A 72,089-nucleotide genomic window follows, 5' to 3' on the forward strand; every position below is an offset into this window, starting at 1 on the left:
AACCTTTTTCCTGTTTTTTTTTTGGCTTTATTTTATAGAATATTTTTTTTTATTATGAGTCATGAATTTTTAAAAGAATACTTCAATTTATTTTAAAATTTCTTAATTCAGAAAATTTATTTTTTAGCCATTCAAACAAAATGGGGAGGAATTAGTTGTTCAAAAAATATAATTGTTTTTCTGTCTATAAAGAAAATTACTATGTGTGGTATGAATGAGAAAGCGAACCAGGTTCAATGGGTTGAGTTGGTATGATTCATCGTCTGATCCGATAATTTTTTTAATTAAATATTAAAATCAAATAATAATTTAAAAGATTAATTTTTTTTTATTTTTTTATAATTTAAAATATGAAGTTGTTAACATTTAATAATTATTAATTATAATGTATTAATTTAACATATAAAAGTAATAGTAATTTTGAATATTTTATTGGATATAATAATTAATCAAGAAGTAAAAAATATTTATTTTCTTTTTCAATGTATATATCTTAAGATAAAAAAAATAAAATTATAAAAAAATGGGTGTTGTTCGATTTCTCTCGTGAGATACACCATAACATTATTACAAGAAATATATCAAATAAAAAATAATTTTAAAAATAAAAAATAATTAATTATTATATTAACTAAAATAGATATTATTTTATAAATTAAAAATTTATTAAAATGAAATAATTTTTATTATTAATAAAAATATTATAAATTAATTTTTAAATTGATATCTAATTAAATATCAATAATTTTGACTATTAATTATTTTATATTCTAAATTTGGTGGCTAAAACTTGGTAGAAAATTAGAACTAATTTATAAATTTTTATTAATAATAGAAATTATTTTAGATACTAATAATTTTTTAATCTAAAAAATATTATCTAATTTAATTAATATAGTAATTAATTTTATTTAAAGTTATTTTTTATTTAATGATATTTTAGTATGCAATTTATATTATTTGGTTAATAAATTCACTGATATATACTTATATGTAATATTGAAAGTCAAATTTTTGTTTTTATAATTTATTTTTATAAAATTTTGTTAAATTAATTTGATTAGAACAGAGTTACAGGTTTGTTTCCTCTAAGCAATAAAAATGGTTGTGGTTGGGTGAGTGATGAAATGAAAAAATCATATTTCCATTGGTTAGGTTGTGTTTTCTCAATAGTTATGAATTTTATTCCTTCTAAGAAATGAGATTAGTTTGATGACTAAGGACATTGGAGGATTAATTTCCGCTGAATTTTTTCAGGACTTAAAAGATAATTGTGTTATTTTGAGAATTAATTTCTGCAATTTTTTTGAGGATTAAACAATAATTGTGTCAATTTAAAAGAATAAAAACATATTTAAGATAAAAAAATAGATAGATTATAAATAAATTACTGGATATTGATTAATTATGTTCTAAAACATTTTTTCTTCTCATAAGTCCTGTTAAAAAACGCGTCTTCTAGTAAAAAAATATTTTTAAAATATAACTTTGTTTTTTATTATTTTAAATAATATAAGTCATAATATTAAAACATGAATTTTTTATTATATATATTATTTTGAAGTTTTAAAACACAATTTGAAAAAAAATGAACTGTAATGATATTTTAAATATGAATTTATTTTGTTTTTCATAGAGTTAATGTGAACATGAAACTCTTTGTTGTTCAGGAATCTGCAAGCACAGTTCCCCAGGTTAACCCATCAGCAAATGAGATGAATGGTGTTTCCCTCAGCAGCTTCATGCCAAGGAATGAGTATGAGGAAATGATGGCATTTCTAAGTGATGAAAATGATAATTGTGAACAAGATGAAGCAAGGAAAAAATCAAAGACATCTGTAACAACATTAGAAGAGGAGGAGGACTCTTTGGCATACCTTTTTCAACTAGATCAGCCTTTTTCTGTGGAAGAGATTCTTGAACAAGAGGAACCACTTGCTTCTAAGGCACAGGTGGGAGGATCATCATCATCATCACATGTGCCGAGGGATGTTGCAGCTCAGAGAATGAACATTTCAATTTCACCAGAGATGATAGTGTCCAATGCATGCACTTCCACATTCGGCCAAAGCTCTTCCAGTGGACTACTTCAGCAACTAGGAGGCAATATGGGTGCCATGAACTCCATTTTCAGCTCAGAGAATTGTTCAAATTCCAGTTTGTCATTGCCTGAAAACAATCCAAAATTTTGGCCTGCGGGATCCACTGCATTGTATCCTCCAGAAGCTGCTACTTCATTTGCTGATTCCATCTTACCTAAAACAACAGGGAACTCATTCACTCAGTTTGAATCACCAAGCTTCCCAGTTCATCCTTATGGTTGTGCTACTGGTGCAAGTGCAAGTGGTGTTGTTGGAAATCAATTTCAATCACCAAGCTTAGTGCATCCTTATGCTGGTCCTATTGCTGGTCCTACTGCTGGTAGTGGTACTGGTGCCAATAATCTTGATGGAACCTCACTCATTCCATTTCAATCACCAAGCTTAGTCCATCCTTATGCTTGTCCTAGTGTTGGTAGTGGTGCTGGTGCAAATAATCTTGATGGAAACTCACTCACTCCATTTCCATCACCAAGCTTAGTCCATTCTTATGCTGGTCCTAGTGCTGGTCCAAGTGTTGGTAGTGGTGCTGGTGCCAATAATCCTGATAGAAACTTACTCAATCAGTTTCAATCACCAAGCTTGCCACTGCATTCTTATGTTGGTCCCAGTGCTGGTCCTAGTAGGACTCCTGTTGTTGGTACTGTACTCACTCAATATCAGTCATCAAGCTTCCCAGTGCATCCTTATGGCAGTGCTAGTGCAAGTACTGATGCTACCTGTTTTGCTGGTGCTGCTAATGCTGATGCTGATGCTGATGCTAATGCTAGTCATGAACAATTTACAAGGGACCATGGATTGGAGATGAATCAAGTAGCTGCACCTTCTTCAATGGGAGCAAACACTTTGGCTTCTCCTGTGCCAATGAGGCCTCAGTATAATCAGACTCAGTTCGTTTCTTGCCAACCATTTCTGAGGGATTTCAAAGACTTCGAGCTGGCATGGGAGGTAATCCAACATCTCTCCTTCTTCCATAAAAGACCAACATGATAATATCTCATCTGCCTCTATATGCAAATTTATTTGTTTCAAAATGCCTTCTTAGTTTCCTTGATTCAACCCCTCTTTCATACTATATTAACCTAACAATTTAAGACACCAACCATTAACCATCTCTGGCTTCAACAAGATCTCTACATAACTTATTTTTATGCCTTTTCTTTCGAATCATAATTTATTTTCATACCTATTTTCATCCCCTATCTTCTTAATGTAGAAGTAGTTTTCACTCTTAACCTTGTTTCAATGAAGTTATTTATACTTTCAGTGAGTTCAAAAAACTCTAGCATTGCATGCATAGCATTAACCTACATACATATAGTTTACTAAAATACTTATAATATCTGAAAGGATTTAGATTGTGGTTGTGTTGAGATAACAATAAACATAACTATTTCCTATCATATTAAGATAAATAAATACACACTGCATGAATATTTTAGATTTTGTAGAGTTGATCCTATTTGCAATTTATGACTATTAAATTGTTAGATTACGGTGAGGATAGATAACGAGCTTAGAAGTATGTATATACAAAAATGGAATTAAATAAATTGGGATATTTAAAAAAATATTCCAACCACAGGTTTAGTTACAAACAATAATAAAGGTGAGGTTAGAAATATATATTCAATTAATTAAATCTGATAATATCAGTTTATATGTTTCCTTGTTGTTTCTACAGGGAAGTTTGGTTGAAGAGGTTTATCCGTATCGCAATTTGTTTAATCAAGCAAAGGTACTATTATATATATACTGATTTATTACACAATAATTCTTTTGAAATTGTTTCTTTTGACAACACTACATATTAAAATACTACATCATTTTATAATTAATTGTGATTTAATTAATGCGGTTTCAAACTACACATTAAAATAAGACATCATGTAGTTTCAAAATTGTGTAATTTAAAAAAAAATTAATCAGTAAATAATAAATAAATTAAAAGAGATACTTCAGTGTGTTTAACTTTTTTTTTCCTCTAATTCTTTGATGATTAGAATGTCTAATTTGTTAGAAGAGATATACTAGATGGGGCTTACATTCTTATTTTTTATTATTTATTCAGCCAACTGTTAGCAATTATGAGAATTTGAATACGAAGTACCTGAATTTTTTTTTTCTTTTTTCCCTCTGGAACAGGCGTGGAAGAAATCAATATCACCTATCACGTAAGTGAATTCTCTTTTGTATAAACCTAAATATTCTTAATTGTCCTTAGTGTTTGCAAAAATGAGGATTTGAAGAAATAAAAGTACAAAATATTTATTATACAAAAACTTATTTAAAATATGTCAACTAATTTTATATTATTAGGCCCATAAGGTATTTGTTTATTCATATGTTTGCTAACATCAAAAGAAATTTGAAGATATATATATAGAAAAGTTACATAACCTTCTTATTTCAACTTTTATAGAGATGAAAAGTTACATTTTCATAAAATGAGAGATATTATTTTATAACTTTATTATCACTTACTTTTCACTTTTAATTTTATTTTAATTATTTTTAAATTTAAAAAACATTCCAAGAAATATAAACAAAGCTAAGCATGCTTTTATACATGTCTAAGAATAACATTGAGATTATAACCTTTTAAGTATATAATATGGTATTATTAATATTTTTTTTATCATCAAGAAACAACTAAATTAAATGAGTCAACTTAAGGGGTGGTCCAACCCTCAAATAGAGTAAGAATGAACAAAATACCTTTCCACATACACATTTAAAATCATAAATATTTTCCTATTACCTTCCCCTGCACTATCATCTAAAGAAAGAACATTAAATCGAATACATACATATCAAGGGTTCTAGACACCAGTCAGAGAACGAAAAATTCATTGACGGTATCTTTGAAACAATCCAGGACCAACCTTAGTTAGGGAAAAAACTTTAGAATGATCAATCACACCACCTTTAAATAAATAGTTATTCCTGTGTTTCCAAATTTCACTAACCAATGCAATTCAAACATTGTCCATAACTTGAATTGCTCATAACAAGATTAACTAAAGTAAAGTAGATGCATCTAAGATTTTGAAATGTTAGTGTTTCGCAATGAAAATCTAAAAGCAATAACATAATTGTTTAAGCTCATAATTGGATAATTGGTGAATGCAGTGTGACAGAGTGGTCGAGTACCCTGAAGGTGGTCCTCTACGTACCTAGACAAGCTGTCATCAATACGATGAGGTAATTTTATGGCACAATGTTATTGTTGTCTTTTCTTCTCTAATTATTAACGTTATTTCTTGTATGAAAATCTTATACATTTTTTAATAACATTTAAACTTAGGGTTTATGGTGGACCCATTGATTACATTTTCTTTGAAGCAACTCAATTCGCCGATCTTGATCTCTACAGTTATCTCATGAGTGAAAAAATGGTTAGTCATATATATACATATGAGAAAATTTTATAAAACCTGGAAATCTTTTACATTTTAACGTCACTTCTTTGTGCATGCAGTATGCAAAAATTTCTCTCCCTTCGCATACTTTAATATTATTTACAACTGAAAACAAGCACTGCTTCTTAGGATCGGTTTTCAAAGGGGTGAGTGTGATGTCAATACCACTTCTTCTTCATCATCATCATCATAATATTATTCATTAGTTTCAAGTTGTCTTTGATAAAAAGTTTGGGTATTTGTCTGTAACAGGATACGGTAATTGTTGAACATCTTTAAGTATGCATTTGAGTCTGAAGAAGAGATAGATGTAGCAGCTTTGCAGAAGTAATTTCTATTGGGAGGCTTGTGGCTCTAAGAAACTATGTAATTTATCAATATTTGTTTCGACATTTTAGAAAATAGGTACTATGGATTATTACAATTTTTATCTAAACTTGGTTATTTTTCATTTGAGTTCTCTTCATTGGTTGTCACATACGGTCAATTTAAGAGAATGGACTTGGTGTGTTTTTTAAGTGGAGTTTCCGTTTCCGTTGTCATCGTTGAATTCTTGATTAAAGTACTTTTACCTTCTTTTGATTTTTGTATAGTTTTCAATTTAAATGTGTTTTTAATCATTATAATTGGTTTGCATTAGTTCAACAAAATATGAATCATGCTAGTTAATCATAATTCGTTTATATTTCATAGAAGTCATTGCAAAATTTTCTAAGAAACAACTACATCAATTACTTAGAACTTGGAGATCCCTCTAACTTTTAACTCTCATACTTTTAACTCTCATCCAGAACTTTAAATACTTGTAAATGAGGTATTTATATTTCTAATGAAATGAGAAAATTCCTCTTGTTTTCTCTCAATATTAGTGTTTCATGTGTGTTGTAATCATTCTAAATGAGTAAGTAGTGTGTTGTTTTTCAACAAAGTGTTACCTAGAGTTGTGGTTACGAGAATGTGGGTAAGTACTCTCTTGAAGCATTGTTGCGGGTGTGCTTCATGGTTTTTTTTTTATCGGCAAATAAATTAATAAATGTAAGTCACTTCAGGGGTGGTTCAACCCTTATACAAAAAAAAACAAGAGATACCAAACCAACTACTAGCTAAAATCTCCAAACTAACAAACACAAGCACTAACCGGACATAGACTTAAACTACATCAAGCAACCATTCTCATACACTCCAAAGGTACCATACACCAACTAGAAAATGGAAACGAAGCGGATCGAGATCTAACATTAATCCAAGAGCAAACATTTGCTTGCACCCGTGCACACACTTCAAACGCATCAGCCACTCCCCTGTTGAAGATAATAAAATTCCTGTGGATCCAAATTTCACCCACCACCCCAACCCAGATTGTGCGTCACACTTCATTAACCGATTCTGAAGACTGGCACATCCTAAACTGTGCAAAGTTTAACACCGAATCAATATGGGACACAAACGCCACCCCAACCACTCTAGGCAAAGGCACCAAACCCGCCAAGCAAATCTGCAATCGAAAAAAAAATGGTGGTAAGACTCTTCCTCCTTCCCACACAAACAACACAAAGGGCTACCAACCAACACACCTCGCCTTTCCAAATTGGCCCTAGTAGCGATCTTATTCTCCAACATCCTCTAGGCAGTGACTAAAGCATAAGGTACGACTTTACAACTCCATAACTTACTGCAAGTCGGAGAGGAAACCACCTCACCATCCCTCCTAAGAAGAGAATAAGCAGAACTAACTAAAAACGTCTGAAGACCCCCTGCCTTCCAAACCCATCTATCCGCTTCTCCCAGGACCAACCTAACCTCAAGTAAAGCCTGATATAACTGATCCACCAAAGGTTTCTCCCATTCAAACAAAGATCTACGCCATGCTAAATGCCAAACCCACACACCATCAGACCAGGAACCAATCTCAACCACCTTTGCATCTTTTATCGGACATAGGGAGACCAGTCTCGGAAATACTTTCTTCAGCGCATCTTGATCTAGCCAGCAGTCCTCCCAGAAAAGAACATCCTTTCCATCACCAACTTTCCAACTAATCTTGTCTTCAAAACTCCAACTAATCTTGTCTTCAAAACTACTACCCCACCCCTTCGAAACCGACACCTTTTTTAAGTCTTTCCACCAAAGAGAGCACCTACTACTTTTCTCTTCCTCTCTCAAACTTCTTCAACCACCATATTTGGAGACAAGAATCTCCTTCCAAAGACCATCCTTATCTGAACCTAACCTCCATATCCACTTGCCTAACAAAGCCACATTAAAAGTCTTTAGACCAATGATACCAAGGCCCCCAAGTTCGCGAGGTTTACAAACCTTTTCCCAGGAGGCCCAAGCGATCTTCCTTCCTTCAGATCCCCAACCCCAAAGAAAATCCCTTTGAATCTTGACCAACTTGTCTGCCACCCCGGAAGGCAATTTAAACAGTGACATAAAGAATAACAGGATGAAAGAAAGAACAGACTTGATCAAACACACTCTCCCTGTCAACGACAAACACTTACCTTTCCACCTGCTAAGCCTAGTCTTAACCTTCTCAATCACCCCATTCCAAAAGTCACCGTGCTTATGACTCCCACCAACAGGCAAACCCAAGTAAACAAAAGGAGAACCCATTACATCACACTTAAGGATATCTGCAAAACTCCGAAGCAAACCATGACTCAACCCCGTTCCGCCAATCCTACTTTTCACAAAATTAACCCTAAGCCCAGAGGCAAGTTCAAAGCATTGCAAAATTGCCTTAATATTGAAAATGCTTTTGGTGTTAGCTTCACAGAAAAACAAAGTATCATCAGAGTACTGTAACATATTAACCTTCACTCTATCCCTGCCAACCTCCAAACTGTCAATCAAATTCTTTTCTTCAGCCATCTTTGATACCCGGCCAACCTTTCTGCCACAATAAGAAAGAGAAACGGAGCTAGTGGATCACCTTGACGGAGACCCTTCATTGGAAAAAACTCCTTAGTTGGGCACCCATTCACAAGGACTGAAACAGACGCAGATTCTAAACAACCCTTAATCCAACGAACCCACAGATCACAAAAGCCCAACCTCCAAAGCATATAAAGAAACTCCCAACTGACCGAGTCATACGCCTTCTCATAGTCAACCTTAAAGAAAACACAACTCTTTCTCTTTCTTTTATACTCCTCCAAAACCTCATTAGCTACAAGCATAGTGTCCAGCAGACCCCTTCTTTCAAGGAAAGCCGATTGTCTAACATCTATAACCTTACCAATCACCTTTTTCAAGCGTAGGGAAAGCGCTTTAGAAATGATTTTGTACATGCAACCCACTAAAGAAATAGGTCTAAGATGGTTGTTACATGCTTCAAGAATTTTGTACATGCTTCATGGTTGTTACATGTATACCGAGAAATTTGTCCATATTTGATGAGAAGGATTATGAAGATTGATGTGTTAAGATGGATGCAATTCTTGGCTTTCAAGAAGTTCAAGAATTTGATGAAATTGTCAAGATTGGATTTCAAGAACATTCCAAGAATGTTGAAGAAGACACTACAAGAAAATCATTAAATAGAAACTAATTTTATGGACAAAAAGTAATTAGTTGCTATAGGGACTAAATTAGATACCATTTTAGAGACTAAAAAAAAATTTGGTTTCTAAATTAGTTTCTATTATTGTTATATGGTTTCTAAATTGGTATCTAATTAGCTACCAAGGTTTTTGCTATCAAATTTAGAATCTAAATAATTGGTAGTTAAAATCTTGGTAGCTAATTAGATACTAATTTAGAAACTATTTAACAATAATAAAAACTAATTTAGAAACCAAAATTTGTTTAGTCTCTAAAATGGTTTCTAATCTAGTCACTATAACAACTAATTATTTTTTGTTTCTAAAATTAGTTTCTATTTCTTGATTTTCTTGTAGTGAGAGCTATTTTTAAGGAAAATAAGAGGTTGGATAGTAAGGTTGGGATGTTGCTGCTTCAATGTATTTGTACAACCATTTTTCGCAAAATTTCAAAGGCTATAACATCCAAGCATACTTTGAAGAAAATTTATGCAATTTGGAAAAATAAAGAAGGTGAAATTGCAATCACTTAGAAAGCAATATGAACTTCTTTCTTTCAATGATCAAGAAACCATTTCAGATGATTTTAGGCTTCAATTTTGGTTGAATTCAATGCGGGCATGGGAGTATAAATGATTTTAAGGTTGTGGAAAAGTACTTCAAACTCTAACTCCTCAATTTGATCATATTGCAATACAAGAACATTGATTATTGATTAGTTGCCATAAATTATGGTGGACTAAAAATATGACTCTATTTATGTCGACTAAGAAGATGCTAATTAAATAAGAAAATATTAACATGGGCTAAACACACAATAATTGGACACAAATAATTAAAAAAATAATAATAAAACAAAAATGTGGACACTATATTTATATTATCAATTAAAAAATATCATCTTAACATTTATTTAACAAACACCATATTTATTATAAACTTTTTTTATAATTTAAATAAAAGACATTACTTATGCGTCAGCTTAACAGACGCAAAGAAATACTTTTTAATGCGAGTAATATCGATTTGTGGGACGCAGTAGTGAATAAGATTATTGTGTTGACTTGGTCAACACACAATGGTTTAATGAAAAAAATAGCAAATGTGAAATAAGGTTCAAAAACCTTATTTTTCTCTACCCTAATTCTCGCGTACCCTTGTGCTCCCCAAACCCCTCGTCGTCCCCAAATGCCCTTCCCAAATTCGTTCTCCCCAATACCCCAAAACCACTTGTCAAAAACTTTTAGGAGAACTTTTTTGAGTTGTGAGACTATGCTTGTTAGTTAAGTCTGGTATGATAGATTGTTTTAAGGCTTTTCGCTATGTAATGAGGTATAATGATGAATTTCTTAAGAAGGTCTTTTGTATACGGATTGAGATATCTCTGAAATACCTCGTATTTATTCATTCATTTTTTACTGATAAAAAAACAATATTTATGTATTCACAATAGAAAGAATGTCCATAGTTTTTGAGAGTTTATCCATTAAAAGAGAAAAAGTGTTACAACTCTAAATTCTACGTGACTTACAATAAAATCATTAAATAATAACTAATTTAAAAATAAAAAATAATTAATTTCTATTTAACTAAATTAAATAATATTTTATAAACTAAAAAATTATTCATATGTAAAATAATTTCTATTGTTAATAAAAATTTATAAAATAATTTTTAAATTATATCTAAATTAATTATTAAGATTTTAGTTTTTTTTTATCGACAAAGTTTTAGTTATTAACTATTTTAAACTATAAATTAGTAACTAATATAATTAAATATTAATTTATAATATAAAGTTGTTAATAGTTAAAATTTAGGTAAAATATTATATATTAATTTAAAAATTATTTTATTTATTTTTATCAATAGGAATTATTTTAGATATCAATAAATTTTAAATTATAAAATAATTTTAACTTAATTAATATAATGACTAACTATTTTTTATTTTAAAACTAATTTATTATTTAATAATTATTTTTAGTGCTTGAAATATAAGTAATTTATAAATTTCAATATAAAAGTGAACATTGTAATATATAATTCGAGAGAAAACAATCTCTTAAATAGAAGTACATTTCAGTATTTTTCAACTTTAATTAAATCATATACTTAACAAAGTAGGGATTCATTCAAACTTTTGAAATACAAGATACGATTTAAGAAAAATATGAAATAAAAATTAGAGAAAATTAAACTGACTTTAATGGCCGATAAAAAAACAAGTGACTTTAATGCTTTTACGTTTGCAACGTCACACATTTGATTATTCTTTGGGTTTCAACTTTCTACCTCTTATCTTTGGTTATAGATAGAACATCAAGAAATTGCGTGTGAGTGTGTACTCCTGGATTCTTTTTTTAATTACAATGTTAGTTTTTAATTTTTTTTATTAGAAATAAACAAATAAATAAATGAGAATAACGTGTCACAGAAATCAACTTCTAACTAGAACGGTCTACTGAAAGTACTAACCAAACAAACAACTTAAAAACTTCAAAAAAACCATCATCATGCATGTCCAAGGTTCCAAACACCAATCAGAAATTATGTTGTGTTTTTAATAACAAGAAATCATAAATAAATATAAATTAAGTGATTCAATCTTATTATAATTGAAAATAATCAAGACTATTCCACTCAACCAAATTAAAGTTACTAAACATAGAAACATAATAACACTACACAAGCGTCCTATTCAAACTAAAAATTTATAAAATCAAGAATTTTTAATCATAAAGAAACACATCAATGGGTCTAGACACCAATTTGATTAAGAAAAAATAGTTTTAGATGTAATCCAAGACCACACATTTAATTAAATAAAAAAAAATTCATAATGTTCTATCACTTCACCTTTAAAAATAAATTTATTCTTATATCTTCAAATCTCAACAACAACTACAGTCCAAATCCTTTCTAAAAAAACATTAATATAAATTGAAACACTATTCAGTTTAAAATGATCGAAAATGCATAAATATTATTGAAGTAAACCACCAACATTACCAATAGTACTGTTTGGAAGTTGTCTTCAGTGTATACTTCTCTATATTGAATCTATTCTTAATTAATTTCATTTTTAATCTATACTCTTGCCTTTTTTCTGCTCTTTATTTTCTAACTATTTCTCTTGTATCCAATAGAGAGAGAGAAAATGAAATAATGGAGAAATGAAAAAATGTGAAGAAAGTTCCGGTTGCAGAGCATCTGAATCCGTAAAAGTAACTTTTAAAAGGAACAATTAAGTGTATGATGTCACTATTGAAAAATATCCCGAAGAATAGGGGAAAGCCAAACGCACCCTTCTCATGCATGTCCATAGTTTATATTGTGAAGAAATTCTGAAGAGGCACACAATTTCTTTCACAAAAAGGAACCAAGGATTCACCCTAAAAAAGAAGTGCAATTCCCATAGTTTTCACTGCAGTTCCTGAAGCTTCTCCCTTTCAATGTATGTTCCTCATCAACATTCTTTTCTTTTGAATATAACTCCCATTGCCTTTTTCTTTAGTTTCTATCTTTTGTGGCAAAAACATTCTTCTGTCAAAACTCATCAAAATTTTACATTTCATTTTATTTATTTATTTACGATTTATCAATATTGATGCTTATGGAATTCGTTTTACATTTCTGTTTCCCCTTATATCACATTAGTGATTACTCTCTTTTTTTCCCTTTTAATATTTTTTTTATTTGTAGAAACTCAGACAAATCATATAAACAAATCTATGACACAAAAAAAATTCTATCCTAAAAAAATGAAAATAACCTACTACAACAATCAAAAAGACTTATTTATTTTACCGATAAAAAAAATTAAAAAAGAAAAATTTATTTGCATTAAGAAAAAGTTATTAAATAACAATTAGTTTAGATAAAAATAATAATTAATTAATATATTAACTAAGTTAGATTTGTAAACTAAAAAATTATTGATATATAAATTAGTTTCTATTATTAAAAATAATTTTTAAATTGTTATCTAACATTAACTATCACTAAAAAAATCATTAAATAGAGACTAATTTCCGAGATAAAAAGTAATTAGTCACTATATTAACTAAATTAGATATTATTTTAGAGACTAAAAAAATTATTGGTATATAAAATAGTTTTTATTATTAATATATAGTTTCTAAATTGATATTTAGTTAGTTACCAAAGTTTTTATCAATTTATAAATTTTATATTAATAATAAAAATTAATTTATATACCAATAATTTTTTAGTCTCTAAAATAATATTTAATTTAGTTAATATAGTGACTAATTATTTTTTGTCTCTAAAATTAATCTTTATTTAATGATTTTATTCTTATAAAAAATTTAGCTACTAACTACTTGTTCTAAATTAGTCACCGTAAAGACTAATTTAGAATTTAAAATACTTAGTAATTAAAATATTGATAATTAATGTTAGATACAAATTTAGAAACTAGTTTATAATAGAATTAACTTTTAATATCAATAATTTTTTAGTTTATAAAATAATATCTAACTTACTTATTATAATAATAAATAATTATTTTTATTTCTAGAATTATTATTTGATATTTGATTTTTTATATTGTATCTTAATTTCTCCCCTAATTCATCCTATTATCTTCAGAAACTGTGAATCAAAAAGTTTAGTTTAGGTTTGAACTCCACTTTTTTTTCCAACAAATTATAAATAAATATATATAAAACAGGACATTCGAATGTCCAACTCTTTTATAAAAAGATCTAAGTTAAACGTTAGTTATTAGAATAGAAAACATGTTTGAACATCATATTAAACTTATACATAATCTAAGTATTTCAAAAAAAAAAAAAATCAGCTAGAATCTTTTGGCTATACAGAAAGTCTTTAGCTTTAGCTTAAAAGATGAGACAAGAAACCAAGTTCTATACTTAGAAAATAACACATTTAGTTAGTAGTGAGTCATTATAAAGTCACTTGTCAAAGAGATTGGCTTTCGTACTTAACAAAATTTGATTTCCTTAAGTCTCATTCCTATCTGTTTTTGATTATCTTTTTTGGTTTTATTTTTTCATTGTATTTTGTTGTCCTCTGTTGTCCTTGGTTAGTATTTTTTTATCGGCAATAACAATTAAATATAAAATACGAATAATTTCAAGAATAGTTCAACTCTTATATAAAAAAAACAATAACCAACGATTGGCTAAAAACACCAACCTAACACACCTTATCCCTAACCATACTAGAAAAACCTAACAGCACATCAAACAATCAAACTCATACATTACAAAGGTTCCAAACACCAACTGGAAAAGGAAAACGAAGTAGAACGTGATTTTACAAAAATTCAAGACCAAACCTTAACTTGCATCAAAACGCACACTTTAGACGCGTCAGCCACCCCTGTTGAAAGTTATAGAATTCCTGTGATTCTAAATTTCCTCCAACATCCCAATTGAGATAGAGCTCCACACATTTTTAATCGACTCTGAAGACATGATGCTTCCTTTGTTTAAACCCTTCCTTGCTTAGTGTCCTTCTATGCGTTCTAGAATTGAGCTGATGACAAGTTACATTGTTGTTCATATTTTCTTTTGTTTAATATTTTCAGAAGACCAATTCTCTGCTGCATGGCCATCGGAGAGCAAGACACGGAAGGTGTTCCAAATGATAGACATGTACGTATCATCCTTTCTAAATATTTAGAGTTTATTTGGTAAAATAATTGGAGTAATTCTTATCTATAAGGTTCGGTATCTTAAATGACGTGTCCGTGTTGAACATACATATCGATATTGACACTCGTACAACATTTATAGAACAATTATAAAGTGTTTAATTCAAAAAATATTTATTAGATTTATGATAATTTTAACACGGTTTTAAAACAATTTAGAAAATAATAAATACATAAATACAATAATTTTCTAAAAACTCAAATTTATTGTATAAATTTTTATTATGATTATAAAAATAGGAACAAATTCTTTTGAACCAGTCATGAAAAACATTGTTCTGCTCCCAAAAAAATCTGAAACATACTTATGCACATAAATATGTATTGTCAATTTATATAATTCATAATTATATAATATATAGATTTGTGTCCTCGTCCTACATTTTAAAGATTATACATATCTCTGTGTTCGTGTCGTGTCAATGTGCGTATCCATGTCTGTGCTACATAGATTCTTATCCTATTATCTTTATTTTTAAAAAAAATATTAAATAATAACTAAATTTAAAAAAAAAAAAAAATTTATATTAAATAAATTAGATATTAATTTAGAGATTAAAAAATATTAGTATTTAAAGTGATTTTTATTATTAATAAAAATTTATAAAATAATTTTTAAATTGAAATTTAAATTAGTTATCTAACTTTAGTTACTAGTATTTTAGATTTTCAATTGATATCTAAGGATTAAATACCAATTTAAAAATTATTTTATACATTTTTATTAATAATAAAAATTATTTTAGATACTAATAATATTTTTAATTTATAAAATAGTTTCTAATTTAATTAAATAATTTTTAAAAATAATTTTATTCAATTATGTTTTAGTAATGTTTAAAGGAGTTTGATTTCTTTTACAGTGTATATATTCACATATTCACGTACCTTCTGTGTTTCAGGAGTCTGTAGGAACCCTATTCCCAGTTATCCAACAGCAAGCAACAACGGATGAGATGTATGATGATTTTATGGCAGAGCTATGCAATGACAATGATATTTTACCACTCACAGATGACACTTTCAAAAGCCTTTTTCAACTAGATGAGCCGATTTTAGAGTATTTTTCTTCGGAGGTCTTTAAAGAAGTGGAAGAACAAGTACCTACAGATATTCCAGCAGATAATGTGACAAAAGACACAACTTCAGTTATTCAGTTGACCCCAAATTCATCTGAGAGAGTGAACATTTCAATTTCACCAGGGTTAGTACTATCTAATGCATCCACTCCCACTGGAGAAGGGCCTTCAAATGTGGTAGCTCAGGAACTAGGAGCCAACATGGGTGTAGTGAACCCTATTCTCACCTCCAGAAACTGTTCCAGTTCGAGTTTTTCATTGCCTCAAATGAATCAAAACTTGTGGATTGCGGGACCAAATGCATGGAATCATGCAAACGGTGTGAATAGCACAACAGTAAGAGTAGGAACTATGGATCCTCCAGGAGTTGATGCTTTCTTTGGTAATCCCATGTACCCTAATATACCAGGAAACTCGATCACTCAATTTCAATCACCAAGTTTCCCGGTGCTTCTTTATGGTAGTAGCAGCAGCAGCAATATTCACCAACAATTTCCAAGGTCCCTTCCATTACAAATGATTGGAAGCAATGCACGAGGTACTTCTGTAATGGTGCATCGATTCAGTCATGGACCTTTCTGGCCTCGCCCACCATCTCTCAGGGATTTTGATAGCATGGTGTGTGCATGGAAGGTGAACTATCTTGACTATTTCTTTTTATAAATGGTCAATACATATATGCTATGGTAATTTCAAAACTTAATTGGATGATATATATATACTTGTCCTTCATATATGCACTAATATAACTACATATATATGTCAATTTGTTTGTTACCAATACAAAATGGCTTCCCACATTTCTTTAATCGAAGCCCTGTTTGAAATTATACTAAAGAAAACAAAAATTTGAGGTGTCCCAATTTTTTTTAAAAATCTAACCAACCTACTTACAAAAACAGAAACCTCACAAACTTGAACAAAAACTATGTTGTCTAGATAACAATATACAGATAATGTAAACATTAGTACATCCTTTTAATATATTCACTGGTGCAAAAATATTTACAATAGTGACTATTTTATATTTACAACGGCAATTAGTTAGCCACATCTGTTATCTGTTGTACACGTAATCTTGAATCGAAGAGATAAGAATGCGACTATTTAGTCGCATTTGTAAATGGAATTTATAAATGCGGTTATGGTAAATAGCCGCATTCTTATTTAAATTTGTTAAAACAAATTAAAACCCTAAACCCTAAGGCAGCAACGACAGCGACAATAATGACGGAGCAAATACAGCATAGCAAAAACCCAAACAGCAGGCAATGAAGCAATGATGACCTTCGCCAATACAAGAAAACCAACAGATAAGAGAAACGAAAAAATATTTATAAACCAATGGTGAAGAAGAAAGAGAACTCGAAACGAACTTACAATGACACAAAAAAAGATAATGAAAGCTCGCAGAAGACAAAAGGAAGTACGAGAACAGAAACAAAAGAGAAAATGAAACGCCAGAGAACCCTTTGTCAATGCAAGAAAACAAAGAAATAAATGAAACGAAAAAAAATTATAAACCATTGGTGAAGAAGAAGGAGAGCGGATCGAAACGAACTTACAATGACACGATAACACAATGAAACTCGCAAAAGAAGAGAGGAACACTAGAACATAAACATTTTGAAAACATAAAAGCTTAAGTGGCGCATTTCAGAATTAGGGTAAAAAATGATTTAAAAATGCGGCTATTACTAAGTTAATTTCAAAAATGCCACCGCGTTTTAAATGACAGCGACCGACCCAAAAACCTATTAAATAAATAGTCGTTGTTTATACATTTTGTTCTAAAGATTAGTGTTTATATATATATATATATATATATATATATATATATATATATATATCTTCAAAATATATATTGGATTTTCACTCAACTAGTCTCTCTCCTAAGTTGCCTTATATTTTTCAACCCATATTAAGATATATCTAAGATGTATTTCGTAATAAATATTTGATCGATAATGTAGTAGTTGATGTTTTCATACTTTTATATTATCACCAACGGTTACGTAAATTTTACATATTAAATATTTTTTGATAGTTTAGCAGTGAAGAAACATGTTTACGATGTGCTTTAAGTTCCAGATAAATTAATTTTGGATTTTGTTGTGTTGGTCCTATATAGTATGTGCACTATTTATTAATAGCAAATATCTGATACATATATTCGAAATATGCAATAATCTAATCTTAAATTTGTTACGTAATACTATAGCTTATACTTTATATAGATGTTCTTACATTAAATATATTTTGTTGTGCATCTAGGGATGTTTGGTTGGAAAAGTTCACGCGTGTCGCGAATCCCTTAATGCTGCAAAGGTATGAACTACTTAATTAGTTGTAAAAGAAATCATTTTATAGACATATAATTAATGTCTAATTTTTTAATGAAATATATCAAAAGTGGACTAACATTGTAAAATTTATCTGAATTTTACTCTGTTTTTTCCATGTGAAACAGGCAGTGAGGAAACCTACATCACCTGTCACGTAAGTGGATTTATGTTCCATTCCTATAGTTTCTTAATTGTCTTGTCATCGCTTTCAAAAATAAAAATTTCTCAAATGCTAGGGAAACCCCTTCTAGATAACTTTGCTTGAATCGTAATTTAGAATAAAAATCAAACACATATAATTGTTTAAATCCACAATTTATTCGAAGAATACATCAATTTCTTAAACAAATATGGTATTGAAAATTCAAGAGAGGCATGAAATGTATCTTACTTAAATAACTCAAAGTGTATAATGAAAGAGTGAATGCATAAATGAGACAATTAATGTTTAATAGGTCCCATTTACCTATAGAGTCGTGAACATTTTATACTTAACTTGTATCATTGAAATATATCTGGTATTTGTAGAAGAGTTCAAACATTCTTAAAATATTTTTTTTTATTCTTTAATAAAAAAAATATCTAAGATCTTGTGTAAAATAAAGGAATAATAAAATAAAAATAGTGAGTAAGTGGTTACTTGTTGTGAGAGTTCCATCAATGAAAATATAATATCATTTTTTTCTTTTTTTATTAGAAAAAAAATTAATGGAGGTATTTCAAGGATACATCAACTCTTGTACAAGAAACTAAAAAGTATTGCCACGCCTAAAACACTATGAAAACTAAGTTTCAATTGCGGACTACCAAGCATAGAGCTGCAAAACCATTACATCTACCTTCGCACCGTAGTTACAAAACACTCGACTACACCACCTTCTCTAAAGAGACCGTGCTCTTCCAACCCTACCTCTGTTTTGCCACTCGCACATCTAACCTTTATTAATTTTGATAGACCTCATATAGACAAGAGATTCGAGACACCAATCGTAGTAAGAAAAACATGTTAAACGTACATTTGCAGTTACCCATGACCAAACCTTCAATTGTGTCATCATGAAGATTTCAAGATGGTATATATTTCCATTTCTAAAAATCTTCTTATTCCTATATTTCCACAATTCTCCTACAACTGTTATCCACATGCAGAACCAAATTTGATTGACAGGTTCACTTTCCTTAATCATCCTAAACTGTGAGAAGTGCATTTTTGGCTCATAATGAACCGTAGATGCCAAATCCACCTACTCATAACATTTTGACTAAACCAACCAAGCTATCCTGTAGGTACAAAAAGTTGTGACGTTGTTTTCGCTTCCTCTCCACACATACTACAGACACAACTCTCCAAAGTTATTCCCCTGTTCACCAGATTTACTTTAGATGCTATTTTATCCTCCAGCACCCGCCATGCGTTCAAATGGGTTGATGGCAGGCCTTAATCCTCCAAAATCCCTCATAAATATCAGATCTTTCCCCATACTTTTCACCTTTTAAAATACTATACATAGATTTGACTGAAAACTGTGTTGTATTACTTTCTTTCCACACCCACAGATTCTCCTTTTCCATTTTGATATTCTTGCTTCCCATCAGCGTTACCAGCTCTTGCTTCTGATGCTTTTCCCAATCAAACAGACTCCTTCTCCATCCTATCTTCCATATCCACTCGATATTGTTGTTTCACTCCCCTCTTTGTCACAGCTTGTCATCCTCGCCAAAACAAATTGAAAAAAGCCTCAGAAAACTTATCTTTTAAAAACTCATTACCCAACCATTTGTCCTCACAAAGACTGATCTCTCTCCCATTGCCAACCTCCTAGAAAAATTTATCCTCACAATTTCCTTTCCAGTTCTCTAACCTCCAGATCTCCTTCAAGTCCCTCCACCACAAGGAGTCTGACCTGCTAATCCTTTGAGTCCTCAGGCTTCTCCAACCTCCGTACTTCGATTCCAACACCTCTTTCCACAAACCTTTTTTGTCGGTACCTAACCACCATATCCACTTTCCTAAAAGAGCAACATTGAACTTACTTATCTCTAACATTCCTAGCCCTCCCATCTCCTTTGATTCGCAAACTTTTTTCCACAAAGCCCACACTACCTTCCTTCCTTTTAAGCCTCATTCCCATAGGAAGTTCCTTTGTAATCTCTATACCTCCTTGGCCACAATATATGACTGGCATTTTATATAATGACAAATAGAATAAAGATACAAAAGATAACACTTATTTTATCAGGCACAAGCGACCCACCATAAAGATAAACTTGTCTTTCCATCTTCCTAGTCTTCTCCTCACACTCTTCACCACCCCTTTCCATTTCTTCTTTGATGACACCCCCGACGAGCAACCCCAGATACTTAAAAGGATTTTTCATTACCTCACAATTCAAGATAGTTGCACAACTTTGTAACAAGTACTAACTGCATCCCACCCCTCCCGTGCGACTCTTCATATAATTAACCTTTAGACCTTATGCCAATTCAAAACAGCTAAGCATGACTTTGATCGCAAACACTTTGAGGATTCGCTTTACAAAAAAATAGAGTGTCATCCACATACTGAAGCATATTCACCTTTACAAACTTATAGCCAACAGTCAAACTCTGTAGCAATTATTTCTCCACCGCTTTCCTTACCACACCAACTAATCCTTCTGCCACTATTAAGAAAAGAAACGATGATAATGCATCACCTTGTCTTAACCCCTTCCTCGGTTTGAACTCCTAAGTAGGGCTACCATTAACCATCACAGAGATTGACGAGGATTCGAGGCAAGTTCTTATCCAATCGATCCACTTCCCACAAAAACCAAGCCTCTGTAACATAAAATAGATGAAATCCAAATCAATTGAGTTGTTCGCCTTGTTGTACTCAACCTTGAAGAAAATACAACTACTTTTTCTCCTCAATCTTCTTCTAAAACTTCATTGACCACTAAAACATTGTCCATTTCCAAGAACGCAGACTGTCTGACATCTATAACTTTGTGCAAAACCTTCTTCAACCTCAAGGGCATGATTTTAGCAACAATTTTGTACAAGCAACCAACCAAAGAAATAGGTCTAAAATCATTTAAAAGTTGGGGATTATCCACTTTAGGTATAAGGAATATGAAATAGGCATTCGTCCCCCTTGGCCATCTACCACTCTCCCCAAATTTGTTCAAAGTTCTTATAACATCCATCTTAATCTCTTCCCAACAAAACTTTATGAATCCAAAACTAAAATTGTCAGGTCCCAAACTTTTTGAACTTTCACAACTCCACATCGCATTCTTTATTTCCTCTTTTGTAATTCTATCTACCAGCATACCATTGCCTTCGTTTGAGATACTAGTGAAAACTGCATTATCAAGCTTGGCTTGAGACCTAGCACCTCCACTAAACTTGTCCTTAAAGAAATCCCTAACCTTCCTTTTTACCACCATTTGATCTTCATACCATTGACCGTTTTCTCTCAGCTCGTTGATTTCGTTTCTTGACCTTCTCCACTTAATAACTGAATGCAAATACCTAGTATTCAAATCTCCTTGCTTCAACCATCTCTAACAAGCCTTCTGTTGTAGTAGTAGTTCTTGATTGTGCTTGGTTCTTCTTTGTTCTACCAAAAGCATCCTCCTTTCTTCCATCCCTTTCTTATCTAACTCGCTTTCATCGTCCCTTACGTCTAGATCTTGAATTCTCCTTTAAACTTCTTCCCCCGCCAGATTTATATTCCCAAAGCTTTCTATGTTCCACACCTTTAGATCTTCTTTCAACTTCTTCAGCTTTTCTTTGAAGACAAAAATCCCACAGCCTTGCACCTCATAACTCTCCCACTTGGTTCTGACAAAGTCCTTAAACCTTCCATCTTTTTTCCAAACATCTAAACTCCTGAAAGGTTTGGGGCCTCAGTCTGTGGAGTCACCAAAGCACAATGATCAGACATCGATCTACTAAGAACAACTTGCTTGCTATCTGGCCATTTATCCAACCATTCCCTTGAGACTAAAATCTGATTTATTCTGCTTTTCACCATCCCATTCGGTTTATACCACGTGAACTTTCTCCCCATCATTAAGATATCGAATAATTTTTTTTTTCAATGAAATCATTTAACCTTCTCATCTCCCTACTATAATCCATGCTGGTGTTCACACTTCTCCTATCACCTAATCTCCTAATATAATTGAAGTCACCAACCACACACCAGGTCGTAGAGATTTGCATCCTTCTTCTCTCCCATACCTCCTCCCATATAGCACTCTTCTCTATAAGAGATCCGAAATTGTAAATATTCACAATAGTAATCCGACTAGCCTCCCCTAAACTCCACTCCCCTTGAATAATACAGTAATTCTCACCAGTGATGACATTAGCCAGATGAAAGCAGCTTCTCATCCATATTGTTATCATCCCACTAGCATTATTTTTTACACCCCTCTCAATCCAGTCAATTTCATTAGTTCCCCACATCTTAATTAAAGATGCATTCCTTCCCCATCTGCTTGAATTTGGTCTCTTGTAAGCAAACCACGTCCGCCTTTTCTGTCTTGATCAATTCTTCTAGATATTTCTTTTTAAGATTACCCCCTGCTCCCCTGATATTCATCCTAATTATCTTCATCATCAGAAACTATGGTCTCCCTGTTTGTACTCGCCTTCCTATTTGTGTCATTGTCCCTAGCTTGAAGATGGCCTATAACCACATCATCCTCTCCTGTATACGAAACCCTATTTCCTTTCCCATCTTCCAAATTCTTATTGCTTCCACATGTTCATTTTTCAATCAAAAAAATCCTATTGCAATTCCTAACAGCATTATCAAACATACAATTGTTAAAACTATGGTTGTCTAACCTTAACTCCTGGTATATAGTGTTGTTCCTTGAGACACATCTCCCACCGTGCCTCCCATTCCCACCTTGCTTCCCGAACCTTTATCTCTTCCAAATTCTCTTTCACCTGTCTTGCACATGTTACCGCTACCATCAATAAATGCCCACATCATACGAGGATGCAGAGTTCTTTCTTCCGGAGCACCTTTCACTTCTGCGATTTCTTTATCACTGCACCTGGTTGGAGGTGTTTGCGCTTCCACTGACTAACAACACCTTTCAGTTAATTCATACGGGTTCTCTACACTAGATCCTAAGGCAAAGAACTTAGAGTCGCACCCATTGACAGGCAAAGTACTGCTGCATTTCCTCTTCCTCAATATAGACCCTGCCAACATCTCTTTTCCCTGTACAACCATTGTGTCCCTCCATTTCGGTGTAACCTTCCACTTTTTTCAAATTCCTAACACCAAAATCGAGGCAATACACGCGCCACCCACGTAAGGAAACTCCTTCTTTGGACATTGCACCGACGACTCTTCTATGGCTTTCACACCAACCTCCTTCTCTTCACCATAATCCGAACATTCAGATTCATAGAACTCTGCTCCTTCCTTCTACTCTGTTCTAACCTCCGAGTACTCCTCCCCCCCATCTAAGATGAAAACTTAGAGAATCCGAAGAGAAGGACTCCTCCTCCATGTAAATCCAACACTGAACACCATTTACACTAAGATGCTTGACCATCTTTGCCTCACAACCTACTGACATCCTTACACATAACCTTGCAAACTTTAGCACTTCTTTTTTGGAGGTTGCTTCATCTACTTCTACCAGAGAACCAACCAGGGTTGTTATCTTCTCAAAGCACTACCTACTCCACACATGGAACCACTGATTCAAAAACCGAACCAAACCATTCCTTGTTCTCTTCATAAGTCTTCTTTACTATTCCTTCTGATTCCCTAGACAACAACACATACTTCTCCCCTAGGTACCTTACTATGATAAAGTTTAGCCCTTCCATGATAAAGCTCTCCTTCACAGCCTGCACCTTTCTCGCCTCAAACATTCTTCCTACAAAGCAACCTTCCAGCCATTTAGAGCACTCCTCTCTAGCTGTAATGTGAATAACATTTACGTATATGCCTCTCTGCTCCCTTTGACTTGTGCACAAGTTTGACGTTGGTCCTTCATTCTCCATTCCTTCCTCTGATTTATGACTGTTGTTCAACTCCTTCCTGGTTTCCCCATACCTCCTATACCTTGGTCTATTAACCCTCAGTTTCCACGTTCCTATACATATTAGATTTAACCTTCTTTTCAGCACTTCTTCATTAACGACTCCTTAAAATTTAACGAACCCAAACCTTTGTTTTTTAACCTTTAATCTCTTTGAAATGAAAACATATTTGATTCTTTACCTAAAATATTTTCCACATATCTCTTTCATCGTGATAGTAAGAAAAATTGGAGAAGAAGAAACTGACCTCCATGACCTCTAATTCGAGATGGTTAAAAAAAGCTTACCTACATCTAACTACAATTATAAGTAACATGTAACACTTACAAGTGAGTACTTAGGTTTGTCGAATGATACACAATTTAGAATGAGATTGGTGAAATACTTTTGAAGAGATTTTGTGGAGATAATCAAAGTGTTAAACTATACGTTAATAATTGTTTGCTCCATCAAAATCTTTTGGACGTGTGAGTGATTTTTGTTTTCATTTTCAGGCTGGCTGCTGATTGGTCGAGCAGGCTGCAGATCGTCCACTTCTTACCCACAAGGATTGTCAACTATACAATGAAGTAATTTTATGGCATATAATGTTATATATTATCGCTGTCTTTTAATTAACATTGCTCTTTCTGAGAAATCTTATTACGTTTAAACTTAGGATATGTGGTGGACCTATTGATTATGTGCTCTTTCACATAACTAAATTCAACAATCTGGACTTGTATAGCCATATGAAGAGTGAAAAGTTGGTACGTCATATCTAAATAGGAATCAATTCTTTCATGTTGAATTCTATTAAGAAAATTTGTCTCCTGTCAGACCTACATGAACTTTTTAGCATAGAAGAATCATGACATTTGAACATTACATCTTTATGCAGTGTGCAAAAATTGAACTCTATTCACAGACTATAATCTTGTCTACAACCGAAAGCAAATATCACTTCTTAGGAGCAGTTTTTCCAAGGGTAAGTGTGATTTAGTTCTCCTTAATTTCAAGTTGTGTTTTGGTTGAGCATTTAACTAGACATGGGGGAACTAATTTCCTGTCCTTTTTCCAATATTTGCAATTTGGCTAATCAGTGAATGTCACAGGATACAGTCTTTGTTAAACCTCTGTGATATGCATTAATTTTGGCTTTCAAAAGCGAAAGAGACCACAAGCCATGAACAGAAGGTTGAAAGAGCTAAGAGAAAGACACTGATAAGAAGATCATGCTGCAACTACATTGTATCAGAAAACTAATAGACATACCTATCAATTCTTGTTTATTTGAATAATAGTAAATGAATGCAACTGATTAGAATAATAAGGGATACAATGATAATGAACAAAAAAACTATTTACAAATATCATTTCTAATTTCTATGGAGTTAATTACTCTAAACACTCTGCTTCTTTCGTTCATTGTCCTCAGCATTAGTTGCAATGAAATGAAACACATTCACCAAAGGGGCATCTACTAAAGTGATGTTGAGGAAAATTGAACAAGTGTCTTTTGGTGAGAGCATGCAAAATGACATACGTCTCTCTTTTGGTTGTTTATTTTTAATGTTATTCTCTTACCATTTATTTTATATATATATATATATATATAAAATAATTAGTTACTATATTAATTAAATTAAATATTATTTTATAGACTAAAAAATTATTGTTATTTAAATTAGTTTTTATTATTAATAAAAAATTATAAACTAGTTTTTAAATTAACATATAATTAGTTACCATAGTTTTATCTACTTTAAATAATAGAAACTACTTTAAAAATCAATAGTTTTTTAGTTTATAAAATAATATCTAAATTAATCAATATAGAAACTAATTATTTTTTTTAACTAAAATTGTCAAAGTTCTCTCTATGGTTGTCTTCTTGCTAGACTAGACAAATTTCTAGACTCTTCCTAATAATGTTGGTTCAACCTCACTCTAGAAACTAGTGTGTTGGCCTAACCTCACCTAGAATCAAACTCATAATTTTCATCTCTTCTTCAAATTGTGACTCTACATTTCTTATATGTTTCCACTATCCTTCATCATTCATAAAAGAAATTCAAATTAAAATATTGAAGAAGAAGAGCTACACATGCGCATGGAAGTGTTTTTCCATCATATGGTATTAGAGCTTAGGTTTAACAAGTAGTTTCTTCTTTTAAAAAAGTTTCTATTTTCCGTGTTGTTCATATATTTCTTTATTTTCTTAAATGTTTATCGTTTGAAATTGTGTTTGTCTTTTTATTCGGTTCAAATCATCTAGTTTATCTTGAACTTCCATGTATATGCATATACGATTGAGGATCATCTTGCTAAAGCCACATTTTCTCTCAACTAAGAGCAAAGGATCACTTGAAGATTATAGTAAAAATATCCCCTTCAGTCTTGTATAAATTTTGTAAATAATAGATTAGTACTTTTGGGCTTTCTATTATGGGCCAAGATAGTGTAGGATTTTGGGTCTGGCTTCTTCTTCCTGCACCCCCACGTTTTTCTTCCTGCACCCCCATAATTTTAAATATTCCAACATTAACCTTGAGCAAAAATTTGAAAAGGGCAACGTTCAACACTTCCACAGTCACTGCTCATCTTCATCCTTGGATTTCAACTGTTGTAGAGGTTCTTCTTAATTGTTGGAAGCAAGGCGGAGGAGTAGACAACGTTGTCGAAGTGTTGTCTGGGTTATAGAGGTAAGAGTTAAGGTTTTTTTTAAGAAACACGGTGGTTATGGAAATTTCGGGATTACCGGATATCGGGATCCGGTAATACATTCCAGATTCATGAATCCAGAATAAATTAAATTATGTGTTCTGGATGAGGGGGTGTTCCGGAAGGTAAAATGCCATAATATGTTGTTCTCCAGATTTCTGAATCCGGAAGCTTAAATTTCATTACGGATGGGTTGATCCGGTACTGTATTTTGTGTTATGGATTCATGAATCCGGAATGCGTTACTTGCATTATGGATTTATGAATCCGGAATTGTATTTTGTGTTATGGTGCATTCCGGATTCATGAATCCGGAATGGTTTTTTTGTGTTATGGTGCATTCTGGATTCATGAATCCAGAATTTTTTTTTTTGTGTTATGGATTCCTGAATCCGGAATAGTCTTTTTGAATTATGGATTGTTGGATCCGGAATGATTTTTTTAACTTATGGATTCATGGATCTGGAATGCAATAATTTTGTTTCATTTTTTTTATTTGTAGAAGCATGGACAGTAGTGAAGAATTTCAACAACAATTATATGATGGTGTGAATGTGTGGGATGATGATGATATTGAGAAGTCATTATCTAAATCGAAGGGATATGAATGTGCATATGCGTTTACTACAGATGAGGTAAAGTTAAGTTTGTAAAGTATGTTTAAGTTGTTTGTTAATTAGTAAATAAGTTGTTATGATAACTTTTGTAGCTATTTCGTACTCGGGATGAGCTCCTAAAGTGGGTTAGAAAAGTTGCGTTTGACATTGGTTTTTGTATTGTGATATTGAGATCAGATACTTCAACTGGCAACGAGGAAGGAAAACATTTGTGTTATTAGGTTGTGAGAGAGGAGGTCAATACAGACGATATAAGAAGGATTTACAGGTTATTGAGAGTGGAACTAGGAAATGTGGTTGTCCTTTCAAATTACGAGGGTATCCAGTAAAGAGTGGTGAAGGGTGGATATTGAAATTAATTTGTGGATCTCATAATCATGAGTTGGCAAATACATTGGTTGGTCATCCATATGCTGGTAGGTTCACATGTAGTGAGAAGTCAATGCTTATGGACATGACAGATAGTTCGGTGAAGCCTAGAAATATTTTGCTAACAAAGAAAGAGCATAATGAGAAAAATGTGAGCACAATAAAGCAAGTTTATAATGCACGATATATGTACAAAAAATCAGTACGAGGTGATAGAACTGAAATGCAACAATTGATGATGTTACTTGAGTGTGATATGTATGTCCACTGGTCTAGGTTTGAAGAAGGGACGAATGTTGTGCAAGATTTATTTTGGACACACCCTGATTCAGTGAAGCTATTGAATGCCTTTAACATTGTATTGATGATGGACAGTACCTATAAAACTAATAGGTATAGGATGCCCTTGTTTGAAGTTGTTGGTGTAACCTCAACGGATTGACCTTCAGTGCTGCATTTATGTTACTCGCATCAGAACGTCATCATAACTTTGTATGGGCCCTTGAAAAGCTGAAAGGTTTGTTTTTGAGATTTGATTCATACCCGAAGGTTGTGGTTAGTGATAGAGATATTACTCTAATGAAAGCAATAAATGTTGTGTTTCCCGAAGCTACTAATTTGTTATGTCGTTTTCACATTGATAAAAATGTTAAAGCTAAATGTAAAATGATTGTTCATCCAAAAGAGGCATGGGATCAAGTGATGGAATCTTGGGGAGCAATTGTTGATTGTGAAAATGTAGAGTCCTATGAACATCGTGTTGAGGCATTTAATGTTGTTTGTTCACCATGGTCTATATTTACTGAATATGTGATTAGTACTTGGTTACATCAACATAAAGAAAAGTTTGTTAAGGCTTGGACGGATAAAGTCATGCACTTAGGCAACACGACAAGTAACAGGGTTGAGGCTGCACATTGGAGTTTAAAGAGGATCCTTGAGACGTCAATGGGGGACTTATGCTTTTGTTGGGAATCCATTAATAAGATGATCATCTTGCAACATAATGCAATTAAATCTTCATTTGAAAAGATTTTGCATGTAGTGAGTCATGTCTTCAATGTAACAAGATATAAGAAATTGCTTGGCTTCGTATCGAAATATGCCTTGCAGTATATTGTAGAAGAGAGTGACCGAGTTCAATATGTTGGTTTAGATAAATCTCGTTGTGGGTGCACCATTAGATCTACTCATGGCCTTCCTTGTGCTTGTGAATTGGCTTCCTTTGGTGTGGGTAGCATACCATTGCAGTCAGTGCATCTCATTTGGACACGATTAAGCTTTTTAGATATTTCAAGTGATGATACTTCAACAGAGTTGTCCATCCAACAAGAGTGGGTTGTCATCATGAATGGGTTCAAGGAGGTTGACATGGCTGGTAAGATTAACATCAAAGCCAAATTACGTGAGATTGCCTATCCAGATAACACATCTTTATGTCCACCAAGGGAGAAAGTCAAAACAAAAGGTGCACTAAAAGGGCGTCAGAGTAAATTTTGGTAGATCAATGAAGCGAATTCCTTCTTACTTTGAACATGTTGATGCCATTCTTTCACAACATGATAGTTCATCTAGTTTGAAATGTAGCAAGGGATTTATTTCAGAGACTCCTCCGACCAAATCAATACCAATGCTACAACAATTTCCGGTGGAAATTCATCCTTACATTGTTGATATTGTTGATGTTAAGGCTGACGGTCATTGTGGCTATCGTGCGGTTGGTGCATTATTGGGTATGGGAGAGGAGTCATGGGTTATTGTACGCATGAACTTGCATAAAGAACTTTGTCAATGGCGTCAAGAATATATTGATTTGTTTGGCGGGGATGAACGATTTGAATTTTTGAAAAAATTCACTTCTAGTTGACCACATGGTAATTGTATTCATTCTAAATGATGTTATTAATTGTAAAAAGGTGTATGAGTGGATTAACTTGTTACATTTTCTTCTGTTTGCAGATAAGTACAGATCAGTGGATGACAATACCAGATATGGGATACGTTATTGCAAATCGATATAATGTGATTGTTGTGTGCTTATCTCTTAAACAATCATTGACTATTTTTCCATTAAGATCCCAACCTCCAACAGATTTTAATCATCACCACATCATCTGTATTGGACATGTTCATGGAAATCATTTTGTTCATGTTTGTTAAACTTCATTATCAATGAATTTTAGGAATCATAGAAAAACATAATTAATGACATTGCTTACAATTTTTAACAGGTTCAGTTGCAAGAAGGTTGCCCGATTCCACCAACAGATATTTATGGTCTACTCATTGTTATCCAATTGCCAAAACATGGTGTTCATATTATGCTAGTCGGATGCAAATGTTTACACAAATTATGTCCATTAGACGACATTTATAGTTGTAATTGCATTGATAAATGAATATGTTAACATTCTGACTATTATAAATGCGGAAGAAGAATTGTCTAATTTCATAACCAAAGTGTTCATTCATCAAATTCAGAAATAATTGTAAACTAAGTCTTTCTTCACGAAATTACAAAACATAACAACAACTAAAATGATGATGATCATCATCATCCGTTTCGTCGTCTGCGGACATACACAAACATGTCCTCAGTGGCTGATCGGGCTAGCATCAAGGTTGTCTGTGTCCCTTCCCATGCAAGTGAATCCTCGGTTAGATGACCATCACCTATAATCAACTGCAAGGTGGATGCTATTCTTCTACAAAGACCCTACAATTATAAACAAATTACATTAATTGTAATTGAGCATGTATTATTTAAATAAGCAAGTAATAAGTTCTTACCACTGCGGGATGCTCAGAGATAGTATCTTTCCCGCCATGACGTCGTCCATAATGGGTAATCACCGGAGGTCGATCATCCTCAGCCATCTGGATGATATATGGGTGTGATATAGACCGGAACCACTCCAAATATGCAGGAACACAGGTTCCAACATCAGTTGCTAATACTACACCCTGTACGAGGTTAGCATTATAATCTAACCATCGATGGTCGATATCAGATGTGGATGGATCGCCATGATGAACGGTGGTTGGGTGACTAGGGATACACTGTATATATCCAAACTGTCTGAGTATACATTCAGGCAAATGCATTTGCCTACAACCGCTCAACCGAATGTACCCTGAAAATAATGAAATCCACTCAAAAGGACGCACCGCTCTATGCTCTTCATAGGGCATCCATTGAACAACACCAACACAAAGGCTATCTAATTGCATCTGAACTGAGGCAAGTGTGGACAACCTACTCCCGACCACATATTTCATACACAGTGGCTGATCCTCAACATAGTCATCCCGAAGCTGTCGGTGTCCAATACTCGGAAAGTGCTCATATATCCATGATGAAAATAACGTGACATACCCAGCTAACTGTTTAGTATTTGCATAGGAACCATCTCCCAACTGCTTAAACATGTGGTCAAAGTAGCTGCTGCCCACGAGTATCCTCCGGTGTGCCTTAAATCTACAAATAATCCCAAGTAGGATACACTAACCGACGTAGCAGTCTTATCTGCAAAGATGGTGCAACCTACTAGGTGTAGCAAATATGTCCAGCAACAGTCCATTGTCTCCTGGTACATGCGTCCTCATACATCTCCCTCAACCAGCTTAGACGCACATGTCCACCTCGACAATGACGAGTCTCAGCAGTTGCTACTCCCCGATCTATACGAAGTGAATCAACAAACAAATTGGTCATCGTAGCTGTATCCAAGCTCAGATACGTGTAGAATTGCCCCATAATTGGGAGGTGCAACAAATTCGACACATCATCCAATGTGATGGTCAACTCACCTACAGGCAGATGAAATGAATTTGTCTCTGGGTGCCACCTTTCTACAAAGGCACACAACAGTCCTTTGTCTATCGTGTCATAGCTTGCCCTAACAAGTGCAGCTAAACCTGACAACTCCACTGCAGGTAGTATCCGAGGATGAGGAGCACCTATCTTACTCATTTTTCGGCCATGAGACACCAATTTTAACTCTCCTCGATCCTAATTTAACCAACCAAAATCATATACAATTTAATGAACGAAAGTCATATCAAATTAACAATGAACAAGTATCATATTACAACATATTTACTTACCACACCATTCCATAATTGCATGGCCACATGGTCTTCATAACCTGTCAATAGTGTCCCATCCCGTGGACCTCCAGGATAACCTTCACCTTCTATTTCAGGTGCGTCTTTATCCTCCACCTCCATTTGGGGTTCAGCTTCTTCAAGCTCAACATCAACATCTTCTGCATCTTCATGTTCAACATGTTCTTCATCTAACATGTCTTCTTCTTCTTCTAACAGAGGCTGTGGGACGTAGACGATCACCTTGTGAACCTCCTCCCCTAGTCTTCACCATTTCTGTTCAATTACACCATTCAAGTTAGATTCAGCTTATATTGATAAACCTGCAGAAATTTGCATGTGGTACCCTGCACTAACAGTGTACATGTCATCTAATTCTAATCTTTTATAAAGTATACATGAACATTTGATGAACCTTTCCTTGGCTGCCGAAAATGCTTAGCTATTTTTAAAGGTAAAGGAGAAGTTCCAAGCAAAAAAAACGAAGCAAAAAAAAATAGAGGAATAGTAGACAAAGGTCTAATGGTTTTCCTACTTCAATACCCATCTACGAATTAAAGCTTTTGCTACATAAAAGTATAAACACTATCGGATTCCTAAATCCGGAATACTACCGGATCAACAAATCCTGACTACTACCGGATCAAAAAATCCGGAAAGGTGACGGATCCTCACATCCAGGAAAGTACCGAATCCACAAATCCAGGAAAGTATCGGATCCCCAAATTCGAAAATCTACCGGATTCTGTGATTTGGAATGTGAAATAACAGTTACGGAAACAACAATCCATGAAAAAAACGGATCTCAAAGTCTGAAACACATGAATGAAACGTTACTTACCTTTATGAATGAGATTTGGAAATCACAAGAGAGATGGATGAGACTTGGAAGGAGATTCAATGTGTGTTGCGTCGCTGCTATCAAAGAAGACGCTGCCTCCACGCACAAATGGCAACCATTTCCAGTTTTTAGGGTTTTATTAGATTAAGGGTAATTTTGGAATTTTAAAAATTAAAAAGGGTAATTTTGTCTTTGCACAAGAGTGTGGGGGTGCAGGAAGAAAAATGTGGGGGTGCAGGAAGAAACTTCCTTTGGGTCTTGAGAGACCAAGAAGAAGGCAACCACATGGTGCCACTTCAAATGCCTCTTTAATCTCCTTGTGTGCCACTTGTCTTGTCACTAAGGGTGTGTTTGGATTAGAGGGTGTGGGGGAGTGGAAAGTTGAGGGTGAGTGGGAGTGGAAGTGTGAAGAAAGTTGAGGTTGTTTGGATTGAGGTATGTTAGAGTGGATGTGTGAGGAAAGTTTATTGGAAATTGTGAGTGATGTGATAGCTGTAAGAATATTATAAATTATTTTGAATAGTAAAGTTTGTGAGATTACAATTTTACCCTTGTATATAAAAAAAGAATAAATAATGATCAATCCTATTTCATATTTTAGTTAATTATAATTTAAAATTAAAGTATAATTATATTATTTAACATTTTATTACTTAAGAATTATTTTTTATTTAAGTTAATTTATTTACATTATTTTAATATTATAAATGATTTTATAAATTATGTTATGTTATATATATACAAATATATATATATAAAATTAATTTTAATAATAATTTCCATTATTATGAATAGCAAAATGAATATATTTTAAAAAGAAAATAGAAATTTAGAATATAACATGAATATTAAGTAGGTGGCAAAATATATAATATAAAGTCATTACATGAAGAACATAATAATGTTAATTAGAATGACAATAACATAATAATAACACACTCAATGGCCTTGATGACGTCGAATGTCAGCCAGAGTAATCTCCATTCTGTCCATTCGGTATTCATTTTTTCTATGCCGGACAAAATTTGATTTAACAATTCCCTTTGAGTGAGGTTTTCCTCTTCAGGTTGACCACCTTCAACATCTTGTGGTGGCAATTCATCCTCATCGTCTTCTTCGTTTGCATGTTGGGGTCTACCAAGTTGCCATATGCCATTGACCTGGAATATATTTAATTTTGTCATACTTTTTTTGCCAAAGTAATGATTCCAGCCTAGCATTATTGCTTGTTCATTGGACAAGTCAAAGTCATACACCTGCAAGATCCTCGTTATCAAATTTGCATATGGGAGAGACATCTTGTTATCCCGGCATTTGATGATCTGTTGCATTATGTAATGAGGCCAATTAATGCGTACATTATTCTTGATTAACCACATCAAGAAAATATCTTCATTCAGCAGTTGTGCATAGTTGCTTCCTCGAGGGCACAAGATATGCACCCATGTGTAATGCAAAAGTCGGTCATTCATTTTCAGACTACCGACATTTTTCAGATTTTGACCTTCAACATCTTCACGAATCATGGACGATAATGCTAGACCTCGATCAAAATTCAGTTCCTCAGGTATCGTCCCAGGGGTTAACTTAAGACCGTCATACTGTAGATGAGCAATGATCATCCAATCTATTTCTTTAATGTGTATCATTTTTCCGCAAATCTCAATGACAAGGTGACCAGCAGGTGTGAATTTTGCATTTGTATAAAAAAACCCTTACCAAATCCTCATAATACGGAAGATTAATTCCAAGGAAAGGTTGTAAACCTTGCCAATTCAGAAGATTTTGGAATTCAAATCCTGGACCAGCAAAAAATGGAGTATGCATCACTTTTGGTGGTAATACTGCTCTTGCGTGAAAGTTCTTTTCAAAAACCACCATTTGACGCCTGGTACTGAAGTATCTTGAATAATCAAGAACTTCTGGAATCCTCGTTGGTGGAGGAGGAACGTCAACATAGATTTATTTATCCTTATGAGTTCTGTTACGTTTGTGGGATGATGATGCCATCTATAATGCAATTACAACAATAAATAACTAAACAGAAGTTAACATAATATCATACCGAACGCAGTTACCGTATCGGTGTAAAAGTACACCAATACAGTTACCCTAAAACGTACTTTTAATTAATTTTAATAAAAAAATTAATCAAAATTACTATATCATTCAATAACATAATTTAATCAAACAACAAATAAATATAAACAAATAAAATAAAAATAAAACCTAAAATTTTTATTTCTACTTCTAAAAATACTCATTTTAAATACATTTATTTTTTATGTTTGTAATAATTTATGTACAATCTAAAATAATATTAACTACAGATTATTAATTTTTATTTGGATTCTGTAAACTTATTTATCTTTGTAATAATTTATTATCAATCCTAAAATAAACTTTTTCTGACTTTTTAAATTACTATAACATTTTTTTTTAACATTGAATTCTAACTCAAAATGATATTTCTACTTTAAACTTTTACTGTTATTTTTAATTAATACAACATTTTTATAATGTTTTTTATTATAACATTAATAAATTATGTTTAATCTACAGAAATGAAAACCCTATCAAAATATTTTTAAAATTTTGAATTCCATTCTGTCAAAATAAATTTTTTTAAATCTGTTTCATAAACAATTCATTTTGAATTTTATTCTGTCTAAAATAAATTTTGTAAATCTTTTTTATAAACAATTCATTTTTAAATAAATAATAACTTTGTACATTTCATACAAAAATTTAAAAATTCACTTCTCTTTAATCACCTAAACTTTAAAAATTTTTGTTTCCATTCTGAAAATCATTCATTTCATACAAATAAATATTTTTTTAAAATCTTACAAAAATTATAACTATCTACAAAAATTAAAACAATAAATCAAATAATAACATTAATTTACTAACTCCTTAACATAATTAACTAAACTAAAGTCTAAACAAATTATATTACAACCAACATTAATTTACTAACTCCTTAACATAATTAACTAAAATAAATTCTAAACAAATTATATTACAAAACCATAATCATCCAATCATAAATATAAAACAAAAATAAAAAAAAATAACTTCATAAAAAAAATTAAAAACCTGAAGATAAGCAACAACAGCAGCACAATAGGATGACTTAGGATGAAGAACACTGCCTGAAATCACATAAAAAAAATTAAGAAACATAGAATTCCAAAAAAATATAGAACATAATCGATTATGCTCTCAGTTATACACAGAGGATAATCAATTATCCTGGGATAATCGATTATGTTGGTAGGCAAAAATACAACATAATCGATTATGACACACAATAATCGATTATGGCCCTTTTTCAACACTCCAGATAATCGATTATGCCTGTAAATTTTTACAGATAATCGATTATGTTCTTTGAAAAATCGATTATCTGCCCCATAATCGATTATCTGACTGGTTCTAATTGAGGCATAATCGATTATGCACCATTACAGAGAAAAAGCTCTCACCTCAGACAAACCCAGATGAATCACAAGAACAACCCAGGACGTGAGATGAACAAGGTATCCTAACAGAAACGAAGATGGCTTATAGGAATCTCTCCAACCACACTACAATGCACTCTCTGATGGCTCGGTTTCTTTGGTTTTCTGTGAATGGAGGAAGGAACTTCATGCTGTTATATAGCCAGCTTCACGCCCACCTACCTTACCCACTCACCCACTGCATTCACTCTCCTTTCACATATTCACAGAGTCAAACGATTCCTGAGCCAAGTCAGGAATCTCATGGCTTCATGTGGCATGCATGCAGGGGGCGCAGGGGGCAATGTTTCTCTTGATTCCAGCAAAAGCAAGGGTAACTTTGTAACTTGCTTCGGATGACTTGGCACTCCCACTCTACAGTGCAACTTTCTCTTCATCTTTGCGCAGATAAACAATTCACTCAAATTGATCCTTCCTTCCACACTCACCCGCAAGCATGCATGGATCCAAACGGGGTGCTGTTGTGACTTCCGTCGTCGCCAACAGTGGCACCCCTGGATCCAAACGAAGCCTAATGGAGAGTTTTCTAAGCCATGGATTGACACATGACAACTCATCATTGGAGAGTACTATGTGCCACATGTCATCTTATGAATGAAGAGTTTTGTAGAACTTGGATAGTCATTTCTAAGAGCCTCCTTAGTCTATAAATAAAAAGTTTTTCTCTTTTAATTTCTTAGACTTGAATGATATATGAATTTGTGTTTGTGAATTTCTCAGCACATTTATCCAAGTCTCTCTTCTATGATGCTTTTTTGTATTTTAGAAACTCAAGGAAGTTGGCCTAATCTCTTTCTTAGTCCTTGCACCCAAGAACTCGCATCCAAACCACTTTTCCTCCATGGCCATTTGGTGCTTTCTTCCATTTGATTTCAACAAGTCTTCCATTGCCTTCCATTAAATTTTCCTACACTCAAGGACAATTGATCAAGTGGATCATAGTTAGGCTTCACATCCAGTCTTGTCATGTTCTTCATTTTTTTTGTAATTTTCCAGCGTTTATTTGTGTTTCCACCGTTTATTTTGAGTTTCCATAATTTATTTTCAATTTCCACAGATTATTTTCATTGTTTTTTTATCTTTCTTGATTTGTCATGGGTTGTTCTTCATGTTCTTCTTGTTTGGTAGGATTCTTGTCATTTTAATTGTTGTAGAGTTATATGTTTTCAAGTTTTGATGTAATTTTTTTTATAATGAATGAATTAAAGTAAAAGAAGTATTTAAGGGATGCTCCGACCCGTATACAAAAGATAGGCTAATAGCCTTTGATCCTATAAAAATGAGGGTTGATTTCAGGTCAAATCATCCCTTGCAATCACGATTTGCATACAGTTTTCAGGTGCTTTCATTGAGATTTTGAAGTGAGTTTTAGTTTTTGAAAGTTTTTCTTAAAAACTTCAAGTACTCTTGCGCTGGTGCCTTTGGCTTCAGATTCAAGGTTTTATCAAGAGCTGCAACTGTGAGGGTTCTGGTTTGAACTCTTGTATCTGCTATCCAGGTGTTTTCCTTCCTAAACTTTCTTTTTGTAAAGGTGTATTTGTGTATGCTTCTTGATAGTGTTTCTTGAAGTAGAGAGTCCTGAAATAGGGTTTTTCAACTTGTTTTCTTAGTCTTTGTAGGGTTCAAGAACTGACTTGTTTGTAATCTTTGTAAAGATTGTGTTGTTTTTAGTGGAATCCATCTTAGTGTAAGATGGGACTGGATGTAGCTCAATGATTGAGTGAACCAATATAAATTCTTGTGTATTTTTCTATCTTCATCATTGTTCTTAAAATATGGAAAACTGATATAAATTGAATCTGTTGTTTTGGGAATAAATCTGTTGTTTTTTGTTGCATAACTACTTTTGTTGTATTCTGTTTTTAAGTTTCTAAATACTTAATCAGTTTTTTTTTTTAAACTGCAAACTATGTTGATTTTTGAACCTTTCATATTAAAAATCAAGTAACCAGATTGTCATCAAAGATTAAAGAACTATTTCTTGATGCTTTTGGTTTAAATAAGATCTTAAAGAACTTATTTGGTTTTAATTTCAAGATCTTGTTTATCAAACTAAAAGTGAACCTTTGATATCTCATTGTGTTCAAAACATTTATCCTTGTTTTTATTCATAATAGTTCATTGTATAAAGATCAGAATTAATAAGTCAGAAATAAAATCTATTGATTCTAAAACCAGTCTGTTATATTTCTGAAATTGCTTCCTGGAACAAAGAAATAAATCTGTTTTTCTTTAAATCAATATGTTCTTTTTTTTGTCAGGATTTATAAAATAGTAGTTTTGCGAAAATATAAGTTAAATAATTAGAAAATTAAATATGCAATATCTCAAAAAAAAAATTAGAACCAAATACAGGGATATTCTCTCGAATTTTCGAAATTATAAATCCCCTGTTAAATGCACTAATAGAGCAAATTTCCTTCGAAGCTATTGTTCAAGTAAATATTCTTCAAATATCTCTCAACAGTGTTGAGTTAAATTATAATCAATGTGAAAATATGAAAGGAGTTTGGATACAAAAGTTTTTGGAAGAGAAACGAGAACAAGATCTGAAACTAATTTAGAAAGAAGATATTTACTTTATAATTAAAAACAAATAAAGGAAACATTTGATAATTGTAAAACAATATCTTGAGGCCGATTTTGATTTTGATTTTGTGCAAAGAAAAAAAAATTATAAAAGTAACTTTTGATGAAGAACAGGGATCACGTTTCAGTGTGTTTCATCACATTTGTGTTGAGTTTTCATAGTCAAATAACATTCTTAGACCTAATTTTATTTTTTCTTTTGCTTTCATGTTCCGCATGGAAGGCTAAACATGCTGGGTTGATTCCCTTATAATTCCCCCATTGAGTTATGAGGTTTTGATCAATAAAAGTTTCATTTTTTAATTCTCTATAGCATTTTGTTTTAACCTTTTAATCTTTTTCAAATCTGGTTTTTGTAAAAGGTTGTTCTTGAAAGCATGTTGAGGGCTCAATTCTTTTCTCTAATTTGGATTTCTTAGTTAGTTCACATTGTTTTAATTAATCTCTTGTGCACATGATTCAAGAGGTAAAAGAGAAACATCTTTTATGTAGACACATGGATACAAGGGGGTATTGAATACATCAATAGATGCAAGAGTCACCTATGTTTCATTCATCTTACAATTCTATTATATTTTCCTTCTGAACAATCACAAATCCCCCTTTACTTTATTGTTATTGTTAACTTTCATTGATTGCAAATAAGTTTGAATACTGATTTCACAAGTTGGTGTAAAAGATCTTGTATAGTTCAAGATCTTATGCAATGTTGTGTATTTCTTATTTTTCTCGTAGAGTGCTTGCAAAATCCAAAGTTAGTGGATCATCTTAATCGAGGTGATTAAATAATTGAATGTAACATTTTTATGAAGGTGGAGCAATATAAATATTTTTTATTTTCTTCTTTCTCTTTATCTCTCATTTTCGACTATGCTAATTTATCTTAAATATAAAGTGATGGAAACCGTCTAACCACAACATCCACAGAATAAGGAGGATAAATACTTAGAGCTTTGTTAATAGACTTATTAATGTAAGAGGACCTAATTGAGATTTTGGCTATCTTTTTTAGGTCCAATAAATAGGATAGTTCTAAGAGAAAGGAATATACAAAGCACATCAGAGAAGACCTCCACACCATGAAAGAGTACTAGAGCCTTAGTCAGAATACTACAAGAACACTAGAACTCAGTTGGCTTTAGCAAGACCAAGTCACTTTTAAGGTTAGACTTAGTTTGAATAATTGTAAAAATTAGTGTAGCATTTAATTTGGGCCTTGATTTAATTTTGGGCCTTGTATTTAGGCTAATAGAATAGTGGGTGTGGATAGTAATAGAGTGGGTATGTATTGTAAAGTGACTCACTACTTAGCATGGGAAGCATAGGCGTGGCATGGGAAGCATGGGCGTGGCATGGGAAACATGGGCGTGACATGAACGTCCACATGACTCTTTTTCATTGGAGAGGATCTTCACCAATTAAGAGGTGACATTTGTCAACCTCTATTTTTGAGAGGAATTTCTCAAATGAGAGGAAGACACTTGTCACCTTCTCATTTGAGACGATAATGAGCATAGAACATGTGATGCCACTTGTCACCTTGCCAATGGAGAGCCTTTATGTTAAAATTCCTTTTAGACATCCAAGTCCTCTATAAATAGGAGTACAACTCTCTTGTAGTTTTTAACTTGGAATTAGTAATAAAATGTTACCATTTTTTTCCATTCTACTTGTTCCTAAGTTCTCCCTACGTTAGTCTCCTTCAAGACTTCGCTTATACTCTTTCCTAGTGTGTTGACATCACCTCTCACTCTCACAAATTCCTAACTCCACTTCAATCTATGGAAACTCCTCTTAAGTTTCTTTAATGCTTTCCCTATTCAAATCTCCTTCATCATCCATTCAATGAAGAAATTATAGAGATCACTGGTAGAATAAGAGTGTTTTCTATCATAAAAAATATTGAATATAACATCTCAAAGATACAAAATCAAGTTATTTTTTTGATTTAATTTATTCAAAGAAATTTGAGTATTATTTTTAAATATTTCAAAGTTTCTGTAAAAGTTTGGTCACCCCTTGAACTTAGTTTATTTTTTTAACAACTTCTACGTGGTCAACAATGTCTTATGCATGCTCACTCATGCCTTCATTTGACTTAGGTGACGAGTAATCCAATCCATATTATCATCAATAGGTGGAAGGTTGTACCTGCGATGATACAATCCTCCTTCATATTCAAACAACAAATTTGGATATCTTCCATGGCATGCGACTACATGAAACATATCTTCCATGACACACAACTACATGAAACATATCAGGGAATCAAGTGTCCATATATAGTGGAACCATTTTGTTTTAAAATATACTAAAATTTTCTAGAACTTTCTAAAAAGAATATTTCTTTAGAATAATTTATTAGAAAATTCAAAAGAATATTTTGAAAATATTCTTTTTGAATATTTGAGAAAAATTGAAAAAAATATAATTCCAACATATTTTAAAACAAAGAAGATGTTTTTGTTTTACAAAAATAAAATTCATTTTTTATATTATGCTTTGGAGTCTAGTTCTCTAGTTTTCTTAATCTTGTCTTGTCATTGCTAGATTTTTCTTCCATTTTTTGTTTCTCTTTTGTTTAGATCATGTTTTCTGCAGAGTGAAAGAAAGTGAAAGAATAAACTTTAAGATGAAGAGTGTATAATAGATTAATCTAAATCTCTTAGTAATGGTAGTTATGTGAGTATATATATTCTAATATTTAAATTTTGAGAAATACAATTTATTGGTTTATGTATTTTTTAAAGATTTCTTTCATACATTGTGTAATTGTTTTTACTGTTTATAAATATATATTTGTTAGACAATCCAAAAATATATATTTAGAATCTATTAAAAGCTTTTGAATCATACATTTCGAATAACAAATAAAAGAGGCTAAGAGTGTTCCAAAATGAATAATTTAAAATTTTGTAAAACACATTGCAAAACATGACTAACCCTTATATAATAACCATTACGAAATAGTAGTAAAAAGTATTTCAAAATTAATATTATAAAATGACGTAAAATAAACACCATTTACGTAATTTAGGATAAGAAATTTAAAAAAAAAATAGAATTTATAATCCAAATTATATTTCACTAATTTGAACATATTAAAAAAAGGAAAGAATTTTTTTTTTGAAATTTTAAAATATGAAAGTGCATAAATCAAAAGCATAGGGGTAGAAGGAAGAAAACAAAAGCCATTTTCCCTTGCTTTAAAATCTATGTATATATCCAGGACTATTTCTTCCTGCACCTCCATATGTTCTTCTCTCATCTCTATAAATTTTTTATATTTCAAAAATATCCCTATGTAATATTTCGTATTACGTAATCCATAAGTCTTTTTTTAAATTCATAATTAGCTTCTGGATTATGTAATCCAGAAGCTCTTTTTTAGATGTATGATTAGTTTCTGGATTACATAATCCGAAAGTTTAAATTAACTTCTGGATTATGTAATCGGAAGTCTTTTTTCAAATGCGTGTCCAGATTACATATTCTAGAAACTACCCTCAAATCTAGACTTATGGATTATATATCCGAAATACCATTTTTAAAAATATATTCCATATTACATAATCCGTAAGCTATTTCCAAATTCAAGATTAACTTCTGGATTATTTAATCCGAAATATGAGAGTGACACAAGAAGGATGAAAAGGTATTTTCATATTTTGTATGGAGTGGCAGAAGAACACATGAGGGTGCAGGAAAAAACAGTCTATATCCAGCCCTTAAAGAAGACTCTTTCTTTCTACACCTCCATACCTTCTTGTGCCACCCCATACTAAATGTGAAAATACCGTTTTATCATTTTTTTTTCTCATATTTAGAAAAGACTTCTGGATTATGTAATCCGTAAGCTAATCACACATCTGAAAAAAAAAAACTTTCAGATTACATAATCCGCAAGGTAATCTTATGTATAGAAAAGACTTCCAGATTATGTAATTCGGAAGCTAATCACAAAAACTTCCAGATTACATAATCCGAAAGCTAATTCTGGATTTAAAAAAAACTTCCAGATTATGTAATCCGGAATATTAAAAAGGGTATTTTTGGAATACAATAAACTTATGGGGTGGAACAAGCAAGTATGGAAGTGCAGGAAGAAGCAGCCCTTAAAGAACGATGCCCATCGGATCTTAAATAAAGTTAAGGCCCAACATGTAGTTTCTGCATCTGAATGGAAAGGAGAACGATAAAAGAGGAACCAACGAAGCAAACAAAGAAACAAAAGAAGGCAGAGAAGGAGGTTCAAGATTTGGAAATTGAATCCCTAATTTGGAGAAACCTGGTCCAACTCCCGTGGAGGATTGGTGCTTCAATCTGCATGATCTCATAGTGAATTCAGTTCTGTTCAATCCGCAGAGTAACAATGGGGAAAAACCAAGCCTACAAAGCCATGCAGAGAGCCAGGTTGGGCGGTGCTTCCGCCGGCCCCGACGAGATTGAAGACGGCATGGTTTGTACCCTTCCATGCTAACCCTAACCCTAATATAATCGCTATCTTCTTCTGCCGTTACCCTTTCCACATCACGGATCTCTCTTTGTGCTACGAAACCCCTAAAACATTTCTAATCTAGTTCACCAGATGATTATGAATGTCTTTGTGCTGGATTTAACACTGTTGGACTCAGTTTGCCCCGCAATTTACCGTATTCATCAATTAATATGTTGCAATCTCAAATGCTATTTCATCCCGAATACTAATTTTAAAACATTTACGACCCTTTTTCAATCGGGAGCACCTTGGTTTCAAAGCGTCGGTCCTCGAAGTTTAGAACTTGCTCTTTTAGACTAGGATTTACTCATTTAGACTCTCTTTCTGGGATCATTTCCAGTTTCCTTACAAATTATTGTTGAAATAAATTGTGGTGGAAGAGTTGTCCGATGCTTTAAGTTTGCTCGGAAAATATAACTTATGCAGTGATACTTTAAACCCCTGCTTGAATCACAAATTGTAACATTTTTTCTTCTGTAGTTTAATATAATTTCTAGAAATTTTAGTTGTTAGTGGAATTAAACATTTTCAATACTAAGTTCAAGGTTTTAAACTGTGGTCGCAGTAGGGAGGTCATTGCATTCCATTATATTGCAGAAGTTGTGAATAAATACAGCTCGTGTAGTTACAGTTGTGGTCGCATTGTACTTAATACACCTAAAAGCCTTGCCCTTGAGGTAGAAATCATGATCGCAGTCCGTTTTTCAAAACCTTGATATTAAGTGAACAAATGAATTAGCAATTGATGAGCAAGGATCTTTTATCCAAGAATCTTGCATAACAATTCTGGATTTCCTTTTCTTTTTTTGGTTGATATGTGGTCTGGTGGAAATTTTCTTTAAGGTATATAAATTTTTTTGAAGGGAACACTTCCTATGATAGTCTTCCTTTTTCTTGTGTATTATTATGCTACAGGATAAAATGCTTTATAATGCATGAATGTTGGATCACTTTCTATATTTCTTTTACCCTGGAGCAATATTGATGAGGACAGTCGCAGGTGGATGGTTCATTTCATTCACCAGAATGGCATGCAGCACGTTTGGCTAGCCTTAACACCTCTCACACCATTACCTGGGAAGAGTACAAAAAGAAGCAAAAGGTAATCTTCTGAAAACCTTGAGTCAGAATGAATTGATTTAAAAAACATCAATTGATTTTTCTTGCTGCTCAATCTTATCCAAGCTACATACTCTAACTTTTTTATTATTTCAATCCATATCATTTATAGTCTAAATTTTGCTTCAATTATAGCCTTGTTTTTAGCATCTAATGCATTACTATCCCGGTATTCAATTTGAGGGTTGTTTTTATCTCATCACTCCAATTACTCTTGACATCATATATCAGACAGTCGTAAATTGTGTCTGATGTTTGGCCCATTTTCCTAGACAAATTTGTTTATTTTTCATTTCCTTCTCATTTTCATATCATCATGATTTCATCATAAATCTTGTTTCATTTTGTTACTAATATAATTGCATTTTGTTGAAAACCCCATCATTGTTTGTCATTAGGCATTTGTACAAGTATTAATTTTTTCTGTTACTGTCATTCCTCATTGTAGTGAAATGGTTATATTCTGCTCAAGTTCTTTTATAAAAATTAACCATTGCTTCATTGGGGAAGGCTGAATAGAATTCTTTTAATACTAAATTACATTTCATTACCCTAAGATTTGTAAATGACTGCCAAGCCCAAACATAACCAAAACCCGTCCCCCAAATCCCTTAACACTTGACTGGAGTGTTAAATATTTACAGAACTCAAAGACTTTCAAATGAGTGCTTGACACCAATAATGATAATTAGAGGTTTCAAAATGGACCGACTAACCCAGTATACATAGGCTAGTCCAGGCCAGGACAAAAAAGTGTAGCCTGAGAGCCAAAATGACCTATTGCGGCCTATTTTGGAATATGGGTCAGGCAACCCAACAGATTTTTCTACATGGTTGATTAGTCAAGGCTGCCTGTTTTTTTTATACCTTTAGCGATTGTCACATTATTGTGAGAGAGATTTTTCTCTGTCCAATGGATTGGGAGAAACCGAAGACAATAAAACTTAAAAACTACATTGCATCTTTTTAGGCTTTCTTTATTACTTAGGTGTATTTGTGCTTGTCTCAATCACTCATTTTGAAATTATTCATTTTTAACATTCACATAATTTACCTTTTGGGTTTAATCTCGTTCAATCATCATAATGTTTAATTATTGAAGATGACTCATAATAGTCAACTGCACCTAGTTTCTTCTACATTAAATGTTATTGTTACCTTAGTCCTTCTAAATAAATTGTTTTTTAAGTTTAGTCCCTACAAATATTTATTTTTTCTTAGTTCACACAAATGTTTTTTTTTTCTTATTTTGGTCCCTATTTGTCAAGGATGAAAAGCTTAATTAAGCCTTCTCTCTCTGTAGATATAGTATAATGACTAAAGGATTTACAGAGTATGATCTTACGAATTTTTCTTTCAGGAACTAAATTTTAACATAAAATTAAAATTTGTATAACCTGAAAACATTTTAAAGAAAATATTGTTCATTATTGTATTTATTGAACTCCTTTAGAAAAAATATACTATATATTTATTGTTATATTTTTGTTTGCTATTTGTATTCATTAATTTAACTAATTAAAGTGCTAAAATATTATCTGTTCTCTTGTTTATGAAACATGTTTTTATCTTTATATGACCAAATGTTTTTATAGTGTAGTTGCCTGTTATGCATCTATTTGGACTACTTCTTCGTAATGATTTCTAGAAAAAAAAATAAGAAGAAAAAAAGGAAATTGACTTCTGTATAAGTTAAAAATTAGCTTATGTGCATAAGTTAATTTCTAGAAGCTCTCTCGTATTAACTTCTCCATAATTTTATTTGTTAACTTGTACATTAGCCAAGTTTAGCTTATGGAGAAGTTAATTTCTTTTTTTTTTTCTCACCTAGAAATCCTTCTGAAGAAACTCGTTCAAACATGCCCTTTACTATTTATTAGTACATTATACTAGTCCTGTTATTATGAATCCCTCGTCAAATTTTACTAACCTCCCAAAAGTGTCACATGACACTCCTCTGCCGTTTAATTTCGCATGACTATGGATATCCCCTTCAGTTTAGTTGGATCTGAGTTTGCCTGTAACAGAAAATGTTGAGATTAGTTGTAGGTAATTGAAGTAGTTTTGCTTAAAAGTTTTCTGTGGAAATTAGATTCCAGTCTCTTTGTGTATTATCTATCCTTTTTTTCTCAAGGCACTACTTCCATCATAAATGTACAAGTTGTGTCTAAGTTAACTGCCTTAATGATTGGGAGGTCATTGTCATTTGTTGATAAACAGTACAGAAAGGTGACTGTAATATTGAATAAAAGAGGGACTTCTTTGTCATTTGGCCACTCCATAACTAAGAGCAAGCCTTGTAAGCTAGCTTTACTATAGCCACTTTGAAAGCAAGCCATTAAGGACACTTGCAGTCTGGCAGCTAAGAAACTTTATCTTTCTCATTAGCTAATTGAGGGACCATCAGGTACAATCTTATATGCTTTTTTTTGGCATATGATTGTTTAAGTCACTCCCTTGTCCCCCCAAAAGCCATATTTGATCTTGCTCATTCTCAAGGACATATTTGCCAAAGACTTGCCACACTAGGTTATTTTATAGCTTCTTTGTGGTGTGTGGCTAATATATTCTGGATTCATTATTTCCCCTACTTTACTAGTTATTTTCTATATATCAATGCTTAATACTTCATGTTTCAATTTTCTAGGGCAATAAACAGTGTTTTAACTTGTGTTTGTTCACTATATTGTATATTTGACTTTATTTGTATTTTACTTTCTAGGAAGAGGAAATAAAAAAAGGGGAATTGGAAGCAGATGCAGATAGGATGATGAGAGAGTACAGAGCTCAACTAGATGCTGAAAGGGCTCGTAAGCTTTCCCAAGGAAGAAATCACTCTAGTAGCAAGTCTAGACATTCTAAAGGTTTGTGTGGTAAAGTTATCATGTGTTGTGGTAGTACTTTTCCTGATCCCGGTTTCTAATTTGGACCTGCATATTCTAATTGGCAGATAAGAAGGACAAAATTTCCAAGAAGCACAGCAGCAGAAAGAGAAAGGTGCTTTTTAATTTCGAAGACATTTATGTTTTCCGTATGAAATGAAAACTTGTTAAATTTCGTGTTTTTGTTTGCAAATTGAATAATGGTTTAACTATCTACTAAGAGATAGCTAGTAATTGTCTTTGCTTTTAGTTTTCATTGACCATGTGACTAAATACATTGAAGGTATAAGTTGTTTGCATTAATGTTAGAAATTTTTGGAGGCTTGTGTCTTCTCTTCAAAAATTTTAAAAGGATAAATACAAAAAATACCTAGATATTTCAGTCATTTTCAACTTTCATGTATTAATTTTGTTTTTGTAGAACGCACGCTTCAAGAGGTTGTGTTACAAAATAAACTTCAATGAAAATTGAGAATGGCTGAAACATCAAGGGGGTTTGTTGCAATATACCCTGTAATTCTTGAGATTTGGACTGAAGGTTATGATGAAAATTGTTTGGTTAAAATAAATTGTGTTTCATTGTTGCATGTCTATGTGCTGCTTGTTTTTCAATTATTTTGACGATAATAAAAAATTGTAATTAAAAAATTAATTATTATAACTATTATCAAAATGTAAAGCGGTTGCTAAAATTTATATTAAAGTTAGAAAAAATGTGTGCATAAAAAACACTTATTGAAATGAATCTTTTTTATTAATTTTGTAATGTTATAATTACAAAATAGGAGCATTTATAATTTTTCAATTCAGTCATTACTAATTGTGAGTAGTTTCTTACATATCATTGAATCAATCAAGTTGGTGGTAAAAGAATGTTCACACAAAAGCGGTTACAAAAGAGTATCCACATTATTCATTGTTATAGATGTCTATGCTTATCATTAACATTAACTTGTGTAAATGTGCGGCTGACTGAAATCATTGGTTAAAATTAAGATGTAGCTTCTCTTGGATTGTTATTTGCATAAATAAAACAGCCTTATCTTAAATTAGTACTCTTTTTTTTCTTGAACTGTTGGATGAAAGATGCCAATGAACCAAACAAATGTTGATGGGCACTTGATGTATCCATTTGTTATGAATATAAGTTTTTTTTGTGTATCCTCATTACCTCTACTCTTGTAGCATTCAAGAAGATCTTCTGCATCTAGCTCCTCTTCATCATCTTCATACTCTTCCAGTAGTGATGAAGAAGAAAGAGGGTCAAGGAGGTCCAAGTCCAGGTCTAAGAGGTCAAAGAAGGAAAAGAAGCCCAAGTCAAGAAGCAAGGATACTGGAACGGATAGCGAGGATAATGGTCCAGTTCGTCTTTCAAGATTCTTTGGGAACGTCAAGAGTTAATAGTGCCTGAATACTTGGTCATGTATCATAAAAATTATTTTATGCAAATAGTACACTGTGGCCAGCTTCACTATTATTCTTTTCTCTACAGATTTGTAATCTTGTATGCCATTTTGTCTTTTTAGAAAGGATTATTGTCTTGGATTAATGTGAGATGGAGGGGCTCTTTGAGTTTCGACGACTATAAACTGAATTATAGCCTCATGTTTAACGGAACATACATCCAGACTCAAGAGGGAATGGCAATGTTAACCATATAGCACTATTATTGTGTACTCAATGAAAAATGAGGGAGTATAGCTCTAATTTGCGATTGTTTATTGTTGTATACGTGTTTATATTTTTTTTTTCATTCTTAAATTGATTTTAATGGTTATATATCTACAGTTTTTCATTTGTCGTATAATCACGTATCACCAATGTTACTTTTAACAAGATAGTTTTTGTAATAATATTTGTCACCGGGTTAAAAGTTTAAAATATCCTGGAAATTAGGAAAAATGATAGTTGGTAAACTAGTTGTCAAACTGGTAAAGAACTGGTCAAACTTGATATAAGAATCAACTGTTTAAATTTTTTAACAAATTTGATCCTAAAATATTTAGTAAATTTGATCCTGGAAATTACGTATGTATTATTTTTAAATTTTTATTAAGATGTATAAGATATTTGCCAATTTTACATTATACTATTTTCTTTTATTTGTAAGAAGTTCACTAAAAAGAATCATAAAACACAGTATCGAAATATTGGTATCCAAAACTTTTTTTTTTAAACCCAAACTGTCCTTGTCATATTCATTTCAAAAAAACCTGTGGAGGAACGGTGGAATTGTGTTTTCAAGTAAGTATTTTCGTTTTCAAAAAAACAGTATTTTCGTTTTCGTTTTTGTCTTCCTTTTCATTTTCGTTTTTTTGAAAATTAGAAATTCAAAATAAAAAATCCAGAATATAAATAATACAAAAAAATTAAAAAACATTCTAAAAAGGAAAAATTTAGAAAACAAAAATCCATAAACATTTCTGAAAAGAAAAAGTTATTCCAGAAGACAAAATCTAAAAATATTTTTTAATAACAAAATCTAGAAAAATATTTTTATTTAAAAACTAAAAATGTATTTTAGTCATTTTGCATCAGTGATAAGATGCAGGTTCAAATTTATTAATTACAGGAAGCAAAAACCATAGTAAAAACGAATGTCCATGAACCTTCATTGTAAGATGGCAGTGGGTAAAAATGGAACTGAATTTGACGAAGTCAATTTAGGCGATTTAATGATTCAACACAAAAAGTTAATCTCTGCATCTTCAAGCTTCTTCTATTCTAAGGGTGTTCTCAGTAAGTTTATATTTTTCTTCTCCGTAAGTATATGTCATTGACGGTAAAAGAGCGAACGTTTGTTACACTACAATCAACCACTTCAAATCAGGGAACTAAAACAAGCAACCCAGTTCATCTAAAGAATAAAGTTACACATATACTGTTCTTTCACTTCACCAATTACACATCATTTACTAGTTGAACCATAAACTACCGTTCTTTCACTTCACCAATTAAACTTATTTTTAATTTAATGAGGAAGATGAATGTGTAAATAAATTTATAAATGTAAGCAGCACAAATAACCTTTACCATGGAAAAAAGAGAATTTCAAAACCCACAAGTTCATAAATTTGAGGCCGAGAAAGATTTATCAGTTGGCTCAAGCCAATGAATTGGGACAATAATATGAAGCAAATAAGCCAATACAAACACCTTATGATTGTTCCAGTCAACCAATCATGCCTCTGAAGGAAACAATTCAACTCCAATATCATCTGGTTTCAGATGATAGATATATACAGACATCCCTTGATCTATGGACACAGACATCACACGATCCAAATCCAATGACAACACCACTATCACTACTGCTGATATTCAGGATTAAATGCTAAAGCCTCTCGGTATATCAGTTCTTTCATCTGTTCCTCAGTCAAAGCATGTTGTTCAAAGTCAAAGCTAAAGGGAGTCATGCATACAGGTTCATCACTGATGTCATGCAGAGACGTTAAGTACGGGTGTGCCAGGGCATCTTCAACTGCAAAACCAGGTAAATGAAAGAATGTAAGCACAAAGATAAATATTTGAATTTTTAATGCCGATGGTGATGCTTAGACTAGTATAAAGTAAAGCAACATACTGAATTCTGCTAACCCTGTTTTCTTATCAATTAACAATATTTGGCTTCTCAATTACAGGTTAAAGCTGACATTTTCTACTTGCAGTTATAATTGGAAATTTACAATATCATTGTCTTGAGTCTTGATTTGTTTACTAATAAATATGGCCTTCCTGAGTTTACATTTGGCCAAGTGTTCAGTGTGGTGTTACCGTAATTCTATGGGTTAGTTCTTGTTGAGGTAGCTTGGCTTTGTCTTTGGGTGTATTTTCTTGTAGTATGGGTTTTAGTGTGGTCCCCCCAATGTTTTTTTAATTCCTTTTTCTTTGTTTTCGTTAGGGATTTTCCTGTAATGGCATAATTGAGCTTTGGGGTGTCAACTAGTTGGGATTTTAAAGTCTCATAATAGTGATGTCTAGCATGTGTTTTTATAAATAAATAAAAAAAGATATAGCAAGGATGGGGAGAGACTTTAAATCCATCAGACTGGGTGAAGTGCTGGGTAGAAATTGACATGATCAAGAGCCAACATTTAAGTTTTGTTAGATATTGGATTCCACAAAGGGATTGTCATCCACCTCCCCTGCACTTCAGCTCAGCTTGATTGACAATTGTAGATATTGATTGATTGACAAAAAGACGGCTTTACAGGGGGCATTTGGTTTGTGAAATACTTTAAATTTTCCTTAATAATTACAAAATGCTACATTGTTTTCAATCTGTATCTTGTTTCAAACATTTATAAATGGTATGGTGAAAATAGCAAACAACAAAATGTTTTCACCATCTCCTATACAAATCAAGAAAACAGGAGATATAGTAAAATAAGGTGGTAGTTTCCTATTTATTAGTGAAAAAGAATATTAAAACAGAACACTCTCACAACCAAGCTGGCCCCATGATGGCAATTTCTAAAACACTTATTGAAGCAACAAAGCTGCTGCTACTTGTTAAAAATAGATATCACGAGATGAAAATGTAAGTTGTAAGAACACAGACCAGTATACAAAGCCTACCCAACTAAACAGAAGCTTACACCACATTATTTGATAAGCTTAGCCAAATGTAAGAAAAGTAATAGAAACGTGACACATTGATAGAATAATTTAAACAGATTAAATCATGCACAAACAATTTCTGAAGGGTATATAGTATATGACCCAAAAATAATTATATGGCATCTCCAAAGCTAAACAGAAAGCATTTATGGAAAAGTAGATTCAAATTCTCAACCAATTACTAATTATTTGAATAGACTTTTAACAAGTACTTGAGTCAGAAAACATAAATCTTTCATATTGATAATCTTTAACCATAGAATCTGAGACGCAAGCAATGAAAAATTGAAACTTACCAGTAATCCTTTTTCTAGGGTCAAAAGTTAACATTTTTTCAACAAGATCTATAGCTTCAGGGTGGACATGTGGAAACTTTTCTTGGAGAGATTGACGGAGGTAAAGAGGCAGTTGCCTAATGTATCTCTTAGCATTTTCATTCAGAAACCCCAAATCAGCTTCTGAAGGGGTGCCAATCAGCTGTAAATTAAGAGAATGTCTGTTATACACTGATTTCAAAGCAGTCAGTCATCAAATTTAAACTATATATACCATAAGGTTAGAAAAAGTGAACATAACAAAGCATGTGTAGATTTCGTAAGAATTTCATCATTTTGGTTTAATGGTCTGACTTTACTCAAGTATGGACGTAATATAATAAAACTTAACCTGAATATTACTCCAGAATGACTGCCATAGAATTTCAATTCACTTTAATAATATGTTAGTTCCAAGTCTGGCAGATTAATCATTTCAACCATGAAAACAAAGGTGAATCAATAATTCTTGGATGTTCTTAATATAATGAAGATTGGTGAATAAGTTACCTCCATAAGCAGACGCAACTGATGCACGTGATCTCTGCCAGGAAACAAAGGCTTTCGATCCATCAGTTCCATGAAAATACAACCAACAGACCATACATCAATTGCTGCTGTGTAATCAGAAGAGTTCAACAGAAGCTCTGGTGCACGGTACCATCTTGTAACAACATATTCAGTCATAAAATCAGTTTCAGAGGTGACTCGAGCCAATCCAAAATCACAAATTTTTAAGTCACAGTTGGCATTCAGGAGAAGGTTGCTAGGCTTTAAGTCCCTGTGCAGAACATTTGCAGAATGTATATACTTCAACCCGCGGAGAATTTGATACAGAAAATACTGTGCCAAGAAAAATTAGTATTCAGGCATCAAGGATAAGATAAAACAAACTACGCAAACAATGTAAAAGTATATATAAGCATGTACCTGACAATGCTCCTCTGATAATGCTTGATTTGAACGAATGATTTGGTGAAGGTCAGTATCCATCAATTCATAAGCAATGTAAACATCATTGAACACCTCCCTTTGAGGTGGTGGCACTATATCCCTGATTGCAACCACCTAGACAATAATTACAATAGGCAAACCCATGTAAGAAATATTATTACTGCTCTAAGTTGTAGCATATAACGTCACAAAGTTATTTGCCCCACAATGTATAAGAAATATCACTACAGCCTTTTAAATGTCCTAATGATAAGCACATATTGTCTGTTATCAGAACTACAACAAGACAAAAAGTAGCAGTCCAGATGTAAATGCAACATTTTAACAGAATACGTATAGATGCCATGTTTGTCAGTTCATTTCAATGGGGAATCCACAGGAAGCTAATAAAATAAGCATGTTTGTCAATTTGTTTAACTGGAGACTCCACAGGAAGCAAATAAAATGAGCTGTCTAACATATATCAGCCAGTATCAACAATCAAATGTCAAAAATAATTTAAGAAAAGAAAACATAGAAACACAGACGCATTAATGCTGAAGAGAATGGCAAACAAGTACATCAAGATTAAGGATAAGACAACAGAATTGTCAGGGTATCAAACAAAAACAGTTTCTATCATCAATTTTTCCTTTGGACACAAGTTCATCTTTCCCTTAAAAGATTATGAATTACCATCCCACAACTTGGCACTTACAATACTCATTATAATCATCAATAGCTAGGTTCACTGCAAGTAGGTTAACGTATGTATTTATGTCAACATGAAAATAACAGGTGCATTTAGGTCTCGATGGCTCCAGCAATGTTTATGCACCCCATCATTAAGCATTCATTATTCCTTCAATTCAAAGCAGAAATTGTTTGACAGAAAAAAAGGAAATTCGTACTGACAAAATGATCATTGAATTTGAATCCTTCACACAAAAAATCAGGATCTAAAGTGAAACAGACATTTAACACCACACAACAGAAAAGGTTCAGCTCAACCAACAAGACTAAGACAAGAAAGCAAGCAAACAAACACACAACACTAAGAGACAATCTCAATCATTACTCACTAACGTTTTCATGATCCATGTGACGAAGCAGCTTGATTTCTCGAAGGGTCCTCTTGGCATCAATCTTGTTGTCAAAAGCATTTGCAATCTTCTTGATGGCAACATGCTCTTTCGTCTCCGAGTTCAAAGCCGAGCTATTCACACACAACAAAACAAAAAGCAAACAAAAAATTTCCATCTTCCGTTCCCAACCAAATAAAAAAGAATCCATTTTTTCTTACATTCAAGAAACATAAGAAAGAATAGAACAAAAAAAAAGAACATTCAAAAAGAAACTAACTTGGGTCTGATTTGATTTGCAAACAAAGAAAAGAAAGAAGGGTAAGTGAATACCAAACGATGCCGTATGCGCCTTTTCCTATGGGCATGATGGGTGGCTTGTATTTGGCGGTGACTTCGAATATGTTGCCAAATATGTTGTATTGGATGAACCTGCCACCGTGGCTGAGAGTGGCCGGAATATTCTCGATCCCCATGGCCGCGGGCGGCTGATGGGGGTCTGGATGCGGCACCGCGTCGGACATGACTGTGTCTGCCGGTGGAGCAGCTCCTCCTCCTTCCATTGGCGGTGTTCTCTTATTTCTTGCCGCTAGAATTGAAAGAAAGAAAGAGAGAAGAGAGAAGAGAGAGGATAATAGATGGTTAATGAAGTTTGAGTTGGTGGTGGAAAGAATATATTTATAATATGTATGTGGGAAAATGTTGTTGATGTTGATGATGATGATGTTTATGATGGTGGTGGCGGTGATGATGCTATCGGTGTTATTATGAATAATAGGATTAGAAGAAGAAGAAGAAGATGAAGCAGAATGTAACCTGATTTGTGAGGGGTTTTGGTCAAACAGATCTGTACTCTCTCTCTCAACTTCTGTAAAAACTGTCATCTCTTTCATCTGTCAACCTTTTCTTGTTTTATTCATTTGTTTTTTTTTTTCCTCATTTTTTTTCTTCTATTTTTCCTTTTTTATGTATACATTATTCAAGGTAGAGTTAAACATTAATTATCAACATATTTTCTGTTGTTGTTTAAGGAAACAATAAAATTTGAATTTAATAAATTATATAAACATACAATTTTGTTTAATAAATATTTAATCTTATTTCATACTTTTCTGGAGTCTAACATAGATATCTTTTTACTCTCTTTTTTTGTGTGCATATTTTTTATGACTCCTTATTTAGACTGAGCTTTTATGATAAACTTATCTGATAAGATGAGGGAAGTGTTGAGTAATATTTAAAGGAATAAAAAGTTTACTAAAGATGTAGTGACTAGTTAATGTTTATTTTTAATTATTAGGAGTGTTCAATAGAGTGCACTAATGCTCTTTAGTTAATGATTTTTTAAACACTCATTAGCAAGATTTACATGCAATTTTTATTAAACTCTTGTACATGGTAACATTCTTTTGGTACATAAGTTCTATTAATTTACTTATTAATTGTTTTTCTAATTTAAAGATACCATGCTTCTATAATTTTTAAATATTAAATGAATTATGAATTTAAGTTTAATAAAAAATTAAACTTTAAATTATTAAATTTTTTAAATTAAAATGTATTCAATTTTTTTCTAAGTTTAGAATGATTAAATATTTTTAGGCTTTAAATTATTAATTTTTTCTAAATTTAAAACTATTAAATGTAAGAACATTTAAATTTTGAACCTTTTTAAAAGTTAAAACTATTTAAACATTGTGTTTTAAAAATTAAATGATTTTATTTGTATTAAAATTTGTTTTAATTCCATAATGAATTTTACTAAATGAGATTTTTGTTTTAATTCTTTAATTAAATAATTCTGCAGCAGTTAATAAATGTTTTACTGATACCATTTTAGAGCAAAAATTGACCTACACGGGATATTTCAACTGCATGCATCTCATCTTGTTTATAATTTGTTTCAACTTAGGAAAAAATAATTTATTTATTTTATTAATATTTTCTTTCTCATTCACACATATTTCGGACTGTCCTTTATGATATCCTAAAAAATTAATTATTTCAAATTTTATGGTTAATCTTCTATTTTAGATAACAAATTTTAATTAGTATGAGATTTAAAAATGATTTTATTTTTATTGGGTTCTGTTTATTAATAATGAATTCTAGAACCGGCAATAAATAGTTTTGGGTAGTTTTCTAGAAAAATATAATCAACACATTGTTGGGTATTTCTATAATATACAACAACTTTCAATTTATATATGAAATTTGAATAAATAAAACAACACTGAAAGTTTATGGATATAATATTATTTTACTAGGTAACTTCCTTTTAAAATAAAAATATAAATACTTTTATTTCAAAATTAATTGTACAAAACATAATGTTGCAAAAGTTAATCAAACATATATATAATGAAAAAAAAATATTAACTTATTAATATACTTTTTATTTGTAATTAATATTTATTATGAATCATTAAAAAAATTATATTTGGTCATTGAATAATGTTACATGATTTTCTATATTAAAATTCAGAAATAAGTTGATAAAATAATATTTTTATAAATATTTATAAATTATCATTATATTGTCATCGAATTGGAATAAAACATTTCCTTTACTTCCACAGTGTCACTCCAATATAAAAGATTTGATTTCATTTTTTGGAGTTATGGCAAGAATCAGGCTATAATATAAAAATAAAATTCTTGATAAAAATATACAATTATAATATTAATAATATTTTCCTTTAATTTTTTGATAAATTAGTATTGTAACCCTTCACCTATATAATCCAACCTTATTTTTTTTTTAGTTTAACATGGTCTAACACATTAAGAAGAAATCTGAACTGATGATTAATTGAAAGCTGTTGGATGAATATTTTTAGAAAAAGCTTGACAACAGATAAAAAATGAAAATGTTTTTTAAAAATAATAAAATAGCTTAGAGTTAGAATTTTAAAACTTATCTGTTAAAACATTGTTTTTCTTATTGAGTTTAATTATAGGGTTATTTATATTTATATTTTTAAATTTTCTAAAAGATCATTAAATTTTAATTATTTGTAGTTTTTCTTTTTTCTTTTATTTTTCACAATTTTTTATTTTTTAGTTATTAATTATACGTAATTTTATTAGTTACAAAAAAATACTTAATTGTGTTTTATTAATTTTTATTTTTTTTTAAATATCTACTCAAACAATAATTTTGTATGGCAAGCAATTTGTTAGTGGACTTTTATTCTTTATTTCTTTTTATGAAATGTGATAAACATAACTTTATAACGGAATGGACTTACTTGTTTAAAGTGTTTTAAAAATATTCTCTCAATAGTCCTTCATATGTTAGTGTAGATAATAATAATAATATATTATGTAAAGGAGATATGGAGAAAGAGATACACAAGATATTTTTATACCGGTTTATATGATAAAGCAATCTATGTCTAGTTCTCAATCAATAAATTGATTTCCACCAAGGAGACTAATGTTGTGAAGTTATAAACAAGTATTGTTTCATATCATAGTCACTCAAGTTAATCTGTTGTGTATTCTTTGGGTTCGTAGTCACTCCTACCAAACATCTTCTAGTATCCTTTGGGAATTGATAAGTGTCAAATGTTCCTAAATTTTATATAAAAATTTAAGCATGCATAATGGATGAATTGCATGAAAAACACCATGAAAAGAATGTCTTTACCCCTTAATTTGTTCATGACCCAAAAGAAAATGAAGAAATACAGAAATTTGTGGAAACTAAAAGAAGAAGGATGGAAACAACAACAAAACAAAGGATCAACAAAATAATCAATTCGCTTAGTGCATGTACCCAATGCTAAGCAAATTGGCATCAAATAGCAATGAACAGAAAACCTTAAAAGCGTTGAGTGCCAAGAAATGCGTTGAGCGAATCAAAGTTAGAGATGGATCAGATTTACAAAGTTTAGGAAGTTGAGCAAATTTAGGAGGCTCTGAGAGAAAAATAGTCCTTCATGGTGAAGAAAACTCAAATTCACTTGGATTAAGCTTGGAGCTGATACAGAGCCAAAAATGTTTCTACAAGGTTAAGAAAGTCCAAATTGGCTTGGGGTTGGCTTGGAGATAAAAGAGGTTGCTTTAAGGTTAAGAGAACCAAAATTGTCTGGGGCTTGGCTTGGAGCGGATTCAGAGCCGAAGGAATTCTTCATGCTTAAGAAAGTTAAATTTGCTGGGTTAGGCTTAGAGTGAAGCCAAAAAGAAAACTTCAAGTTTAAGAAACCTATGATTTTGTTGGGCTCGAAATGGACTTTGAGCCAAAAGGTTCCTTCATGGTGAAGGAAATTAATCCTCTAAGAAGATTGGTTTGGTATGCCAAATTTGAAGAAGCTCCTCACTAAACTCTATAAATAGATAGGTCTTTGTACTTCAAAAGCAGATTGAAATGGAGGTACACTAAAGGCAAAAGAACACAACCTCAATTGGCATACAACATTCAAGGATCCATATTTCTTGTTGTTAGCCACTCATCTTTGAGATTCTTTGTAAGATTTATCATGAATAGCTAAATTTATCTTGTTGGGATTGGAGAGTAAATTAATATTTTGTAAGTTGTTGTTATTTATGAATAATTGTTCTTAAAATTCAGTTCATTTTATTTGATTTAATGTTTAATGCTTGATGTGTGACGCAATTCATGCTTTTAGAACTTCAATGATGTCGAGAGACACATTCATTTTCTAAACTCTTTCAAATAAACCAAATATGTTCATGTTTGGGAATGAAATTGAGTATTTGTCTTGAACTGTTCAATCTTAATGCAAAAGCAAGGTATTATAACAAACTAGGGAAAATCATGCAAATAACCCTCCAATTCTAGTTGCACATAAACACAAAGAGGAAAAGAAAGAATTTGCAAAATTCTTGTAGAAAACCAAACAAATAAGGATAGTGCAAAAGCTGTCAACACATGAAGATAGCTCAGTGAATTGAGTCTAGAGAGCAAGCTCCACAAAAAAACACTCAAAATGTTGAGCGCATATGCTGAGTGGATTAAGGCCAAAACAATCAAAGGAATCTAGAGATCAAAGGGCTAACATTGAGAATTCTTGGAAAATCTCTGACATTGTGAATCCCAAGAAACCCAATGTTGCTTAAGGATGAATAAAATCAATCCACTGAGCGGATTGGCCAACACTGAGCAAATGACAAATATCATGAATCCCATTCAAAAATTCTATAAATAGGAACCTTGGGGTAATATACAAAGCATCGAGAGGCATTAAGAGATATTGAAGGATATTGAGAAACATAAAGATTAACAGGATAAAGTGAGATCTAGAAAGAAGTTTAGATATAAAGGTTATATTTGCTTAGGCTCAAAAAGTTTGAACTTCAGAATCAATTAGGCTATCAGGCCAAACCTCAAAAGAAATGAAGACTAATATCTGGAGAAGGAAATCGTTAAACATAATCTGGCCTACAATACTCATGGATCCGTGTTTGTTGTAGTTTAGCTTCTCATACTTGAACTCTCATTGTAAGATCTTATTATGAGTTGCTAAAACTATTTTGTTGCGATTGAATGACAATGTGATATTTTCAGAGGTATTGTTGTTTATAGATGCATGTTTTTATTTGAAATTCAAATTCCTTGGGTCTAGTAGTATACTTAATTCTCCATGGTGAGAAACAGCTGTAAGAATTAATGGCTTAAACAAGAGGGGGGTGAATTTTTATCAAATATTTTCGCAAAGATTGAATAAGAATTAAGCTTTAACACAATTCACAGATAAAGCAATCAAGGAAAACAATCAAACAATGATAAAGAAAGTGTTTGCGAAATTTCAATCGATTGAAACTTTGTTTTAACCAGTTGTTTATAGCAGCAACATAAGCAGAATTAAAACAAACAAGTATAAGGAGTGAGAGAGAGAGAGAGATTTACTCAGCCAATTTTATACTGGTTCACTCAACCTTGAGCTAGATCCAGTTCCCAGAACAACCATTGGATTCCACTAGTAATCACTCACAAATTACAACATACACAACCACAAAGAGGTGATCTTAAAACCACAAGAACCACTCACCCTCTTTGCAAACACAAACCTCTAGCCAGAACAACCTTTGACTTTACAGGATTTCACACACACTTACAAGTTTATGAAAGATCAAATACAAGAATCATGAAAGGAAGAAATTACACTTAAGTTTAGAGGAATTAGAAAGCTCCTATGATCAGACCTTGAACCAGTGCACAACAATCTTGCAAAACTTTTGAAAAAACTTCTATATTTTGTTTTGAAAGAAATGTTATATTTATAGCACACAAAACTAGCCGTTCTAGGCAGCATTTATTAGCCAAAACAATTTTGATTCACATCTAAAACGGATTAATAGGTTTTCAAAAAGCTGTTATGAAATGTCACAATCAATCGGTTGAAAAGTCGTTTTAACCAATTGAATTGGTTAGGCAATTACTTAACCAAGTTAAAAACAGTTTTAAAACCTTTAAACAAGCCAAGTGACAAACAACCAATTATTTCGATAATTCAACCGGTTGTTTTTCTCTTTGCTTAGAAAAACACTTTTCTTATACAAAACATATTTGAGCAAGCTAGTGCAAGGAACTAGGAAAGATCTTACAAAGATTCTAAACACCCTAGACTAAACCCAAAACAAAGAGCAACACAACTTCAAGCTTCATCATGGATTTGAAACATCAAAGCTCCCATGTTCAACAATCTCCCCATTTGATTGTCCACAGAGCATGAATAGCCCGAAAGGCGAGTTCATGTATCTAAGCCTTATTCATCCAGTCATAGGATTCAATGGTTGTAGAGCACAAAACTAGGACTATGGTTAACTGTTCCATCTTAATGCAGAAGTAAGCCATAATAGTGACTTACTATTCTAGATAGCCTTGCGTTAGAAATCGGTTTGGTTTGACCATAACGAACAAAGAGTTTGAATGAACATTGTATTTATAAATAACAATAACAAAGGAAATTCACAAAGCTATTTCAATAGTGTGCTATGTTGTTACTTCCTTGTTTTAGTTATTTGTCCAAACTTCGCCTATCAATCTAAATACTTTGTATTATTATTATTATTATTTAGTTATTTACAAAAATTATATGTAAACCATCGCACATCTCTGTGTCACTTCATCTAGAAAGATAAGTCTACTGTGGTAACATTAATTTTCTGTGGATTCAATAACCCTTAACTGTACTACAGTTGACTCGATCCGCTTGCCGAGTAAAAGAAGCGGGACTTAAATAATCCCGCCACCAAGTTTCCAGGCATCTTTGATGGGGAATTAATTGTTTATCAGGTAGTTTTATTTTTCAATTTGAAGAAGTATATACTATAATTTTTATGAATAACTACTAACTATAAATTTAGACTTGAGATTTATTTTTATTAAATTAGACTAACTTTTCTAACTAACTAACCTATTTTAATTTGTTTTATTTTTCATTTCTAAAAATAAATATCCTTGTGTATACACTTGTATGGTAACAAGAGGGAAGTCCTCTTTAGAAGATGTTTGTTTGAGCAAAATAATAAAAAATTGTTGAGATCTAAAAGAAAAAAGTTGAAGCAAAACCAAGTAGATTTAGAAAAGGGATCAAATTCATCGTCACCCAACTCGCAATCTCACACAACCCAAGCTGAAAAGATGGTTAATAACAATAATAATGAGGGAGGAAGAATTTTTACTCCTCCAAGAAGAACATTGAGAGACTATGATATTCAATAAGGACCAAGATATTTTTCAAGCATAGTAATTGATGAGCATAATTTTATTCACACTTAATAACTTTAATCATAGATTCTTAGACGGTAATCATGAATAAATTCACTATTTTAATTAATATTCTTCTAATTGGGTTTATTTGACCTTAATTAATATTTATGTTAATTATGTGTTTTAACCCAAGTTGCTTCTTTTGAATCAAAACAGGAAACAAGATTTGAGATAAAGAATTAGAGAATTAAATATGCTTCAATATCTCTCACGAAAGTGTTGGAATCAATTACAATCAATTCGTAAATCTTAAGCAAAATTAGAAACAATATACCTGGAAGAGAATCAAGAATAATATGAGACTATTTGGGAATGAAGATATATGTTTAATAATTTAAAATAGGAAAGGAAACTTCTAATAATTGTAAAACAATATCATGAGGCAGATTTTTAATCCGATTTTGTGCAAGGAAATAAAGATTATAAAAGAGACTTCAGAAGAAGGAAGATGAGACCTTTTGGATCGCGTTTCATAGAAGCAAACACATTCTAAACCTAATTATCTTTTATTTTTTGTAGTATTCTTGTTTTGTCTCCGCATAGAAGGCTAAACCTTTTAGGTAGAATCTTTTGTAATTTCCCATTGAGTTTTGATCAATAAAACTTTCATTTTTTAATTCTATGTAGCAGTTGTTTTAATCTTCTAATGTCCTAAAAAGTTAGTTTTTGTGAGAGGTTGTACTTGAATGCATGATTGAGAGTCTTCCTTATCTTAAACTTTGATTTCTTAGCTAGTTCACAATATTCTAATTAATTTCTTGGGCGCATGATTCAAGAGAGAGGAAATATGCATTCCCACAGAGTATATGCATGGAACAAAGTGGGTACTGATTAAACCAGTAAACACATGATTTACTAGTAAGTTTCAAGTTGAATTAGATTGGCGAATGTTCAATTTGATTTATCTCTTTTTGAGGATTGGGAAATGACTAATCTTTAGAGAACCTGTGGAAAATTCAATGACGAAAGAAATTGGGGATAAACCATTTTTTATTTTTTGTTTTAATCATTTATTTTATGTTTACTATCAAACAAATTAAAAAAACTCTTTTATCTTATTTTGTTATTGTTAACTTTTATTGGTTTTAAATAGATTTTGAACACTATTTTACTAATTTCACTATTGGATTCGTTGGGAGACGATTTGGGGTCATTTGACCACAAATATGTTAGATTGTATGGTTGAAACAAGAGGGGTGAATTGTTTTTGCAAAGATTGGATTGAAAACATCAGTTAAATCATTCAATTGATTTATTTGTTCAATTGTTATTTAACAGATTAATAGTTATGTGAAAAATATAAACCGGTTGTTTTTTCGAATCAAATGATTGTTTAATGCAAAACACACAAAACAGTATTTAAAACAATTTAACAGAGTAAGGGAAGAGAGATTCACACAGAGAGATTTGTATTGGTTCACTCTTAACCAAGAGCTACATTTAGTCTTCAACACACCACTGAGAATTCACTACGTAATAAAAAACAAACTACAACACAACCAAGAGTGTTGATCTTGAACCCTTCAAGAACACGCAACACTTTCAAAAAAATCACAGTTTCTAGAAACACTATTTGAAACTATTTTACTCACAACACAAAATTGAAAAAAGGAATTAGAATACACCTAGGCTTTACAAAGTTGAAGAACAACAGAAAACTCATATTCCTACTTCATACAAAAGCAATGATCTAAGACTTCAAGAATAATTACAAGCTTGTTGACCTTATCTTGAAAATGTTTTTAACAAAACTTTCTTCTTCTTCTTTTGAAATGATCATAAACCAGTCTTTACATAGACTTTAAAAGATGGTTAAAATAGTTTGATCATTAAATGAAATATGTTAAAAACATTTTAAAACATTTTGAAAATCATAACAGAATTCTGTTAAAAACACTTGATTGATTTTTAAAACAAATTGATTGTGTTTCATTTTTTGTTAAAAACTAAACATAAAAATTTAGTTCATTTATCGAAATAACCGACTGTTTTTGCTTTACAGACAAGACAACATAAAACAAATAATCTTTAAATCCTTTTAAAAATTGTAAGTGTAATTCAATTGGTTGTCGTGATAAATCAACCTGTTGTAGTCACCAAACTTGAACAAAAGCTTTTTCAACTGATTTAAAACACGAAACAACTAACTAAAAATAACACAAACTTGAAAGACAAAACTTTCAAAATAGACTTCAAATCATATGAACTTGGATCATAACTAAGTGCAAATTAACAACTCTAAATCTACCTAACTACACACAACAACAAATTGTTCAAGTCTTCAAGATGAATTTTGAAATCATGAAAGCATCTTGTTCAACAATCTCCTCCTATTTGATGAAGACGAATCTCTAGTTGTTTGTGTTGTAGATTTTGAATTTAAGAAGATTCTAAAAAAAAAAAACAGAAAACAAAGACCACAAGAGAAGAGATGGATAGTACACCTTTAGAAGAAAAAGATAAAAATAATTTTGTTTCTTCTTCCAAAAACTAAACAAGTCCAATGTTTTAAGTGTATTGCTAAAGGTCATTATTCTTCAGAGTGTCCTCAAAAGAGAACATGGTTTTAAAGGAGCAAGATAATGAAGAAGAAGTTGTGACTTCTAAAGAGGAGATTAAAAGATGTATATGTGAGTTATTAGTAGTACAACGAATTTTACAAAGTCGTCTTGTTGATAAATCTGTTACAAAGAGAGAACTTATTCCACACAAGATTTAAAGTTTTGGATAACATTTTTTCTTTAATTGTGGATAGTGGCTCTTGTTGTAATTGTTGTAGCTACATGTTAGTAAATAAATTGGCTTTGCAAATCATCCCACATCCTTAACCCTATAAACTATCTTGAATTAGTCAATAGGGTGGTGTGGTAGTTGAGAACCACATGAGTGTACCTATAGCCATAGAAAAATATGAAGAGAATATTTTGTTTGATATTGTTCCAAAGGAGATAGGACACATCATTTTTGGGAGACCTTGACAATTTGATCATAATACCTATCATGAGAGTTATAAAAATAAAATCAAATTTTCTTTTCAAGACCATAAATTTATTTTGTGTCCTCTTACACCTCACCAAGTGAGGGAGGATGAAATAAAACTAAAATAAAAAATAAATAGTGAAAAAAAAATCTTGAAAAAAAAAACAAATTGTTCTGTCATCTTCAAAGCCACTTTGCTTGCTGAAATCTTCATTTGAGAGAGGTAATTCTTCTTCGACTCTTGATTCTTCTTTTACTTTCAAAAAAGAATTTCAAACTAGAAACAAAAACAAGAAAAAAAATTCTTTTCCACCATCTTTTTATACCATTTTTCTTTTCTTCTTTCGCATTCTTCTAATGTTTGCTATTTTCTTCAGATGGATACGCGAACCTAGTGGATTATGCTGACAATTTGGCTTAAGGTGGCTAAACTACAGTAGATCTAAGGACAAATCCTTTTAAAGGGGGGCCCTGATGCAAGACCCATTTCCCTTTCAAGCCACCATACACTAAGAGAAGATCAACCATAGAAATAGTAGAATAGTCTTTCTTTGGGCTTTGTATTTTTGAGCCAATTTTTGGAATAGGTTGAAAATAAATCAAAGGCACTTCAGAAACCTTCACTTAACATTTAAGCAAAGGTTTCTAAAGCACCTAAAGAGCTTGGACGGTCATGGCTTGCCTTTAACCTTCACCATAGTTAAGTTGGACTTAACTAAGGTGAAGGCATCCAAGAGGCACAATTTAGAGCTTGTCTAGCCTATAAATAAGAGGCTCTTCTAATGTAATCTTTAGACTTGGATGAAATAAAATGTGTTTTTGATAAGTTCCATAATTTAGTGATATTTTACGCAAAAAGATAGGCATTTATGGATTTTAATTGTTGATAAGTTATAATTCAACCTTTAATTTAGGAATTTGAACCTTTTTACATATTTTTGGATTATGAGATGAATAAGGACTATTTATTCCCAAGTTTGTGCTAATTTCAGGAATCTAGGCAGAGATGGAGATAAGAGGCTCAAGAAGGAATGCAAAAGTTAAAGACAAGCAGAAAAGACAAAGTTAGAACATTCAAAACTCTCCCAAGAACTCGCCGAAAGAACATCACTCTAGAGAAAAACTTGCTCTCTAGAGCAAACTTGACCAAAAACTCGCCCAAACTTGTCCAAGCAAGATCACTCTAGAGGAAAACTTGCTCTTAGGAGCAAACTTGCCCAAGAACTTGCTCAGGCTCGCTTAAGTGAGTTTATAGTGAAGTTGTCTTTTATTCTCGTGAAACTCGCTTGAACAAGCAATATCTCACTTGAGCAAGATGTCATTTAACCTACATTAAAGTAGGTTAAATAAGGGCGTGAGGTAGATCCGTAAAAGAAGAAGGGAGGATAGTCAAAGATAGGAAACCCAAAAGGAGGCAGTCGTCAAGGAGAAACAATGTGGATCTTCTTTTCTTGCTTTCAATGCTTGTAATGGCCAATATGAGTGGCTAAGTCTTCCCTTTGGGATTGGGGGTAATTTGTTCAAACTCTTGTGTATTGAAGTGATATTTATTTATAATATTATGTTCTTGATTGATATTGGTATTATAATTTTATTCTTAAAGTTTAAATCTTTATTCATGATTTTGATCTTTAGATTTGACTGGAAAGTACTTCTAAGTATCTGACCTAAATGATAATGCTTAACATATTTGAATGCTAGAAATAGATTTGAAATGTTAATTGTTTTATAACATTTGTTCGTAATGATAAGAACGTTTTTATAAATATGTGAGGAATCAATATTTATGAGACAATCTTAAAAATTTTAGATACCAAAAATCAATATGAATGATTTTTATATGTGCATCAATGTCAATTAAGTTGGAATGTTATATGTTTTTATTCATTGAAAATACAGACGAGTGAGAATGATTACCCAAATCCTAATTTTCTCAATTGAAATATCTAAATCGTTTACTTTGTTTTTCTTTTCAATTTCTTAGATAAATTTCTGTTACCAACAACCTTTCAATCAAACTTTTGCACATTTTTTAATATTTAGTGAATATTATGCCTTCAGATTGTTGAACCAAGTGGTGTTCAAGCTTTGAAGAATCCAAACCCCTTTGAAGGATGTTGAAGGCTAGGCTGTGCTTGTTGTTGTTGAGCTGTCTTAGATAGGATCTGGGGTAGATTGTATATGTAATCCACTCTTGATTGAATCCAAAGCATAGGTATTCTCAATTTTTTAAAAGAAAAGTGTTTTCAAGCTAAGTGAAAAACAACCTGTTGTTTTTGTCGAAACAACCGATTGTTTTATACTTAGGTGTTTTTAGAAAAGGTTGAAAACTGTTTTTATGGTTGACTTGCTGTCAAAACCAAAACAACCGATTGATTCGTGGAAACAACCGATTGTTTGTTTTGTACCATAACAAAAAAACAGTTTTATGCTTTGACTGAGCATTAAATGATTTTCCAACTGTTTACTCTCCAGTTTTTAATGCTTTGACCAATCTTTAAATGCAATGAATAGTTTGTTAAGATTTGATAACAAAAAACTTTGTTTTACAAATTGAAAAACAGATTTGGGTTTTTCTAAGATTTTGAGAACTCACTGATTTTGAAAGTGTTGAGATTGCTTAGAGATTGAGTTTGATCAAAGAGCGTGAGATAGGATTTTCTCTTGTATTGATTTCAGATGTGTTTCTGTAACAAGTGTAATCCTTGTATCTGTTGAAAGAAACTTTGTGTATTTGCTGAGAAGTGTTGTGTGTTCTTGAGGGGATCAAGATCAACATTCCTAGTGTTGGTGTGTTGACCAAGAGAAGTGTGTGTCTTGAGGGGATCAAGGTCACTTTCTTGGTTGTGGTGTAAGTGATATAGGTTTGATTGCTTAGTGGAATTCCTCAGTGGTTTCTGAGAAGACTGGATGTAGCTCTGGGTTTAGAGTGAACCAGTATAAACATCTGTGTGCATTCTCTCTATCCTTAATCTCTTTAAATTCAGTTTTGATATTTGCAAACTGGTATAAACAACCGATTGTTTTTCAGGTGCTGTTGTTTTTGCTTTGTGTTTTGGCAAACTGAATTCCTTATCAATTGTTTCTCGAAGTAATTTCATTCTTGGCTTAAAAGTTTGCGAAAACCCTCTTTAAACAATTCACCCCCTCTAGTTTAAAGTCATCCATTCTAATAGAGATTTTAGAATTGTTCCTTGTGGGTTCGATATTCGTCCTTGGGAACAATTTATTACTTCTGACTCGGTACACTTGTCGAAAAATGTCATTAGTTTTCTGAATTTTCTGTAAAACTTTCTCCAATTCACTCTTTACTAGATGCTTTCTAGCCTAGTGAAAATTCAACGAAGTTAGCCTAACTTATTCCTTGGCCCTTACACCTAAAACACCACACATATTCCCATTCTCCTCCAACTCATTTCGGTGCAAACTTCATCTTTTCCCAAGACTGTTGTTGCCTTCACCACCATCCTCCAAAACACAAGAACATGAGTACATCACCTTTACTCATGTAAGTACTGAAAAACTTGTTAGAATAGATGGCTTTAAACTAGAGGGGGGGTGAATTGTTTAAAGAGGGTTTTCGCAAACTTTTCTAACAAGAATGAAATTATCTCAAGAAACAATTGATTCAGAAATTCAGTTCGCCAAAACAGCAAGCAAAAGCTGCAGTACCAGAAAAACAATCGGTTGTTTCGCAGAAACAATCGGTTGTTTATACCAGCAAACAACAAAATAAAACTGAATTTAAAGAGTTAGAGATAGAGAGATTGTACACAGTTGTTTATACTGGTTCACTCCAAACCCAGAGCTACATCCAGTCTTCTCAGAAACCCTGAGGAAATCCACTAAGCAATCACACCTTGATCACTTACACAACAACAAAGAGAATGCCCTTGAACACCTCAAGACACACACTCTTCTTGGCCAACACACCAACACTAAGATTGCTGATCTTGATCCCCTCAAGAACACACAGCCAATCTCAGCAAACACAGAAACGAAACTTGTTTAACAGAGTACAAGGATTACACTTGTTACAGAAGATAATCTGAAATCAATACAAGCATAATCCTATTCCACAACTTTGATCAATCACAAACTCTTAGCAATCTCAACTCTTTGAAAAACTCAAAAACTCTTTTCAAAAACTTGTTACAGATTGTTTCTCAAATCTGTTATTTGAATTTATTCAAAGATGTAGTTTGTTATCAAATCTTAACAAACTCTTAAATTGCATTCAAAGATTGGTCAAAACATTTAATGACTGGAGCGTAAGCAGTTAAATCATTTAAAGCTCAGTCAAAGATAAAACAGTTTTTCTGTTATGGTCCCAAAACAAACAATCGGTTGTTTCCTCGAATCAATCGGTTGTTTTGGTTCTTAACAGTTCAACCATTTTAAAAACAGTTTGCAATCTTTTTCTCAAAACACCTAAGTATAAACAATCGGTTGTTTCGACAAAACAATCGGTTGTTTTAACTTAGTTTGAAAACATTTTACTTTCACAAAGATTGAGAATGCCTATGCTTTAGATTTAATCAAAGGGTGGATTATAACATTCAAACTACCCCAGAGCTAAGCTAAACCAGCACAGCAACATCAAGCACAGCCAAGGCTTCAACATCCTTCAAAGGGTTTGGATTCTTCAAAACTTGAACACCACTTGGTTCAACAAAACTAACCACAAACTAATTTCCTCTATGAGTGAAAGTGCTTTTATTATAACGACCATCGGAAACAATGTTATTTTTCCATGTCGTTCTAAAGAAATATCACAAACTTCTAAGGACACAATGTTATTTAAAACATTTTTAGCATACTATCATATAGAGAACTTGACTTTCACTTGTTGATCCACAACTAGATCCCATCTTTTTTAATTCATGAAAATTTAGAAAATTGGGAATGGGCTTCTTTGTTGAGTTTCAACATTTTAACCATCCAAATGTTATTAAGGTTAAAACATGACTTACTATCCCTGGGAGATAAATTTTTAAAGGTTTGACAATTTGTTTGAGAAACATTTCTCTTTGTGGGTAGTATCAGAGTAAGTGGACACAACGTGTGGATAACTGTGTCTATACTTTTCTTCTTTAGAGGTAGCAGAAAAAAAAAAGCTAGATTAATCTTGTCTCTACCTAACCATGAATTTTTTTTTTGTTTAATTAAGGTAGGAGACTTGCCTTGTTCTTTTGCTTTTAATTTATTTTTGTGAGCCTTTAATGGTTGTTTTCTATAATGTAAAATATCTTTTTGTAAATTTTCTTTTGAATACAATATTTATTTTTCAATAGTTGAAGTTATAGTATTATTCAATCTTTTGTCATCATGTTTAGATAGAAGCAAGTTTTCTTTTGGATACTCAGAAATGCAGTTTCCATGGTCATGATCATGAGAGTTTGAAAAATACTCTATTTTTGTTTTATTTGAAATACAAAATTTATTTTCTTTTGAACCCGTAGATAATGGTTTGGAGGGGTACCCTCCCTCCTGTATTCCTTCTTAGGATAATCTAAACTAGGGTAATCTGAATTGGGGTAATCATCCATATTATGGTGGTTAGTGAATATCTCTTCACTTGGAGAATAGACTTTCCTATAAGATTCTTTGCTTTTATAATACTCTACCCCATGTTTGCTACTAAATCTATCTTGATTTTCCAAAAAGTTGAGTAAACATACTCTTAAGGTCAGAAACTCTCTCCTAGTGTCTTGTAATTCCCTCTTGAGTTCTTTACCCCTTTTATTTCTAAATGTATGGGGCTCAAAATATATATGGATATGATTACTCACTGTTGACTTAAACTTCAAAGATTTTCACAAAACTTTATAGTTCAACAAAAGTAATAGAGTTTTCACAAATATTTTCTTTTGGTGAAAATTAGTCAAAGGTTCAAAGGTAAGACTAACTCTGAGTTCACTCCTAGGAAAGAGGGGTGAATCATTGGATTGCTTAAGTACCAAGTCTTTCCTAGCAAAAGCTTATTGGTGCGTGGGATATATAAATATAATTCTAGTTCAAGCAAATCTCACTTTTTTTACTCGGCAAGCATACTGAGTCAACTGTAGTACAATTCATGGTTGTCGTATTCACAAGGAATTAATGATATCAAAATATGATTATCCTTTATAATGAAGTGATGCGTGTTTAAAAGTGGTTTTCATGTAATATATGTAAATGACAATAATAATAATACCACTAAATATTTAGATCGAGAGGTGAAGTAGTAGACAATCACTGAAGTAGAGAGATAACAATATAGCACGGATGTTGGAATTGGAATAACCTTGTGAATCTCCTTTGTTATTGTTATTTATAAATGCAATGTTTTATTCAAAATCTTTGTTCTTGTTTTGGCCAAACCAAGTTGATTCCTCGCACAAGGTTATCTAGAGCAATAAGCCACTGTTATGACTTACCTTTGCATTAAGATGAAAAAGTTCACCATAGTCTCAATTTCACGCTCTACAACCATTGAATCCTATGACTAGCTGAATAGGGTTCAGAAACATGAAATCACTTTCTAATCTCATTCATGTCCCGTGGACAATCAATGGACGATCCTCACCATTGAGCATTAAACACACTACCAGACCCAAGTGGATTGAATATAAAAGAGAAACATGCATGTAATCTCTGAACAATCTTATTTTCTATTTTTCTTTAGTCATAAGATTAATTAGTTCTTTGTCTAGCAGTGATTTATATAGTATTTTATAATTTGTCTTGTTTGTGGAATATTTTTTAAATGCCTTTTTTACAAAAAAAAATGTGAAAAAGTTTCTATTTAACTATGTTGTTACCAAGAAATATAGGATTTATAAGATAAGTAAAATATACGAACTTCTAATATTAACACTTACAGTTTTTATAATTATGTTTCCCCGCTTTTATTCATATTTTTATTACATGT

General features: G+C 32.0%; 4 protein-coding genes and 1 pseudogene across 5 annotated transcripts in view; 4 read left to right on the forward strand and 1 right to left on the reverse strand.

Annotated features, from left to right (window-relative positions):
- The window catches only part of LOC150028671 (uncharacterized), a 5,779-nt gene extending 52 nt beyond the window's left edge, over nt 1-5,727 (forward strand). The window contains exons 2-7 of the mRNA XM_090300047.1: nt 1,671-3,047; nt 3,784-3,837; nt 4,245-4,273; nt 5,232-5,303; nt 5,407-5,497; nt 5,581-5,727. Of these exons, the coding sequence (XP_090156173.1) occupies nt 1,671-3,047; nt 3,784-3,837; nt 4,245-4,273; nt 5,232-5,303; nt 5,407-5,497; nt 5,581-5,727 (1,770 nt within the window). The remainder of the gene's footprint in view (nt 1-1,670; nt 3,048-3,783; nt 3,838-4,244; nt 4,274-5,231; nt 5,304-5,406; nt 5,498-5,580) is intronic.
- Nucleotides 5,728-14,663: 8,936 nt separating this feature from the next.
- Nucleotides 14,664-25,282, forward strand: LOC150028672 (uncharacterized). Its single transcript, XM_090300048.1, has 7 exons — nt 14,664-14,711; nt 15,673-16,482; nt 18,124-18,177; nt 18,320-18,348; nt 24,753-24,827; nt 24,917-25,007; nt 25,139-25,282. The coding sequence occupies exons 1-7, from the start codon at nt 14,664-14,666 to the stop codon at nt 25,238-25,240; spliced, it is 1,209 nt and encodes a 402-aa protein (XP_090156174.1). The 3' UTR covers nt 25,241-25,282.
- Nucleotides 25,283-27,198: 1,916 nt separating this feature from the next.
- Nucleotides 27,199-30,337, forward strand: LOC137839053 (uncharacterized; annotated as a pseudogene).
- Nucleotides 30,338-43,182: 12,845 nt separating this feature from the next.
- On the forward strand, nt 43,183-49,096 carry LOC137806534 (stress response protein). Its single transcript, XM_068606725.2, is given in 6 exon segments — nt 43,183-43,467; nt 44,507-44,608; nt 47,348-47,489; nt 47,576-47,622; nt 48,693-48,890; nt 48,892-49,096. Coding segments are annotated over 6 exon segments (603 nt in total). The 5' UTR covers nt 43,183-43,380; the 3' UTR covers nt 48,919-49,096.
- A 1,460-nt stretch (nt 49,097-50,556) lies between these two features.
- Nucleotides 50,557-55,394, reverse strand: MPK10 (MAP kinase 10). Of its 2 annotated transcripts, XM_068606727.2 has the most exons (7): nt 55,273-55,394; nt 54,790-55,045; nt 54,461-54,590; nt 53,372-53,509; nt 52,952-53,284; nt 52,424-52,604; nt 50,557-50,988 (listed from the first exon to the last, which is right to left on the reverse strand). In XM_068606727.2, exons 2-7 carry the CDS (start codon nt 55,017-55,019, stop codon nt 50,816-50,818), a joined length of 1,185 nt encoding a protein of 394 aa, XP_068462828.1. In that variant the 5' UTR covers nt 55,020-55,045; nt 55,273-55,394; the 3' UTR covers nt 50,557-50,815. The 2 variants fall into 2 exon arrangements, with proteins under 2 accessions (XP_068462828.1, XP_068462829.1); XM_068606728.1 differs by lacking the exon at nt 55,273-55,394 and having other exon boundaries at nt 54,790-55,263.
- Nucleotides 55,395-72,089: the final 16,695 nt, after the last annotated feature.

The sequence above is a fragment of the Phaseolus vulgaris genome, chromosome 3 (genome assembly GCF_051622355.1).
Source record: "Phaseolus vulgaris cultivar YP4 chromosome 3, ASM5162235v1, whole genome shotgun sequence".
Taxonomy (NCBI): Eukaryota; Viridiplantae; Streptophyta; class Magnoliopsida; order Fabales; family Fabaceae; genus Phaseolus; species Phaseolus vulgaris.

What these genes read in the sequence shown, in the direction of transcription:
- MPK10 (XM_068606727.2), bottom strand. Translation starts at nt 55,019, where the DNA reads ATGGAAGGAGGAGGAGCTGCTCCACCGGCAGACACAGTCATGTCCGAC. An exon ending in GTCACATGGATCATGAAAAC is followed by an intron (nt 53,510 to 54,460) that starts GTTAGTGAGTAA and finishes ATTATTGTCTAG; the next exon opens with GTGGTTGCAATCAGGGATAT. An exon ending in AGTTGCGTCTGCTTATGGAG is followed by an intron (nt 52,605 to 52,951) that starts GTAACTTATTCA and finishes CTTAATTTACAG; the next exon opens with CTGATTGGCACCCCTTCAGA.
- LOC150028672 (XM_090300048.1), top strand. Translation starts at nt 14,664, where the DNA reads ATGGCCATCGGAGAGCAAGACACGGAAGGTGTTCCAAATGATAGACAT. An exon ending in ATTGTCAACTATACAATGAA is followed by an intron (nt 24,828 to 24,916) that starts GTAATTTTATGG and finishes GTTTAAACTTAG; the next exon opens with GATATGTGGTGGACCTATTG. An exon ending in ATATGAAGAGTGAAAAGTTG is followed by an intron (nt 25,008 to 25,138) that starts GTACGTCATATC and finishes ATCTTTATGCAG; the next exon opens with TGTGCAAAAATTGAACTCTA.